This window comes from Juglans regia, chromosome 13 (assembly GCF_001411555.2).
Source record: "Juglans regia cultivar Chandler chromosome 13, Walnut 2.0, whole genome shotgun sequence".
Lineage (NCBI taxonomy): Eukaryota > Viridiplantae > Streptophyta > Magnoliopsida > Fagales > Juglandaceae > Juglans > Juglans regia.
Window position 1 is genome coordinate 30,846,271 of NC_049913.1, and position 60,948 is coordinate 30,907,218.

The 60,948-nt window shown below is 34.3% G+C and overlaps 4 protein-coding genes across 6 annotated transcripts; 2 read left to right on the top strand and 2 right to left on the bottom strand.

The window, feature by feature from the left end:
• Positions 1 to 2,825: 2,825 nt before the first annotated feature.
• On the top strand, positions 2,826 to 3,685 carry LOC108992270 (auxin-responsive protein SAUR32-like). Its single transcript, XM_018966777.2, has one exon. It carries the CDS (start codon positions 3,195 to 3,197, stop codon positions 3,576 to 3,578), a length of 384 nt encoding a protein of 127 aa, XP_018822322.1. The 5' UTR covers positions 2,826 to 3,194; the 3' UTR covers positions 3,579 to 3,685.
• Positions 3,686 to 7,954: 4,269 nt separating this feature from the next.
• Positions 7,955 to 13,680, bottom strand: LOC108992296 (CDPK-related kinase 4-like). 2 transcript variants are annotated; one of them, XM_018966826.2, is made up of 11 exons: positions 12,978 to 13,678; positions 11,478 to 11,608; positions 11,264 to 11,305; positions 11,029 to 11,137; positions 10,800 to 10,878; positions 10,060 to 10,356; positions 9,784 to 9,893; positions 9,486 to 9,590; positions 9,219 to 9,281; positions 8,627 to 8,794; positions 7,955 to 8,385 (listed from the first exon to the last, which is right to left on the bottom strand). In XM_018966826.2, the coding sequence occupies exons 1-11, from the start codon at positions 13,506 to 13,508 to the stop codon at positions 8,257 to 8,259; spliced, it is 1,764 nt and encodes a 587-aa protein (XP_018822371.1). In that variant the 5' UTR covers positions 13,509 to 13,678; the 3' UTR covers positions 7,955 to 8,256. The 2 variants fall into 2 exon arrangements, with proteins under 2 accessions (XP_018822371.1, XP_018822370.1); XM_018966825.2 differs by having other exon boundaries at positions 7,968 to 8,385; positions 11,029 to 11,152; positions 12,978 to 13,680.
• A 27,651-nt stretch (positions 13,681 to 41,331) lies between these two features.
• Positions 41,332 to 55,047, top strand: LOC108992290. 2 transcript variants are annotated; one of them, XM_018966808.2, is made up of 16 exons: positions 41,332 to 41,762; positions 42,784 to 42,834; positions 42,935 to 43,171; positions 43,502 to 43,600; positions 43,705 to 43,760; positions 43,982 to 44,093; positions 44,247 to 44,426; positions 44,830 to 45,096; positions 51,930 to 52,142; positions 52,230 to 52,433; positions 52,730 to 52,855; positions 52,969 to 53,271; positions 53,376 to 53,474; positions 53,572 to 54,074; positions 54,173 to 54,227; positions 54,740 to 55,047. In XM_018966808.2, the coding sequence occupies exons 1-15, from the start codon at positions 41,625 to 41,627 to the stop codon at positions 54,204 to 54,206; spliced, it is 2,622 nt and encodes an 873-aa protein (XP_018822353.1). In that variant the 5' UTR covers positions 41,332 to 41,624; the 3' UTR covers positions 54,207 to 54,227; positions 54,740 to 55,047. The 2 variants fall into 2 exon arrangements, with proteins under 2 accessions (XP_018822353.1, XP_018822355.1); XM_018966810.2 differs by having other exon boundaries at positions 42,941 to 43,171.
• A 926-nt stretch (positions 55,048 to 55,973) lies between these two features.
• LOC108992295 (GRF1-interacting factor 2-like) lies at positions 55,974 to 60,525 on the bottom strand. Its single transcript, XM_018966824.2, has 4 exons — positions 60,392 to 60,525; positions 58,783 to 58,859; positions 56,620 to 56,704; positions 55,974 to 56,538 (listed from the first exon to the last, which is right to left on the bottom strand). The coding sequence occupies exons 1-4, from the start codon at positions 60,470 to 60,472 to the stop codon at positions 56,194 to 56,196; spliced, it is 588 nt and encodes a 195-aa protein (XP_018822369.1). The 5' UTR covers positions 60,473 to 60,525; the 3' UTR covers positions 55,974 to 56,193.
• Positions 60,526 to 60,948: the final 423 nt, after the last annotated feature.

Genomic DNA, 60,948 nt, shown 5'->3' on the forward strand with positions numbered 1-60,948 from the left:
CTTTCAAATGCATGGGAAGAAGTTTCTTTCAACCTATTTAAAAAGAAAAATTCTACTTATCTCCGATACTACGCACCAATATATGATTTGTCATTTTTATTCTTTTATCTAAACGCACATATATATTGATATCTAAATATGTATGTTTAAATAAAAAGATAAAAATAAAAAATCACATGTTGGTGTGTGTATAAGAATGATAAATAGCATTTCTCATTTAAAAATCTTTTCCAAAAATGCTATTTGTATTTACAATTTTTATTTACATAACAATACGTACTAACGTGTCGACTATTGATGTACTGAAAATTATAAAATCTAAAATTTAAAATTTAAGTTTAAAAAGAAAACTGATAAAATGAGTTTTGTACTTAAAATTGTAAATATATATATATATATATATATATATATATATTTTATAACACTACTCAAAATGTCACGTAAAGACCCCATAGTGATTAAAAAGATGGTAAATAAAAATTTTCTATTTTAAATTAGTAGGTTAAAACTTATTCCAACACACTTTAAAAGAAAAATGGACCATTTTAAATTGTAAAATTAAGATTAAGGGTACGTTTGGGTGTTGAAAAGTGTTGAGAAGTGTTGAGAATGTTTGTGAATAGTTATGAGTAGAGATTGAAATGAGTTTGTGGGTCCCATTGAGAGTATTTTGAGTTGTTTGGATGTGTGAAGTATGTTGAGTTGTTGACTTTTGAGTAGGTAGTTGAAAAATGTGTGGGTCCCATAAATATTATAGTGATTTTATTTTTAGTAATAAATATTATAATGATTTTATTATAGTGATTTTTTAATATTAATAAATATTGTAGTGATTTTATTTTACTTTATATATAATAATAATAAATATTATAATGATTTTATTTTTAATTTATATATAATTGTGATAAATATTATAATGATTTTATTTATAAATATATAATAGTTATAAATATTATAGTAATGTTATTTTTTATTTATATATTATAGTGATTTTATTTTTTATTTATATTATTAGTTATAAATATTTTTTATTTATATATTATAGTGATTTTATTTTTTATTTATATATAATAATGATAAATATTTTTTATTTATATATTATAGTGATTTTATTTTTTATTTATATATTATAGTGATTTTATTATAGTGATTTTATTATATTAATAAATATTGTAGTGATTTTATTTTACTTTATATATAATAATGATAAATATTATAATGATTTTATTTTTAATTTATATATAATTGTGATAAATATTATAATGATTTTATTTATATATATATAATAGTTATAAATATTATAGTAATGTTATTTTTTATTTATATATTATAGTGATTTTATTTTTAATTTATATATAATAGTGATAAATATTATAGTAGTTTATTTTTTATTTATATATAATAGTGATTTTATTTTTTATTTATATATTATAGAGATTTTATTTTTTATTTATATATTATAGCGATTTTATTTTTTATTTATATATAATAGTGATAAATATTTTTTATTTATATATTATAGTGATTTTTATTTATTTATATATTATAATTTTATTTTTTATTTATATATTATAGTGATTTTATTTTTTATTTATATATAATAGTGATAAATATTTTTTATTTATATATTATAGTGATTTTTTATTATTTATATATTATAATGATTTTATTATTTTATTTATATTATATATATGATTTTATTTTTTATTTATATATAATAGTGATAAATATTTTTTATTTATATATTATAGTGATTTTTTATTATTTATATATTATAATGATTTTTTTATTAATATTTAATAGTGATAAATATTATAGTGATTTTATTTTTTATTTATATATAATAGTGATAAATATTTTTTATTTATATATTATAGTGATTTTATTTTTTATTTATATATTATAGTGATTTTATTTTTTATTTATATATTATAATGATTTTATTTTTTATTTATATATAATAGTGATAAATATTTTTTATTTATATATTATAATGATTTTATTTATTATTTATATATTATAGTGATTTTATTTTTTATTTATATATTATAGTGATTTTATTTTTCATTTATATATTATAGAGATTTTATTTTTTATTTATATATAATAGTGATAAATATTTTTTATTTATATATTATAATGATTTTATTTATTATTTATATATTATAGTGATTTTATTTTTTATTTATATATTATAGTGATTTTATTTTTTATTTATATATTATAGAGATTTTATTTTTTATTTATATATAATAGTGATAAATATTTTTTATTTATATATTATAGTGATTTTTTATAATTTATATATTATAATAATTTTATTATTTATATTTAATAGTGATAAATATTATAGTGATTTTATTTTTTATTTATATATTATAGTGATTTTATTGTTTATTTATATATTATAGTGATTTTTTTTATTTATATATTATAATGATTTTTTTTATATATTTAATAGTGATAAATATTATAGTGATTTTATTTTTTATGTATATATAATAATGATAAGTATTATAAAATGTTTGTGAATAGTTATGAGTAGAGATTGAAGTGGGTTTGTGGGTCCCATTGAGAGTATTTTAAGTTGTTTAGTATGTGAAGTATTTTCAAAAGTACGAAAATACTTAGAAAGTGTTGAGGTACCTCCGTTACCCAAACACAGCCTAAAAGGAAGAAAAGTCCAAATGACCGAGTCTCTAAAAATGGCAAGACAGGCATGCACCGAAGATGTGGCATTCACACTTCTATGTAACTCAAAAGCTTTTTAAGCCTTTATGGACACTATTCTTGAGGCGGCAATAATAATTAAAGGAACCCACCTGAGATTTGACTATTTGATCAGGCCATCACTCAAACCTTTGTGTACAAACTATGCAAAACCCAGAAACATCTACATGACCGTCTATGTATATATATACCCCAATCCCCAGCTCTGCAAAATAAATCTCTCATCTTTCTTTCTTTCATCCATTCTTTCTTTGTTCATATGTGGGTTATCTTTTAGATCCATCTATCATGAGCAATATACCAAGATCTCTTACAGATTCCTCTCTGACCCTCTCCAATCTAGCCATCTCTGCATCTGATCCTTGGCCTTTCTCTTTTGTTTGCTCATAACCTTCCCACAAAAGCCAATTCAGTAACCAGAGCTTGTTCAGTAAAAAAATCAGGTTTTTTTTCGCTGGGTTTTAATGGGGATTGGTGTAGACAGAAACCACCTGAATTTCCACATCCATATGCCGCACCTCCATTTTCAGCACCAGCATCTGCATGAGAAGAAGGAAATGAAAGACATCCCAAAGGGGTGTTTGGCAATCTTGGTGGGTCAAGGTGAGGAGCAAGAAAGGTTCGTTATACCTGTGATCTACATCAACCATCCACTCTTCATGCAGCTGTTGAAGGAAGCTGAGGAAGAGTTTGGGTTTGATCAGAAGGGTCCCATCACAATCCCTTGCCATGTGGAGGAGTTCCGCACCGTCCAGGGCATGATTGATGGAGATAAATGGCAGCACCACCACCACCACCACCACCACCAACACCATCACCACCATCATGTTTGGTGTTTTAGGGTTTGATCATTGATGCATCATGATATGATGTTGCGGTCATGTTTTCTGATCTGTTTCTTTCTCTCTCTCTTAATTATTTCTGCAGTTTTTCTAGAATACGTACCTATATATGGAATATTGATGATGAAGAAAAATCTGATCATAAGATTAATTTGTTCTTGTTTTGGGTATATTTAATTTGGATGGAGCCTTAACAAAATTATAAGAAGAAAATCACATTTGAAAGTTGTTTCCATTTTTTTGCTTTTTATCTTTAATTTACTCCTTTGAGTGCCCGAAGTTTTAATTGTTAATATGATCGAACACATGATATTGAAAACATAAAGTACTTGTTAGAGAGAGAGAGAGAGAGAGATAAACGTATAGAACACGTACGATTAATGGGGACTTGGAAAGAGGCGAAGGGTTTCCTTAGGGCCATTGAATTTAATTGCGTGTGCATGGTAGCCAGCTTGGGACTTTGAATTATATATGGATAAGATCAATGAAATATTCCCTTCAACCAAAAATAGAAATCCTGTTATAGCTTTTGTTTTGACATACTTTTCTCTTGTGATATGATTAATTACAAGTTGTTTGCTACCATTAATTACACGTAATCTGATGAGAGTACCGAATCATGATCTGTATTTTGAAAATAATTAAATATTATTTTTTTTTGGTTAGATTTTTAGATGGATTTGCATGCATTTTGCCTGGATGATTTGCTGCCCGACCGACATCTTGATGAACAGTCAAAAACCTCAAAAAGCTAGGACGTCGGGAAATTGCTCGATTGATTGTTGAAGAAAGAAATAAACTTCGATCTGTCATGATGATGATGATGATCCATTTGATTTTTCTTTTGTTTCCTTTTTCTTCCCAAAAAAATGATGATATTAATGCTGATGATCATGATGTAAATAATTCTTCGAACTCGTTGACATGATGTTCATGAGGCCTAAATTCCAATATCATTTCGTTGGAATTTCTCTTGTCATGTAGACTTATTTTATTTGACTTTTTCCATATTTGAAGAATAATTACTTTTCCTTTTTCCTTGTCTTTTCCTCCCTCTTTGACAAGTCTAGCTTAATCTACGAGGTTTGACTAGAAATTTTTTTTTTTTTTTTTTTTTTTTTACGAGGGGGGGGGCCGGTTCGAACTTAATTAGTTTTCCTATTTGAAGACCAGGTCTAATTATGTCATCTGCTTATATATATAGGTTATCCTATATTTTAGAATTATAAATTGTTATGTATCAGTCACTATTCACCTTCACATTTTATATTTGACGGTTTTTTTTTATCATAAAATGTAGAGTGTATAAGAGTGAATAGTAACTGATGAGAAGAATTAAAGATCATTATCTTGCTTATGTGTCCAAGGAAATCTTGATCTCCCTCTCAACCCTTTTTTAAGAAAAATGGATTCCTTTTTAAATAGGTGGGAATACATATGTCCATGGAATGTCTTTTTTTTTTTAAGTGGACAAAATAATTTAAACTTTTTTTAATTAAATAACCTTGCCCTTAGTGAGTTTGAAGAAAGATAAATTGCTAAAATTAGAAACATAATGAGCTATTAGTAAATTTATGAATAGACAAAGACTAAATTTGCAATTAAGCAAAAAAATATAAGGTATTTTGGAAAGGCCAAATAATTTGTGCAGGGTTCTTGCAACCAAATGTAGGAATCTCATTATTATTATACTCGAAATCTTATTATATTCTTAATCATTTCCAAACATCTTGTTATAAGTGTTGATATTGTGCGTAATTTACGAGATTTGGTAGGAAAGAATATTTATGTGAGTTCTTCTACTCAACAATTCTACATCACATACGTATTGAATATATATATATATATGGTGTAGGGCTACTAAATAGAAAATAATAAATATTTTAGATTTTAAGAAAAAAAAAAGCAAAGTATTTAAAACTTTAAAAAATAACATAGGCTTTTGCTATCGACACCACTAGATATGTAGGGGTAGTTGTGCAATATGTTATGAATACTGGGTTTTTCTAAAACTTACAAAAAATGATTAACTTAAAAAGAAAAATAACATTGGAGAAATGATATTTGTAATTTTAGGATAGATAAATAATATTTACAGTTTCAAAGTGTGAAAGTTCTGCGTATTTCGTTTTAAAAAATAGATAAATATAATATCTATATGAAAAAATATATTTTTTTAACTAATGAACTCTATTTTCTTTAAAGAAAATATGTAAGATTTATATATCTTAAAATTATATGTACCATTTAGACACCTTTATAAATGCAGGAGTAGTGCTACTATGCGACTCAAATTTGCCGACTTGGTGTGCCCCTAGTGCAAATTATACATTTTTTTTCTATTTTGCTTTTTATTTCAAAGTTTTTTAAAACATGTTTAAACATTTTTAAGAAATTAAAAAAAATATATTAATATATTAATAGTTATTTTTTAATTATTAAAAAATAAAAGAAAATACAGTGAAATTGAAATGATAAACGGAGAAAGTATAGTATCATTATTCATAGATGCTGGGTGGGTTGAGCAATCGATATGCCATGGGTAGGGTCAGGTTATTGGTGGTACTGGAGGAGTGGCAGACCTTGCAAGATCTACGTACCCATCTGGCCGCTAGGTACTGTGGGGTCAAGTGAAGTCATCAAAGGTGGAGCCTGGAAGTGGGTCATCTAGACCCACCCCATTTGCAAGATTTGCTTGTCCCCTAGCGAGACGGGAAAGCAATCTACTACCCCTTTCCCATCCTCTTTCTTCCCCTAAAAAGGGTGGGACAAGCATGCAAGTTGTTTTTCTTTTTTCTTTTTTTCCGAATCGAGCATGTTGCTGGTCGATATATATATATATAGCTCAGATTCAGAATCCTAACCCCTTTCCCATCTCTTTCTTCCCCTTTCCATCCTCTTTCTCACCTTTCTCATCCTATTCTCCAAGGCCCACCACCCACGACATGACTGTTTTTGGATCTCTGGATTTGGGATTGAATTTAGAGCATTGCTATTCATAAGCCCATACACCACACACCTTAATTTTTTTTATTTTTTTTTATTTTTTTAAAGTTTTTTTTGGTTTTATTATTCTTAAAATAATTGATTGAATTATTCTATTCATAATTCATATACCACATATTTGATAAGAGAATAAAATTAAAAAAATTATAAAAAGAATGGTGTGTGGTGTATGAGGCTTAGGAATAGAATTTTTCAAACTCTATAAGGTACTGACAGATGCAAGGTGTATATGGTGTAACATTGAGGAGGATATCAATCATGCATTCCTCTATTGTTCTAGACTCAAAACTGTTCTGTTTTCTCAACTAAGTTTCTTATAGAAAAATGCAGCACAAATAGACTTTGTCAAGTAATTCGAAGGAATAAAGCTGGGGAACTGGAAAAATTATTTTTATGTGCTTGGAGAATTTGGTATAGTAGAAACCAACTCATCTATGAGAATAAGAGGATAGATCCAAATCAAGCAGTAGACCATGTTCTCTCAGTTGCAAGTGAGTACAAGTTTGCAGTAGAAGAATAGAAAAAGGGAGTCAAATCTCACTGTGGTTGGATCCCTCCACCCATTGGTACTCTAAAGTTGAATGTTGATGGAGCCCTATTTCATGATCAAAATAGATCTGGTGTGGGAATGATTCTTCGAAATGAGATTGGCAAGGTGCTCCTTACAGCTAGCACACTCGAGCATGAGATCATTGATCCTATAGAAGTTGAACTTCTAGCTTTGCTAAGGGGTTTGCAGTTATGTTTTCCATTGGAAATTCATGAGCTTCAAGTAGAAAGTGATGCTTTGTTGGTTGTTAAAGAGCTTACAAAAGAGGAGTCGTCGATAACTATTGGGGGAAATCTAATATTTGAGATCAGGAATATGTTAAAAAGATGAAATAATCTTAGGAAAAGCCACTGTTTGGGAGCAGCCATTTTACACATCCTATGTGGCATCATCCTAATCATCCATCTGGAGAGAAGAAATTAGTAGATTGTAGTGTGTGCATTGTGTGCACCACTACAGTAGATGTTATATAGCACTACTCTAAAAAGATTTTTTAAAATTGTAGCACATCATAGAGGTCGCATGGCCAATACTGCAGCCGATTGTTTGGCAAAATATTCTTGGCATCTACATGACTTAATGGTTTGGTGGAACTCTTTTTCTGAGATTGTTTCATATATCATTGTGTAGTTATTTTCTGATGAATGAAGTTGTTTGCTTTGTTATCGAAAAAAAGCACAAATAAAAAAATAAAGTTGAGATAAAAAAAACTAACCCACGTGGACTATTTTAATATTTATCTCTGTACGTTACTAAATCAAAGAGTTGGTATGTTTATTATCTTGGTGAAAGCATGCTCAAGCTTGTTTCACAGTATAATCTGATATTTGATCAAAGAGCAGATAATTCATTATGGGAGTATAAATGAATGAATATATCAATGTCGATTATCTCAATCTTTATCGCCTCAAGAATCTCAATAGTAGATACTGTTTGCACAATATGTTTACAAAAGGTATACAACCAACCATCTTGGCCTTGCTGAAAGACAGACATTTTTTTACTCAAGTATCACTCAATTTCAACCCCCCTTCCAAGATATTCATCTTTACAGTATTTTTCGCCAACTCGGGGTGGTCGGAAGGAGGCAGTAACACAATTTCTGCTCAAAATTCTTTGTATATGCTATCAGTGTCTTGTGTTGCGCAACGTCACACCGTGTAAAAATTTAGTGTATCCAAGGAAGCTGAGTTTTCCGTCGGAGTTTCTGATCCAATCCTTGACTAAAGATAATGCTTGGGAACCCAAATTCAATTCCTGCATAAATATCTTGATAAGTTATGTGATTGTAAATGAAATCACTTAAATGAGATGCCAGAACCATTGAATTTATTAGATAACGATTCCTAGTTCTCAGTTTGGGGCATTCAGACCCCTCCCAATTTTATTCCTAGTTTGTAAAGAGGGGGGGAGTGTCTGGCTATTTTTTCTCTTAGGTTTTGTCTGGCAAGCTGCTGTATCATTATATCAACTTTCCTACAAGGTTGAGTGTCCATACCCGTGCCAGTTCCTCGACTGAAATCACCCGATTTCCTTCCTGTTCAAAGTATTCAAAAGCTGTATTTGCAATATCCTCCCATCCTTCAAGAGCCTCAAGCTGATACGGATTGATTGCAGCGGCACAAAACTCTTCAAAGTCCATTTGTTTATAAGAGAGCGGTTCCATCTTAAATTAGCCAATAATACAGTTAGCATAAGATATTTACATGAAAAACATTCACATCTACAAACCGAAAGAGAGAGTATAAACAGTTCTGACATCCATTGAATCCATGTTGCATTGAAGGCTATCTTTGTCAACATAAAACTCAAGCTAGCAATGGAAGAAGTAAAATGAACAGCTATGCGGGAAGAGGTAGAATTGTTTTCCAAGGCACCAGGCTGGCTATGCATAACTAACCCATCTCAAATTATGCTAGCACTCGCCAGCATCACATCATGCAAAAACTAATAGGGCATTTTACGCTAGCAGTACAAACTTAATAAGGAAAACAATCATATATGGAAAAACAATAAAGCTGAAATATGTAATCACATATTCCTTGTGCTAATGTGATTGTATTTGTCCTGCAATTAGCATAATGTCTTACCACATTTAAGATGTCCGGAACCCTAGACTCCCTCATGGCATCGGTGGAATTTCTCATGAGAGCCTGCACTTTTTCCACAAAAAATAGAAATGTGATGATGAAAACAAGAACGATAACATATACAGATAAAATTATACAACATGACTGACAATGAATTCATTGAACCAAAAGCTATATTACAACATATTACCATATCAAGAAATCTTACGTTCAGCAGGTTACTTAAATGTCATAAAGGAATTGAAGTATAAGGAAACACCCACTAACCGATCTAAAATTACTGATAGAGACGCATCCATTTCTTGGTTCCAATAGCTTGAATTGAGCTTTAAGGTACACGAGCTCATCTTCTCTTATAGCTTTTGAGAGAGCCTGCAATTATTACAAAAAACAAAAAAACAAAAAGATATATGAGAGGACCAGAATAAAGCAAAGTTAATATTTATTTATAAAGTTTTTTTCTTTCTTTGTGTATGGATGTGTGCGTTGGGGGGCGGAGGCAAGGAAGAAACCTATTTCCATAAACAAATGGTATGTGTTTCATCAATTACTAAATGGCAACTACCTTTAATGCTGCGCGTCTGAAAGGTGTAGCACGAACATATGACTTAACTAACTTGTAGATTAAAATATCAAGAGGCACCGCTCTGTTTTCATCACGTAGCCATGGATGAGCTGCAAATATAGAGTACATCATTATTTTCCATCAACAAGAAATAACTATCTGGGAAAACTTAAACAAATCATAGGAACACAAAAGTTATTCTGAGAGAGAGAGAGCGAGCGCTAAAGATTTTAACATTGACAGTTAAATTAAGGACATCTTCAATATATATCTTACTTAGAGCTTGAGCAGCAGTCATTCTTTTCCTATGGTCCTTATTCAGAAGCCTCTTAACAAAATCTTTAGCTTCTGGCGAAACCGCAGGCCAAGGTGAATCATCAAAATTAGGATCAGCCCTTAGCACAGAACGAAAGATTCCAGATTCAGTTCGTGCCCAGAAAGGTCTGCTTCCACATAACAATATATACGTTATGACGCCAATACTCCATAAATCTGCTTCAACATTGTATGATCTATGAAGCACTTCAGGTGCAACATAGTATGCACTGCCAACAATGTCATTGAGACGATGATCTGCACATGCACAAGAACTAGATATTCTGTGAAAACAATGTGAGCATGATACAAGGCAAACAATTATTGAATGACAGCAGGGAGAAAAGGAAAATTTGCAAAACAGTATTGAAAGCTAAGAGACAACCATAAATATTCTTGACAGAAAAATCTAATGTGTATAAAAATTTATTTAGTTAAATGCAATGAAATAATTGCAAAAATAAGATTATGAGATGAATCCCCACAGCATAGGCCCCATTTGAGTGACAAGAAAAGGAACTGTTTGAGAAGGCTTGAACCTCTAATTTAACCAACGAAGAGCAAGTATATAAAATGCAAAGATGTGAAAACAGAATAATTAGGACAACTGGTTTATATTTACATCATAGTAGTTCTTACTATGGTTTTATCCATCAGACCAAAAAATGAAAAATGTAGTATTAAGGATATGCGACTGTTACCTGGCCTAATAAAATCAGATAGACCAAAATCAATAACCTTCATTGGAGAATCCTCATCTCTGGTGACGAAAAGAAAATTCTGCTAGCAGTAAGCACATACAGAGTTATCACTGGAATTTGGAATAATAAATAAAAACACAAAAGGACATGCACATGCAAGGGTACAACCAATACATTTCAATTGAAAGAAAAGCAATATATCTGTTCTAATTGATTGCCAATACCATACCTCTGGCTTTAGATCACGATGCACAACACCTTGAAGATGACAAAAGGCCATTACATTCAAGATTTGCACGATAATTTTTTTAGCATCTTCCTCCATGTATCTTCCACCTCTACGTTGAAGAAGGCTTCATGAGGAATACCATAAACAAAATCATAGAAAACTAATGCAGACGTATTCGCCATGATTAGGACAAACACCTTTTTGTACAAAAGAAAATGAAGCTGTCCATTTTTACCTTGACAGAATTCTATCCAGTAGTTCTCCACCCTCGCACAATCTGGCAGGGAAAAGAAAATCTAAATGCTTAGAACAAACTTCTAAGATCGACAATACAAATAATATGCCTAGACTAAACCATCTAGATATTCTTCAAATCGACCAGAAAGCAAATTGTTGTCTCCAAGAAACAAGTCTTCTTATTTTAAGAACTTCAATGAGGGTATACATACTCCATAACCACGTAGACGTTGTTTGTGTCCTCGAAGGCATCATGAAATTTGACCAGATTGTTATGCCCAGATAATGCTTTTAAAATTTTCACTTCCCTGCGAACATCTTCAATCGCTATTGCCGTCGTCATCTGGCCCATAACAGTCTGTTAGTTACCAAAGCCCAGCGAAACCTGGAGGCTTATAAATCAATTAATTTTCATGACGCAGTAAATTGTGATACGATTTTGTCTCAACTACAAAAGCACAATTTTTTTTTTTGTTTTGACAAGTAACTACAAAAGCACAATTATAAGAATAACCAGAAAGTTAAAGAGAAAAGGCAAATTGTGAGTTGATTTTACACTTGACTCAAAAGTAAGAAAAAGCATCCACGACCACCCCCAGGCCCCAGCACATGAAGTTGATATCAATAAGTTCCTTCTAGCTAAAAATATTTCTTTTGAGTACTGTCACGTTACCATTAAGAACCTAGAGTCTTAACTAAACTCTACTGAAAAGTGAGTCAATGAAGCAACTAAAATCAGTCTCTTTTCCACAAAATCTTCCACAAAAGATCCAGAGACTAAATGCTATGGAATTCTATATAATTTTAATCCCACAGTCATTGCAGAGGTTATATAGTTACTGACACTAAAATCAGCACCCTTAATTTAAACTGAGCTCTTAAAATTCCCTGCTTCCAAGACTAAAAACGTCCAACTTGAGTTATACTGGTCTTGCCATCGGTCTAAAGGAGTCACGATTGTCTTCCAAGTTTGTCGAGGATGCGCCTTTAGGAAGTGCAACCATGTGTGCACCGCTTTCTTATTTTGAGCCAGTCAAATGTCTGATATGTTTGTCACTGACCATAAAGAAGGAAATGAAGTTTCCGTCAATCAACTCATTCGTAAAATACTTGTTCAAAGGTAGAGCATTTCTGACGGTTCAATCATTCTCAGCTCATCCCCTCCACTACCTAAAATCAACTTCCTTCGCTTATCTTAGCATTTTTTACTTTACCCAATCCCGCACAAAGACCAAATCATTTAAAAAGACCTCTACACCACAAACGGCAACTTCCATCCAAAAACCGAACCACATTTATTTTCCACCCTGTGAAAGTAAACCAAAAAGTGTAACTTGTTGCCCAGATAGTTCATGTTTTCTCCCACCGAATCCACTTCCCTCTGCAATGATTCATATGAAGGGACGTTCAGAGCACCCAAATCTTTTCGAGATACACGATTACGAACTAGAGGCGCTTAATTAATTAACTGAATACCGCCTCAACCTTCATTTCTTCTGTCATGTCTTCAAATCTCAAATCCAGTCTCAACACAACTTTTACTGTTGTTGTCGCTAAACCTTCACATCCCGACTTCACAGTAAACTCAAAAAAATTTAATAAAAACTAACTTATATTACTAATTTACTAAAAACTGACTTCAACCAAGTTAAAAAGTCAATACGGATGACAAAAAACACAACATATATACATACACAACAACCAACACACACCTTAGCTTTAGATACGATTTTCACAGCAACAGCCTGTCCTTTAAGCTCTCCTTTCTTTCCTTTTGCCCAACAAGTATGTCCAAAATGCCCTCGCCCCACCTCCTTACCCAGTTCGTACTTCGCCCCAAAGTTCTTCGCGTACCCGAAGCTCTTATCGAGCCTTCTCTCTCCTTCCCCATCTCCCCCTTCCTCCGGTATTGGCGTGGGACCGTCCACAGGCTTCGACGGGCCTCGCCGCCTCAGAATCGCCGCCATGATCGGCTTAGCCGGCGAAGGAGGGGGAAGCGGCCATCTGAACTTTCTTCCCGGCGTTCTCGCAGGGGATGGGGCCACTCCCGCTGGGAGGGGGCTCTGGAAGGGACTGGCAGAGAAGGAGTGCGCCGGCGTTGGCTTACCGGAGCGAGCATCCCCGGATTCGGAGTTTCCGGATGGTGATGGCAAGCTCTCTCGAGTCCCGGCAGTACGATCACGGGCGCTGGTGGTAACGTCGGTGTTGACGACGGAGACATTCTTGCTACAGCAATGGCCCATCGTTGATCTCAGAGTTTTAGAGTTTTTACAAGAAGTCAAAGATCCTGACGGTGAACAGAGGTTGCTGGAGTTTTCAGAAGTCTTCACAGGCGAGAGAGAGAGAGAAAGAGAGAGCGAGCGAAAGGGAGGAGGAACGGTGTTGAAAAGTCGAAAATGGAGCTATAAAATTTATAAAGCATTATTTGAAAGTTGGAAAGTGAAGCTAATGCGACAGGTAGCTCTCGGCATTTATGAGTGAAAGCCATTTCAATTTGTGGTTCTTTCTTAGGTTAGTAATATAATATTAATAACAACAATAATAAGACATAGTTAATTATATTTATAAATAAATATATATAGACACACTTCTTAATTTTTATAATATTATTATCGTAATACTTAATTCAATTTTAAATATATATTAATATTGCTCAATAAAAAAATTATAATTGTTACCTTGTTAATTTAGTTCAAATCAATTCTAAATATGGTTTTTTATATATATATTTATAGCAATGGTGGGTAAGATCTCCGTTTGAAATATGAGATGAGATGAGATGAGACAGTTTTAGATGAAAGTTGAAAGTTAAATAAAATATTATTAGAATATTATTATTGTTTCAAAATATGAAAAAATTAAATTATTTATTATATTTTATATAAAAATTTAAAAAAATTATAATAATAATATAAAATAAAACCGTTTTTATATTCGAACGGAGCCTTTTATAGCAATTTAAGGCTCATTTAGGTCTTTTATGTCAACAAACTTTTAGGTGAGTTACTAAATGCACAAAATTAAAAGTAGGCTAGACAATACAATGACAATGTGAGTAGGGGCAGTACTCTTGGGTTTTGTACGGAAAAAAAATAAGAGTCTCTACATAAATTTATAAAGAAAATTTACGGGTTGATATACCTTAATGTAGTATGTTAAAGTTATTCTATAATAAAATAAGTTTCATAATCTAATGAAATCACATTAAACTACGTCATTATATAAACTTATTTGTGTAAAGTTTACGTATAAACCAATGATTTCTTAAAAAAAACAAATGAATTTCTAATGATTTCAATTAAAAATCACATTTTCTAAACATAAAACTATTACAACTCGTAATTACATCTGTTAAATAAATAAAAAATTATTTTTAAATCGGTGTGTAGAATACAGTACTTAGTAAAGTACTTAAATGATATAATTTATTTTGAAAGATAGATTTTAAATTTTAATCTTATAAATAAAATATTTTTATTTAAGTGATGTGAATGGTGTACTCTACACACCACCTTGAGAATAAATTAACTCGGTTTGGTTAACTTTCAATATAAACATATTTTAGCCCTAAAATACAATTCATCTCTTGAAAAAAAAGAAGTAATCTAATCATTAATTGCTCGTAAATTTATTTATTTACGAATATGTGTTTTAATTTTTATTTATTTATTTAGTAATTAAAGAAGTATTTTTTAATGATATTGTAAATTTTTTATTTTTAAAAAAAATGTTTATGATAATTAAAAATATATATAAATAAAATAAAATAAAAAAATAAAATACGGGATATATTTTCAGACTATATTTCCGATTGTCTTAGCAGTTCTCTTTGACCAAATAAAAGTTGAAGTACATTTCCTCTAATTGCTTGTTAAGACTTCTCTCTCACTTTTTCTTTTCCAATTATTTTAAAGCAATCATTTGTATGTGGCACGTAATCTAATATATATCAAATAATGACGACTGATTTTGTGAAAGCTGGGTCAAGATTTTATAAACAAGTAATACTTCATATATCTTTAAAATACATTATTATTATTTATTATTTATTATTTTATTATTTTTTTATTACTATTGACAGAATACTTGAAAATATCTCACTGGTTAAACGCAACTTAAATATAAATATAGTCGTGCAAGTCTCGCAATTTTTTTTAAAAAAAAATAAATTCACCATGAAAAATTTGCTTTTTTACAAGAGTTCCAAATTTTTCCTATATATTTCAGATGGAGATACAGAGTTGCATATTTTAAGATTGTATAAATCTTTTTTCTTGCTAAATATATAAATTTTAAGATCAATACATAACGATCAAAACTCAGAAAATAATATGAAAAAAATTTTCTGACAAAAAAGTGTTTAACTAGTCCACATGGCATATTAATTTAATATCGAACAGGTCATGATATCAAATAATATAATTAACTTGGTATTATTTATCACTCAACTGAGACCTTACCAAATTAATATATATGTATATATAGGTGTATATATATTCTTTGAATCTCCATCTATGAAAATCTCCACGGCTTTGCTGGTCAAAATCTGTTGGCCATGTTCAATATATCAACTGTTCTGTCATCTTAATTTTAAATAAGCATTTGCTTGTCCATGTTCTCACATCTCTTTTGAAAAAAAAAATCCAAAAATTAGATTCAAAAATTAAATTTTTATATAAATTTTAAGCGTATCTTAATTTTTTTTAACAGACTGCACAAGATTTGTACACTTTTAAAACTATTCAAATCATTTACATCCATATATTCTTTAATTTCTTATTTGAGTAATACTACGCTGCCGTTCAGCAATGATCGCTAGGCTGCTATCTAGGCAAAATTCATTTTTTTATCAATATACTAATATTCATTTCCTTAATCAGTAAATAAAAAAAAATTAAATATATAAACGATCAAAATGAGAGGACATAATAACATTATTGTTCTTATTATTACCATTCTTTGGTATCTCATATATGATATTATGGCTGTGATGATTAATGGTGACAGGCTGTTTAGTGTGAGGATGAGACATAATTGTACCGATTGCTTGGTCAATTTGTATGGAGTAAGAAACGCGTTTTCTTTCTTTCTTTCTTTCCTTCTTGTTCATGTTGTTTTGCAGACTTGTGGGAAGTTTCATGCAGAAACCAATTCGTACCATCTCATCGTGTTTTTAGTGTAGTAGTCTCTCAAGATGGGGACAGGTTTGCCGTTGAACTTTATAAAGACTCACCTTGTAAACCTCTCTCCTTGAATCTATCGCTTCTACTTTTTGTTTATATTGTTGGAACTAAGGCATGTTTAGATCTGAATAAGTTGGAATGTTGTTAGTCGCGGCACCCATGTAGATTTAGGCCTAGTTTCGGTATTCAGGTATTCTCAGATGAAAAGTAATAATAAAATATTAAATATTTGATAATAATTCAGAATACCTCGCTACCCATACACATTTTTAGAGTAATGTTACATTTTATCATAAATTTTGTCCTTTTTAATCGCATGCTAATGCGAGTCATTATAAACTATTTTATATTAAAATGTGTTATATAATGATTTTAAATTATTTTAATTGTAACAATGATTAATCTTCTTAGAATAAAAACTGAGATATAATTAGGAATTTTCTTAATTATTATGGTAAGTATAATTAAAGACTATAAAATTTAAGATGAAAAATAATAAATATTCTGCAATTGACCGTCCAAGAGTTTGAGCTTAATGTTAAGGGTAGGTAACCAACCCAATGTCCGGGTGAAAAGGAAAGGAGAAGGGAGAAAAACGAAATGAGAATAAAAGCACACTTGGGAAGTTGTTTTGGGTTCTTTAGTTCATTGACTGTATTATTTTAGGTCAGAGGGATGACCATTTGACTTTCAAAAAGTTTCATTGTGCTTTTTTATTATTATTATTATTATTATTATTATAGTAAACTTAAGTTTTATTTAAAAAACAACCTTACAAATGACTATCAATGCAAATGACCTCAACAATGACATCAGGGAAAGATTCCCACCAAATATTAGTGTAAGTTACATTCCAAGCAAATTTTGCAAGCCTACAAGCAACTTCATTTGCTATCCTTCCAACATGCTAAATTTTATAGCTTCTAAATCTCTCCACCAACTCTCGAATGGCAAGGACATTGAATCTGCTGTGCATTGAAGCTCTTGCACCAATATCAGGGAATTGCTCTCTAATATGATATCTTTTATTCCCAAATAAACACTTAGTTGTAGGCCTTTGAGTATTGACAATAGTTCAATTTTGATTGGATCATTAACCTAATGTTCGTGTTAAGCAATATAGCTCAGTCTGTTGCTCAGTCAATGGAGCAATCACTGGACCCATCATTGGGCAAGTCAACATGGGATGATTTTGTTAATTCCTCTCCAGATACATAGTTCTTTCCTTTCACGAATTTTGTCCTACTGTATCACCTTATTTAGGACACGTCTGTACTTAGCATACTGTCAAATCTTTCCTTGTCTATAAAACTTCCTCGTAAATATATTTCTATAAATGGAACATGTAGAGAAGGGTGTACGTATTGATAGAGGACACTCTATTTTTGCCCAATCTTTCATGGTATCCAAAGCTATAGGCTAACACCCTTTCCTGCGTACATGTATACTTTCGCAAAATGTCTTCCTTGTCCATCACTTTTAATCCTCTGAACATCACACAATTGATTTCAGTACGGGTGGATAGAATGAATTATCTCAATTGGGTTTCTCAATTACTTTCGATTTTACAAAGTAATGACTTGCTGGGTTTCATGGATGGTACAGAGCCGTGCCCAGCAAAATTTCTTCCAGCCAACTCTGATGATAACGTTGGCGCTCAAGAAGTTAATCCGGCATTTCTTCTCTGGGACAAAGAAGGACCAGTTCGTCCTCAGCTGGCTGAATGCAAACGGTCTAGCTTGCATTATCCAACAAGTATTCCTCCCAGTCCCACTCCCGCATCAATTACCTGAAGCGGTAATTGCAATCTCTATCTCAGTGAGGAAACAGCTATGGAGAATACCTCTAGGATGCAAAGTTGTGGGCAAATCAACTTGCTACAGCAAGACAGCCCATAGAGGAGGACGATTTAATACATCATGTCCTCATTGGTTTGAATTCATCTTTTTCATCATTTTCGATTTCTATGGGTATTATTTGACGTGATAAATCAATGAGTTTTGAATATTTTTCATCTGAGCTTCTATCGTGTGAAATTCAAATTACAAGCCAGCAGCTTGTGCACGTCCCACAGCTACACGATGAGGGCACCTTTACTATGATGGCTCGTAAACTTGGTGGCCAGAAGAAGTAGAACAAACCCTTTTCACCCAGGGTCTCAAATCCTCCTGGACAAAATCAAAACCAAGGCCCTCCTCGGTTTCAAGGCAATTTTAATCAGCAAAAGAACAATCAAATCCAAGGGAATTTTCAGGCATTCAGAAATAATCAACCTCCAAACGGTAATACTCTTAATCCCTATGCTTGTCAAATCTGCCAGAAGGAAAACCACATTGCCTTGGATTGCTTTCATAGGTTTGATTATAGCTACCAAGGCCGTCATCCACCTGCTCAACTCACTGCCATGGTAGCTCACTCGAACTCTCTCCTCGAGGATAACACTTGGTTGGCTGATAGTGGGGCCAACAAACACATCACCAATGATAATGGTGATATGGCTTCTTTAGAACCTTATAACAGCTTAGACACCATGGCCTTGGGTAATGGCAATGGTCTACAAATTTCAAGCACGTGTTCCTTTACCTTAAACACCCCTTGCTCTAAACTTTCTCTCAACCGTGCCTTACATTGTCCAAAAGCCCTAACCAAATTATTATCTGTCAACCAGTTTTGTGTTGATAATGATTGCTATTTCATCCTAACCAGTTATTTATTTTTTGTTAAAGGACCGCAAAACGAGACACACACTCCTAGAAGGGCTGAGTGAAGGAGGATTATATCTCATTTGTTTATCTCATAGTTCCACAAATAAAAGTCGACCTCATGTTGCTCTTGTAGGAATCAAAACTTTCATTGATGTTTGGCATGCATGGCTTGGCCGTCCATCCCTACAAGTCACTAAGAGCGTCATCAATTCCTTTGGTCTTCCCATTTATGGAACAACTTAGTGTGATTTTATTTGTTCATCTTATAGGCTAGGAAAGAGTACTCAATTGCCCTGTGTTTTCTCGGACAAGGTATCTGAATTTCCTCTTGATTTTGTCCATTCAGATGTGTGGGTGTCACCAATTGTGTCTAATGGTGGGAGTCGTTATTATGTTTCCTTCATTGAAGATCATTGAAGATTCACTTGGTTGTACCCCATTGCTAATAAATTTGAAGTTTTTTCTTGTTTTGTTCATTTTAAACTGCTTGTTAAAAACTTACTTTCTTGCAAAATCAAGCAAATCCAAATTGAGAATAAGGGAGAGTACATGTCGGGGCAGTTCAAAAATTTCTTGACTTTATATGGAATTCATCATCGACTCACATGTCCTCATACGTCCCAACAGAACGGCATTGCCGAAAGAAAACATAGGCACATAATGGACATGGGACTGTCTATGCTAGCTTAATGTAATCTTCCTAAAACTTTTTGGGTGGATGTCTTTTCTACGACAGTTTTTCTTATAAATCGTCTCCCCACTGTTGTGTACAAAATAAATCTCCCTACCATGTTCTATTTGGAAAGACACCCGATTACACTAAAACTTGTGTGTTTAGCTGCGCTTGCTATCCCTTACTTCGTTCCTATGCTCAAGATAAATTAGCCTATAGAAGTAAAGTCTGCATTTTTCTAGGCTATTCATCTCAGCATAATTGGTACAAATGTTATGATCCTATATCAAAGAAAACTTACCTTTTTAGGCATGTTGTAGTTGATGAACACGTATAGCCCGTGAGTCCTCTGTCACTCAATCTTACATCAGTGCTATAACTGAACAAGTCCCTTACTCATCATACCCCAGTCTGGACCAACACAACCTACCACATCATCCATCCCAACACCATGACACTTAAACCTTTGGCCATACATCTAGCTGAACCATCTCATGACCTGCCTCTACAAAAGGCCTCTAAGTCTCTTCCTAACCCAACAACTACACAAGAGGCCATACATACTGAATCTCGCATAGTCACAAGATCCCAAATAGGTTCCTCACGCCCCAAGCAATACACGGACTATCATCTCTTCTATGCCTTTAAACATCCCATAAAGGCCCTACACACTGTGCTTGAAATTTCTGAACTATCATGCAACTCACGTGCTGTTGTTTCTAGTGATTGGCGCAGGGCAATGCAAGACGAGTATCAGGCCTTAATGGACAATGAAACCTGGGAGTTGGTTCCATGACCTCTGAATAGAAAGGTCATTCTAGTGCGCTGGGTCAGGGTGTACAAGGTTAAACAGACTTCATCTAGGGCCGTTGAACGGTATAATGCGAGGCTAGTTGCGAAGGGGTTTCACCAGGTTTCTGAGATCGATTTTTTCGAGACATTCAGTCCCGTTATAAAGCCAGCTACAGTTTGGATTGTGTTAGCACTTGCAGTACACTTTGGGTGGCAAATAAGCAATTAAATGTTTCTAATGCTTTTCTTAATGGACCTCTACAGGAGGAAGTTTATGTTGAACAACCATAGGGTTTTGCAAAGCTCGAATTTTCCATACCACGTTTGTTATCTTCGGAAGGCGCTTTATGACCTTAAACAGGCTCCTAGAGCATGGTACATGCAATTATCACAAAGCTTATTGTCATTGGGTTTCATTGCCTCACAGGTGGATACATCTAGGGATGTAACCGGTCCGGTCCGGTCCGGTTTTGGACAAAATCTAGGACCGAACCGATATGTACCGGTTTTGTATTTTTCAAAACTGATTACGCACCGGTTACCCTCCTAAACCGGTACTTCCGATTTTACCGGTTTCCGGTCCGGTTTTCCAATTTTTTTAAAATGTAAGTTTCACAATTTGTCATTATAAATTTGTTTATAAAAAAAAAAAAACTAATTTAAAAAATATTGTTTTATACTTTTATTATAAGTTATATATTAGTATTAGTTATAAACTATATATTTAATATTAGTATTAGTTATAAACTTTTAGTGATTTAGTATTAACATTTTATGTAATAATTTATAAATTATAATAAGAAATTATTTCATATATAAATATATATAATTATATATAAAACTTTCACATAAAAAATTATAATTATACATAATATATAAAACTTATATATATTAATATATATATATATAATATTTTGTATAAAACTTATATATGCAATAATATAAATATTTTTTTTTATCAATCGGTCCGGTTCGGTCCGGTCCGAAAAATCCTAAAACCGGAACCGGCCGGTTTTCACATTCTAAGAACCGGTTCCGGACCGGAACCGGTTCAAAACCGGTAAAACTGATCCAGTCCAGTCCGGTCCGGACCGGTTTTCCGATTTCAACTTATACCCCTAGATACATCTTTGTTCACTTATCACAAGCATGGCATACGCATCTACTTCCTTATCTATGTAGATGATCTGCTAGTTACTGGAAATGATTCAACGTTCATTGAAGCTCTAGTCACCAACATTAAGGCAGAATTCAAAATCAAATATTTGGGCTCCCTCAGTTATTTATTGGGAATAGAGGCAAGTCGTGATAGCACATGTTTGCATCTAAGGCAAACCAAGTATATCTTGGATATTTTGCACCGTAGTAGGATGGTGGGAGCAAAACCTTACAGTGCCCCTTGTGTATTTGGTCACAAGCTATCAGCTCTATCAAGTGATCCTCTTGAAAACATTGTTGAGTCTCAGCAGCTTGTGGGTGCACTCCAATATTGCACACTAACCAGGCCGGACATTGCATACACTGTGAACTAGTTGTGCCAACACCTTCATGTTCCAACCTTTGCACATTGGAATGCCGCGAAACGAGTCTTTCGGTATCTAAAGGGTATACTTGATCATGGTCTCTATTTTGCTCGAGGTGCACTTGATATTTGTACCTTTTGTGATGCTGATTAAGCCGGCAATCTAGATGATTGAAAATTAACTACAGGGTATGGTGTTTTCCTTGGTCTGTGTTTAATTGCATGGTGTGCTAAAAAATAATCAATGGTTTCCCGATCAAGTACAAAATCCGAATACCGTGCTCTTGCGATGATGGTGGCTGAATTATATTGGATTAGAATGGTGCTACATGATTTGTAGATTGTTCTTCCTAGCGTCCCTACTGTGTGGTGTGATAATGAAAGTGCACTTGCTCTTGCTGCAAATCCGATATTCCATGCACATACAAAACACATCGAGGTTGATTATTGTTTTATTCAAGAAAATGTAATTAATCGGAATGTTGTTTTCAATCACACCATCCGAAGATAAGATAGGCAATATTTTTACAAAGGATCTTCCCTCAAACCGCTTCCAGTTTTTCAAGTCCAAGCTTATAGTTCAAGAACCTCTGTTCGCTTGTTGGGGGGGTGTTAAGCAATATAGCTCAATCTGTTGCTCAGTCATTGGAGCCATCATCGAGCAAGTCAACATGAGATGATTTTGTTAATTCCTCTCCAGATAAATAATTCTTTCCTTTCATGAATTTTGTCCTACTGTATCACCTTATTTAGGACACGTCTATACTTAGCATACTGTCAAAGCTTTCCTTGTATATAAAACTTCCTTGTAAATATATTTCTATAAATTGAACATGTAGAAAAGGGTGTACATATTGATTGTAGCTCTGTTTTTGCTCAATCTTTTAGTACATTCCTACTTGCTACCATGATCATTGCCCCTCGATCATTTTTGAGAATAATCTCAGCAAACATAGCACCATCCACATTTACTTTCATAGTCTCTTGAGGTCGATGCTCCCATCGACAACCGCTCTTGTTCATCTTAAGTGCACTTCCTTTAAACTCTATATAGTTCTTCTACACAACAAGGGCATGATCAATTACTTGATTAGGTACCAAGATTTTATTCTCATAAACCAACTAATTTCTTTTATTCCAGCAACTCTATGCAATTATAAAGAATAGCTCCTTTTTGCTACATCTTTCATTGACCTGTCTAGCAATTTTTGTAAAATCTTGTTGAGAATCAATTAGTTGGAATGTAGGAAAATGTTTTTTCTAGCTGTTTTACAGTGTAGGACAAAATAAGCGAGCATGTGCAGTGTCTTCCTTCGCACCTTTACAAAGTTGGCAATTATCATCAGGTAATACATTCCTCTTCGTTAGGTTGTGTTTTGTTGGAAACCTATCTTTACAATCTCTCCAAGCAAATAGTTTCACCTTATTTGGGAACTACATTTTCCAAATCTCTTTCTATATGTGCAGCATTTGAACTCTCCCCATTCACCCTACCTGCCTTCTTATCTTTGAATATTCTATAGGCACTTCTAATACTAAGCATTCCATTGTGTTCTAGTGCCCATATTTGAGTATCTTTAGGGTAGGTTTGGAGGTGAGATGTGAATTTTGTGTTTTGTTTTGAAATTTAAAATATTATGTTTTAATATTATTATTGTTTTGGGATTTGAAAAATGTGTATTGGGATTTGAAAAAGTTGAATTGTTTATTATATTTTGTATAGAAATTTGAAAAATGTATAATGATAAGATGAGATGAGATGAGAATTTTATGTTTTATCTTGTATTCCAAACCTATCCTTAGACTCTCTTGGACTTAGTATAATTTTTAAAACCTCAATTGCTACAGCTAGAGTTAGCAAGGTTCTCCCTTTCTCCACATCCCATCATTTAGTCTAAGCACCTATAAAGTTATCAACAATTTCAAGTGATATCCATGGTATCCCCTTCCCTCAAATTATGTTGTAAGTTTCTAATCCTAAGAATCCAGTAATTAGTTCATATTTTGATAGATTGCTCATTTCGCACTCTCCACCTACATCCAAGGGCCAATTTTTTTTCACCTCCCAAATGCCTCTCCAAATATAGGAAGGATTGTGACCCAATCTTGAGTCTAAGAAAGTCCTCATAAAAAGTATTTAGTCTTGAATTTACTGTGTAGGAGCGTGGACTTTTCTTTCATTATTCTCCATCCCTGTTTACCCAGAAAGGCATCATTAAAATTTCTAAGACTTTTGAACCCCATTCCCCCAACATGTTTTGGCTCACACATTTTCTTCCAACTGACTTAGTGGATTTTGTATTCTTATTGTTTCTATCCCCATTAGAATTTAGCCATAATTTGCTCCAGTTCATTACAAAAAATTCCTAATAACTTAAAATAACTCATAGAATAAGTAGGGATTGAAAGAGTCATTGACTTGATTAACACCTCTCTTCCTCCTTGAGATAGTAGCCTCTCTTTCCGGTTTTGAAGTTTCTGCCACACATGCTTGATGTCTGAGAATGCCTTAATTTTTGCTTGACCAACCAACGATGGCAATTCTAAATACTTATCATATTCTTTGTGCTTGTTTTTAATTAAAGAGTTATAGGCCTTATAGTAAAGTTATTATTAAAATAAAACCAGTAATTATTTGCAATTCATGACTTACAACAGGTACTATTGAAAACATGCAGCAGGCCAATAGAAAATGAGTATGATTTAAGAAATTTAGACAAATTGTGTAGTGGAAACGTAAAAAATAGTGCATATTTTTGTTTCGTTTGTATAATCACAAAGTAAAGATAAATTATTTGTACAAATTCCAAATTGACAAATTCCGTACAAATCTTTGTAAGAAAGTAGACTTCATCTTAAAATATTATAAAAAAATTATTCTTTATTAGTGAGATTCACTTTTTTATATGCATGCAACTCGGTTGTTTTCAAGAAACTTCTCAACTTATCTCATCTCATCTAATAATTACAATTCTTTCAAATTCTCATACAAAATAAAATAAATAATTCAACTTTTTCAAATCTTAAAACAAAAATAATATTAAAAAAATATATTCTAACAATATTTTATTCAACTTTCAACTTTTATCTCAACTCATCTCATCTCATCTGTAAAAACAAACAAGGCAACTCGTCCATCTTTATAAGCCCTCTAGCCGAACGCGGCTTTAACTTGATTTTTGACTCATAGTAGGCTAGACTTTCTTGATTTATTTATAGGTGTTGTAACACCCCGTATTTTAGTATATTTTTATTGAAAGATTATTTTTATTTTATTCAAAAATTATTCTCTTGTTTTAAAATTATTAGATTTTAATTGGATTATTTTTAGGATTTTTAATTGGTGAAAATTAATTTTTATGTGCTTTCTTAATATTTATTTATTGTTGTGCATTTAAATTATTTTTCATATTTAATTAATTACTGTGGGATTTCATTATTTCAATTTGACTTTACCATTACGTTTAAATTATTTTATTTAACTTGAGATTTTGAAATCGTTTCCGTTGGATCATTTTTGTGACCCAAGTTATGAGGATTGGACCTCATTTCTTTTCCCTCCATTTTTCTTTCCTCTCCTTTTCTTTTCTCTTTCTTTTCTTTTCCCCTTATTTCTCCTTCGGCCTTCTCTCCCGCGCGCGACCCAGCCTCTCTCCCTCTCCCCGTGCATTTCTTTCGTCCGCCTTGCCCACCGCCACCGCGCCGCCGTGACTTGCACCGCCCGACCCACCGTCTTCCCCACCCACCGGCGACCTTCCCCCTTCGATCTCAGCCTCCCTTGCGTTGCCGTTAGCCTCCACGCGCACCATAAGGCCGCAGCACCTCTTGTGCTCGCGCGCCGCCGTCGCACCACCATTGGCCACCAACTTCACACCACTTCATCCTCGACCTCTTGGCAACCCATTGGACCCAACCTCACCTCCGATCCGTCACCGGTGAAGCACAACCAACCACATTTCCGTTTTGGATATTTTTTGCCTTAAACCACTCTTTGTGCCGCCACCCACGGCCAACCTTCACCACCACTAGCTTCACCGACATCCCTAAGTCCTACCCTATCATTTTTTGGTCTTCTTTTGTCTCCGTTGAAAAGTGGGTATCTGTGACCCACGGCCACAGTGTATTTTACACTGTTCTGCAACTGTTTTTCCACTTCTTGCAGCTTCGTGATCCTTCGAAAATTGCTAAATAGCACTGTAAGTATTTTCCAAAGAATTCTTATGAATTTAATGTATTTTTGCACTAACACATTTCACTATATTTGAACTGTTGATTGGTTTTGCCGGACTGAGTCCGAGGAGTACGGGAGTCGGATGGATTGGTGATTGGAGTTGTTTGGTTGGATTTGATTGAATTAGTTATTGATGGTTATTGATTAGTGTCGGTACATGTACATTTCATGATATCATGCATGATTATGTTTGTAAAGGAAAACTGGGTTTTCGTGTATTGCATTCATGTTCATGTGTTTATGAAAACTGGATTTTCATATGAGAATGGAATTCGGGTGCGTGTGTATCACGACCCGAAGCCGAGATGGGGCATTATCTCGATGGAGCTCCTCTGGTTACTCAGGAGCGGAATATACTGAGTAACGTCCCCTGGATTGTCGCCGGGTGACAATGGGATCGAACGAGAGATTCGTGCCGACTCCGTGGTCCTTCTGCTGGCGGGGACTAGAGGATGTCTGGCCATGAACGCGCTGGGCGCGGAACTGGGCATCGCTACGAAGCCAGTACTTGCGGATGATCCCTAGGGGAGATCATGGTGCATAGGGTAATAACGGATTAATTGGCTATTTTCTGGAAAAATAGTGTGTGTTGGATTTTGTGTAAATCATTTTCTGGGAAAATGTTTTACGAATTATTTTTGGGCCAAATGAGATTTTGGCGTGTGTTGGAAAATTATCATTTTCGGGGAAAATGATGTTTTGAGGAAAATGCATATTTCATCATATGCATGCATGTTGGTTGCATTAAATACATTTTATTCCTGAGGATTATTTGGGTTATACTTATGCGGTACTATTCTGTAGTAACGCAGATTTTGATGCAGATGAAGAGGATGAGGGTGAGCCTGAGGAGTCGGCTCTGCCCGAGGAGTGATTTGGGATCACTCATTTGTATTTTGGGACATATGTTAAACTTTATTTTGGGATGACTGTATAACTTTTTAAACCCTTTTACTGATATTTAAATTGTATAACTTCTGGTACTTAGTAGACTTAATTATCCGCTGTGTTGTTATTGTATACTGTCGCATGTACACACACTTGGCACTTTCGTTGGGATGTGTGACCGTGTTGTCATCATCCCGGCGTCTCGATTCCTGTGTTTCCTTACTTGGGGGTCGGGGCGCCACAAGTGTAATGTTATATACAAGTCTAAGACATAAGGTCGTACAATCCCTTTAGAAAAAAGTACACCTCACTTTGAAAAGACTATGAAAAAATCATTCTTTTTTTTTTACAATAGAGTTCACTATTTTTTAAAAAATACTGCTACTTGTATACCCTAAACCTACACAGTTTTCCATATGGGTGATACCCGCATGGTGAGGGGCGGGAGGTACCCTCTCCCACACCCCCGCATGCGGTGTCCCTCTCCATGCAGGGGCGGGGCGGCCGACCCTTAATTTTCCATTCATAAGAATTTAACATTTAATGTATCATCAAGAATTGCGATCTCTTGTGAATATGTATAATCAAGAAATATAATGAAGGGATAAGTCTTACATACGAGGCGATAGTGGGCTTCAACTATTAAATTGGTTATTTTGCATCATCAGGTAAGGTACCGTTTGGATAATGACTTGAGATCAAATAAGTTGAGATAAAAGTTAAAAATTAAATAAAATATTATTATAATATTATTTTTTAATATTATTATTATTTTGAGATTTGAAAAGGTTGAATTGTTTATTATATTTTGTGTGAAAATTTAAGAAAGTTGTAATAATTAGATGAGATGAAATATTTTTTATATCCATAAGGAGCTAAAAGTTGCTTTTTTTTTCCTTTGATTCCCATCATTTTTTTTTTTTTCAAATGATAATTTTGAAGCAATTAAAAACACTATACTTCACATGGGTGTGGGAGCTTTTTCCGTTGCACGAGGGATGATAGGTTTTGATTCGATATTCCTTATGGTTTCCGGATTCAATGTTTCAAATCGTTTGGGCGTTGTTTCGACGTTGAAATGAGTTGGAAAATTTGTAATAATAATGAAATAATATGTGAATAGTAATAAAATAATTTAAATTAAGATATCTTGTAGACTTTTGGAAAATGAAAGACAAAATATGAATAAAAATATTAAAATATTCTTAAAATATAATTTTTGTTTTAAAATTTAAAAAAGTTGAATTTTTTTTATTTTGTTTAGAAGTTTAGAAAAGTTGTAATAAATAGCTAATGATTAAATAAAAACTGAAAATTTGAAAATTTGAAATTGAAAAGTCCATGTGTTTGAGTGGTGTTTATATATTAAAATGAGATAAGATAAGATATCTGTAAATAGTCGTGAAATAATTTGAGTTAAGATGTTTTATTGAGTTTTGAAAAATGAGAAATAAAAAGTTGAATAAAAATATTAAGTTAAAATAACATTAGAATATAATTTTTATTCTAGGATTTAAAAAGTTAAATTATTTTTTGTATTTTGTTAAGAAGTTTGGAAAAATTGTAATAATTAGGCAGTGATTAGATGAAAATTTTAAAAATTTGAAATTGAAAAGTATTTGTGTTTGAATGATATTTAGGAAGAAAATAAAATGAGATGAGATGAAATGGGTTGAAATCGCTATTCAAACGAGGCCTTCACACCCCATTAGACTTTGGACCTTAGTCTGCGTTTGGATGCTTAAATGATCTCAGATGATCTGAGTTAATTTGTAAGTAGTAATATTTTGTAAATCTTATTGAGATGTATTTAAATATAAATTAGTTGTGATATATGTTTAAGTATGAAGTAAGTTGAAATAGATTTAATTTTTTTATGAAAAATTAAAAAAATAGTTAGTCCTATCAATAATTGATTTAAAATGTATTGAGCTTACTTTGACAAGCAAACATAGCATAATAGCCTAAAATCTAAAAAGACCTTCCAAGACAAGAAAGTAATAAGTTAATTCAAAATAACAAAGAACGAAAATCAGTCAAAGTAGTCAATAGTGATTTTAATAATAAGTTAAGAAAAAATGAATAACTTTACGAGGGGGCGGAAGCAATTACTATTAGCAAGAATTATGATTATTATATTTATTTTTTATAAATTATTGGATATTTTAATCATTTCATATTAGGTTAAAAAGTGAAGTGATTAAAATAATTTATATTCTTGCATTAAAGAGATACTATTCATTTTTCAAGTGAATGGCAATCGCAACCACCAATAATTACAATTAGTAGTAGTGAGCTATTGACATTAGATGAAAATGGTAAATTGAAGAATAATTATATTTAAAATTATTTACACCACACATAATTTACGCGATATAATTTAATTTAAAAGATAAATTTTTAAATTTAAATTTTATAAACCAGATCATGATATGTGAATAATGTATACATAGTATAAAGATAATAAAACTCTAAATTCCGTTTAGATGTTGAGCTGAGTTGAGTTGAGTTGAGTTGAGTTGAATTCTTTATAAATAGTAATTAGTTGAAATAATGAAGTGAATTTTGTGAGACACACTTAAAATGTGTTTAGATGTGTTTGGATGTTAAGATGAGATTATATATATTTATGGGAAGTTAAAAAAGTTGTGGATCTCACGTGTAAAGATGTGTTAAATTAAAAAATATTGTAGGTCCTACGTATAAAGAGGTTTTGAATTAATATGAATTTAATGATTTGAGAGTTAAATACTTAGATATTAGATTTAATTTAAAATTAAACTAAACTGAGTTAATCTTAATTAAATTTATGTCCCAAATGGGATTAAGAATAAGCAACAATGATCGTTGCATTGATATGATCAGCCAAGAAGGACAAATTAAGCAATCAGCTATAATAAAATATAAATAATCACATAGTATTAACTCATGCTACTGCATTTCTAGCTTAATTAATGCAACTTAAAATTATAAGTTTTGGGTGAAGGGACAAAATAATGCATGTCATGTCAGTATATTTTATTATCCCATTGATGAAATTCATCCACACTGACACTGTTGATACAGTTCCTCATGCTAAAGACCTGGTTTTTTTATTGGCAGCAAAAGCTTGTCAATCGAGTGTGGGTGGGACGACTTTAATGTTAAATGAAAATGATACTTGCAATGGTAAGTGTGCAAGTGTCGTGTAATTATTTTAAAAAAATAAATAAATACAAGATTTAGGTAAAAAAATTAAATTTTTAATAATAAATCTTACTTTTTTTCAAAGCGTTTATACGATATTTACGCATTCTATGACTATACGTAACATTACTAATATTAAATTAGGCTAAAGAAAGAGTAAAACTAAGAAGATCTATGAGTGTTTAGAAGAACCTTTACCTTATATTTTAGGCTATTTATAGCTAATAATTTCCTTAGTTTTTATGTATTGGGTGTCCTCCAAATGTGTTTACACCTCTACCTCTGTCTGCCGCATTGAATTATTTTCTTCATTATCTCGCCTCTTGGTCCAACTTTGGCAAAGCAGAGCAGTATTTCAATATTTTATATCATTAAATGTTTTGACTCTACGTTATTTTAAGTTAAATACTTCTGTTTTTTATAATAAATACTTAGTGTATGAATAATGAATAAAACAATTCAATTAATTTAATTATAATAAAATAAAATAAATTTATTTGGTATGGGATAATAGCATTTCTCTACTCTCTCGCCCCACCACGTGGACATCTTAGAGGCTATATGGTTTATGTCTAGGTCTTGGGCCTCTGAAACCCATTTACCCCCACAGACATGATAACCTGTCTCATGTTCAAATCCCAATCGAGTCCATGTAGAGACATGAGAAAGATAAAGATATTGGGCCTAAGATTTTAAATTCTAAGAGCACTCAATATATAATTCTATATACAATTATAAAATATGTAAACGTCATGTAATTATTTTAAAAAAAGTAAAATTTATTATTAAAAAATTAATTTTTTTATGTGAATCTCATATTTTATTCATTTTTTTAAAACGATTACGCGACAATTGCATAATTTATGATTGTGAATATTTTTACAGTATTTTTAACTAAACTTATTTTCACCGGCCAAATCTAAGCAGTCCAAATTGCTGGCCTAAACATATTTTATCCATAAAATATTCCTTCCGCCTTTATTCATCACGCACCAATAAACTGGTATCGTTTGGCTCCTGTATTTGGACACTACTCACATACTTGGGCATGCAAGTTTGGTAGTTGTGGTGTGTCCAGGGCACTACTCGATCCCTCCATATAAAAGATCGAACAACTTATATATATATATATATATATATATATATATATATACACACACACACACATATAGATAGATATAAGACCGTTAGAATATTATTGTTGTAAAAAAAAAGACTGTTAAAAAATTATATCTGTTAGAATAATATGAACGTTATAAAATTAATATATACTTTTTTAATAATGAATAAATATTCTAATTACAACTAGAATTAAAATAAATGAAAATGTAAAAATCAATATTTTAATAAAATAGTGATAGATTTGGAGAGTTTGTTATTTGGTGTTGTTGAAAAGTGACTAACTAAATTTATAAAAGTGAATTTCTTAATCAAAATTTGGTTAAACTTTAACTAGGCCACTACTAATACTCTAACAGGTGGAAGGTAAGTAGTAGTGATTGCTAAACAACACAACAGTAAAAGTAGTTCATCCTGTAGTTTCTATTATCACTTTTGGACACTTGGATGATAGGATATAATCCTCTCATTTTCTTGAAGTAGATGAAATAATTCTCAAGTTTTATAATTTGTCACAAAGGTAGGTGATGTGTGTCTAGGGGTGTCACCCGCACCTCTTAGGCGAGTAGCCCCAGGCCCTTCCCTCTTGGTTGGGTGCCCCCGTCTGAATGTCGATGGGCAAAATGGCCCCAAGGTTGTTTGCCCACGGAGGGAGAGAGAGAGAGAGAGAGAGAGAGAGAGAGAGACCTAGGGGTGGGGGTGACGGTGAGAGGGAGAGAGAGATTGCGATGGCGACCAGACGAGGTTGGAGTAATGGTAATCGGACAAGGGTTTAAAACAAAGGGAAGAGAGACTGATGGAAGAAAAAGTGAGACATGATGGGGGAGGGTTTTAAAACAAAATAGAACTCTAAAATGACATCTTTTTATTAAAAAAAATTATTTTTTAATATATATATTGGGCTAGGCAGATGAGTGAAAACCCAGGCGGGCTTTGGCCTAGCTTGGGTGACGTCCCTCGATATCCGAATGCGTGCGATCATCCACCCACATGCCTCAAGTAGGGGCCATATGAGTAGGCTTGCCGCCCAGCGCTAGAAATAAAGATAACAAATAAAAAAAGACACTGTTTGGGTTGCCCAATCCAAGAACAAGCTGGGTTGCTTTAGGCACTGCTTAGGTCTACAAGCATCTCTACATCATGTGGTGTATATATGACGTGTTTATTAGTGATTATCACTTCTATAATTTACACATCCTCTTTTAGAAAAAGCGGGAACATAAGAGGATATCTAGAGTTAAAGAGGTAGATGTGCATGCCGCTCATAGGCGGTGCACAGGACTGTACTGGCGGGTGCCATTAGTGAAGGGATGTCAAAATTTGTTTTTAGAAGTTCAGAGACCAAGGAGTTGAATGGTGCAACACGTGTATCGTTTACATGCACGAATGTGTGGTGGTGCATGAGACGCACACGTGGTTCCATTTGATATACCACTCAAGTTGGTTATAGATCAACGGCAGATAAACATCCTTGTAAGGCGTGTGCACAACTTTGGTAACCAGACGATAACATATCTAACATTTTTAACCTATAAAGAAAACTCAGAAAAAAGGAAAATAAATGTTGTTAAAATTATATCACAAAGAGGTAAGAGGGGATGGAGGAGAGGAAAGAGCTCTTAGTCAGCCTAGGAATGATCGGTTTTTAAGTGAGAAGTGGGAGCTTTTGTATTCTAGAGTTAGAAAGAGCATCGCCTGGTTTTTGAAGTTTTAATTAATGTTATTATTATATTTTTTAAATATAATCAATATGTTAAATTTTTTTGTAGAGCAAAAAATTAATTTTAGTGATAAACATGTTTAAATGGAATGTGTGATTTTGACGCGTTGATTTATTTACTTTTTACTTTTTAGGTGCATTTAGATTTTTAGTTTGTTGGAGCACATCTTGTGCTTCTACTCTTTATAAAAGATTTTTTAAGAGTATAGGAAAGGGACCTTAGAAGAAATACCAAATTAATTCTACATGCACACGTTAAAAAAAAAAAAGAGCTTAGGTTAGCCTAAGATGTCAAATAGAGCTTTTGAAGTCTCTTGATGCGGCTAGGTTGGTTGATCGGCAAGCATCCATTGTCCAAGTGCACACATGATGAAAGGGGTGACAGAGACGGAGTGGATGTGCTCTACGTGTCTCAGAAGCTAGACCAAGAGGAAGAAAAGTTTAGTTTGATCGTTGGTGAATGTTGTCGACGTGGCGAAGTGCTTCCACGCATGGTTGGCATGGGACATGCATGGTGGTTGAGTCAATGACTGCCTTTGACTAGTGTGTGCTTCTTGTAAAATGTCGCCATTTGGTAGAATAAAGGTACTGAACAACACCTTGAATGCTCTCGAGCACTTGGTCAGATTCCACTAAATCTCTCGAACTTGTTCGCTATCGCGTATTGCTCACCTTTGGACTTACTTGCTATTGTGCATTACTCACCCTTGAACTTGTTGGCTATCGTGCATTGCTCGCCCACTAATTTCGCCCATTATTGCTCACCTTTATTATTGCTTGCCTGAATATTTTGTTCTCTTACTCCAAAGACGTGCTCACCTAAGTCTTTGTTCGCCCATGGCTTTGCTTGCCCGATATGAAATTCCTTTGCACTTGAGATTATGCTTCGTGTATAGTTAGGCTGCTATTATGTGGGGTGTTCATACCTACATTGCACGCAGATCTCACATGGATATACAAATGAGCGATGGCGGTGATGATGAGTATTGGTGGTTGTGGGTTGGTGTCCAACTGGGTAAGTTTTTTTTTTTTTTTTTTTTTTTTCTGTCTCAAATTTTTTATTATAATTAAGATAGATAAATAAGATGTACAAATCTTATAGTATTAAATCTTGTCCACAAACCGTGTAGATCTCACCACTAAATATTGTGAAGTCTATATGTGCTTATCTCTTTTGATTTGTAAGGTGTTTGAGACAAAATTGTTGAAAAATTCTAATCCAATGTCAATGTAACATGTATATAAAATGCTCTCATTACTAATTTTGGTGAAAGACTTTATATTTATATACATTTTAAATAAAAGAAACTTTAATACTTTTTGATAAAGTGTCAATATTACATTGTCTAAGTGTATGCTGTATGAAAGGCGTGACAAAGACGGAGTGGACCGGCTCTGTGAGTCTCAGGAAAAGCTTAGTTCGAGCATTGGTGAATGTCGCCCGCATGGCGAAGAGCTTCTACGTATGGTTAGGCGTGGGACATGCATGGTGGTTGGGCTCATGATTGCCTTTGACTTGCATGTGCTTCTCATAAAACGTCATCCTTTGATGGAATAAGATAGGGTTTGGATAGTGAGATGAGATGAGATGGTTTTAGATTAAATTTAAAAGTTGAATAAAATATTATTAGAATATTTTTTTTAATATTATTATTATTTTAGGATTTAAAAAAGTTAAATTATTTATTGTATTTTATGTAAAAATTTGTGAAAATTGTAATGATCAGATGAAATGAGATTGGTTGAGATGATTTTGGTATCCCAACTGAGCCAGGTACCCAGCGAACACCTTGAAGCTCCTGCATTTGGATAGTGAGAGTACCTCAAGTATTCTGTGAATAGTAATGAAAAAGTAATGATAGAATATTGAATAGTAGTAAATAGTAGTAAAAAGTATGTGAAAAGTAATAATAAAATAATGAATAGTAGTGAGATATTCTGCGAGTACCTAAAGTACTTTTAGTACCCAAACCTAGTTGCATATTGCTTGCTATTGTGTATTGCTCATCTTTGGACCTGCTCACTATCGCGTATTGCTTGCCCTTCCTTATCCTGCCCTTGCCTTTGCTAATCATGCCCATTATTGCTTTTTTGTTATTGCTTGTTTGGATATCAGAGGAAATAAACGTGTTGAAGAGGAAAGTGGACTTGGGCTTAAGTTTGGTTATGGGTCAGGGCAGTGGGCTCATGAAGTATGGAAAGCCTACGGAGTGTTCTGATAAGCTGGGCTGGGCTCGAGCAGAAGGGGACCCATGAAGGTTGGAGAGACGCCAATTAGGCCCGTCTCTGAGTGGCGGGACAAGGAAGCATCTTGGGCCTGAGTTCTCGTATGGGCCTCGAGAATCCCAAATCCTCTGGCGGTTGCGTCGGCCACCACGCTAATGACATAGAAAGAACTACCGGTTGCCGGCAACCCTACAGACCCAAGTAGGGTGCAGGATCAGGCCACGATAGGGAATAATAGAAGCATGGAGGCGACAACGATTGCTAATTTAGTTTAGAATGAAGCTGTCGCTTGTTTTCAGGCCACCAGGAGCTCTTCGTCAACATAGATGGAGCTGCTAAAGCTGCTAACCACTACCGTCCCTATGGTACATAACTTGGAACATCTTTTGGCCTCGGAGGGGATGGACAACCACGATGAGGTGGTGGTTGCAAATGGGTTGCCTTAATTTGAAGTTTCCGATGGTCCATATCCTCCATAACCTCTGGAGGCTCTTTCCAAGGATCAGTCCACTCTCTAAATGACCCAGGAAGACTTTGTTAAGGGGTCAGTTATGGTGGTTGCTGCTGAGTCCCCCTCCAGGGCTTTGTGCACGTTGGAAGAAAAGGATGAGACTGCTCTCAAAGATGAGGCACTCTTGGATGACAGGCCATCAATTGGGTCTGCTTTACAACTAGTTTGCAAGGAGTTTGGAGATATCTCTTCCTTTAACAATCTGGGGGATTCGGGGGATGAACCAGTCATATTTGCTCTCTACCTCTAATGCCTCTATGGATTAGTTCACAGTCAGATTGGGTCCTGAAGAAGGCAGATGAAATTTGCCATTGCATAGAGATCTCCTGTGAGGGCTTTGAGGATTAGTTAAAAGCACTCCTTACAACCATTGAAGCAGGATAACTCCTCATAGACAAAACTGCCTTTAAAAAAGAAAGAGAGCTCAAGAGGCTTTCTTATTCTATAAATTATTATGCAAGGGAAGGAAGTGCCAGTAGGGGAGGCACAATGACAGGGCAAACCTCGACGTCCCATGAGGCCCAAAATCCTTTCATAGAATGTCCGGGGACTAAATGACTTGAGCAAACACCTTAGAGTGAAGAACTTAATAAGGGAATGAAGGGTTGATGTTATTTGTTTATAGGAGACTAAATTGAAATTTATTGATAGAAGCGTAATAAGTAACTTGTGGAATTGTTCTTATACGGGTTGGATCGGCCTTGCTTCTAAATGCGCTTCAGGGGGGCATCATAATGATGTGGGACAAGAGAGTAGTAAATTTTGTGGATGAGAATATCGGAGAATTTTCGGTATCTTGTTCTTTCATGAATGTGGAAAATGGTTTCGGGTGGGGGTTCGTAGGAGTATACGAGCCCAATAATGACAGCCATAAAAAGTTTCTTTGAGATGAGATTGTTGGTTTGTGCAGTTGGTGAGATGGCTCATGGTGTATCGGAGGTGATTTCAACATCACTCGGTTTTTAAGCGAAAGGTCAGGGGACTTTAGCTCGGGTTCAGCCATGGCTGACTTCTCAGCTTTAATTTTCGAGCTAGATTTGATTGATCTACCTTTAGCTGGGGGAGATTATACGTGGTCTAACGAGACAGCTTGGTCTAGGCTGGATAGATTCATTGTCTCTCCCTCTTGGGAGGCCCACTTCCCCAACCTATGCCAAAAACGACTCAGGCTCTGTTTTGATCATTTTCCTCTCTTATTGGATTGTGGAGGTCTCCACGAGGGATGAAGATGTTTTAAATTTGAGAATATGTGGCTGAAGGTACATGGGTTTACGAACAACATTAGAACATGATAGTCCTTATATCAATTCTTGGGCACTCCCAGTTTTGTTTTCGTAGGGAAAATTAAAGTTTTGAAAAATGATATGAGAAAATGGAACATGGAAGTATTTGGGAACATTAATGACCAGCGGAATAGTCTTTTTCATGAGCTACAACTTCTGGATGAAAAAGAGGTGGATGGGGTCCTCTCAGATGATGATAAGGCAAGGAAAATGGTTGTAGTAGCTGAACTGGAAAAAATCACACTTATGGAGGAGATTTCCTGGAGGCAAAAATCTCAGGCCCTTTTGCTGAAGGAAGATGACAAGAGCACTAAGTTTTTCTATAGAGTAGCTAATTCACTTCGAAGAAACAACGCCATTGAGATCCTTCAATTGGAAAGGAGGGTTCTTTCGAATAAAATCGCTATCAAGGATCACATTGTCCACAATTATGATAAGCTTCTAAAGGAGTAACATCATTGGAGACCCAAGGTAAATGGGCTGATTTTTTATTCTATCGATCAATCGAGTGCAGCTTGGTTGGGGAGACCGTTTGAAGAGGAGGTGCTTAGTGTGCTAAAAGGGATGGACAAAGACAAAGCCTCGGGCTCAAATGGTTTCACAATGGCTTTCTTTCAGGCTAGTTGAGACATTGTCAAGGAGGACATCATGATGGGTTTTCTCAAATTTCACTCTTTTATGAAATTTTAGAAAAGTCTTAATGCTACATTTATTGCCCTTATTCCTAAAAGTGCAAGGTCAGTAGAGGTACAAGATTTCCGTCTTATAAGTTTGGTGAGTGGGGTTTACAAGATCATCTCTAAAGTTCTAGCCCAACGGTTGAGCAAAGTCATGGGGAAGATCATCTTGAAGTCCCAACACACCTTTGTAAAAGGAAGGCAAATACTAGACTCGATCCTCATCGCTAATGAATGCTTGGAGAGTAAAATCAAAGCCGACATCCCAAGTATCTTATGTAAATTGGACATGGAGAAAACCTTTGACCATATAAATTGGGATTTCTTGGTGTATATACTTAGCAAGTACAGATTTGGGAAAAGATAGTGTCAGTGGATGAAACATTGTATCACAATAGTCAGATTCTCTATTTTGGTTAACAACACTTCTGAAGGCTTCTTTAATAGTTCTTGGGGCTTGAGACAAGGGGACCCTTTATCCCCTCTTCTTTTCATTTTAGTAATGGATGTTCTTAGTACAATGTTGAAAGGGATGGCGGATAAGGGCTTCATCATGGGTTTCTCAATGGGTGGTTCTTCACAGGGTAATTTATCAATCTCTCTCACCTACTTTTCGTCGATGACACGCTGATTTTTTGTGAGCCGGACCTTGACCAGATTTGTTCTTTGAGAGCTCTCCTGCTTTGTTTTGAGGGGGCCTCTCATAAATCCAAGACTATGTGGGATGAGATTGTTGAAAAGATCGAATGCAAACTGGCGGGTTGGAAGAGAATTTACTTAACTAAAGGTGGCAGAATCACATTAATTAAGAGCACATTATCCAATCTCCACACCTATTTTCTATCTTTATCTCCTTTGCTTGCAGGAATGGTCAATAGATTGGAGAAGATTTTTCTTGATTTCTTGTGGGGCGATTTAGAGGACACGAAAAAATCTCATTTGATTAAGTGGGATAAAGCCTACACATATTTGTCCTACAGTGGTTTGGGGGTTAGAAAATTGAGAACTTTCAATTAGGCTCTTTTAGGAAAATGGTTATGGCATTATCATTGAGAAGGAGATGCTCTTTGGAGGAACATTATCGATATTAAGTATGGAGCATATGGGGAGGTTGTTGCTCTAATGAAGGAAGATGGGCTTATGGCGAGAGTGTTTGAAAATTTAATCATAATGGTTGGGATGACTTACTTGTTAATTGCAGACTCGAGGTGGGTAGGGGCACTCAAATCAGATTTTGGCACGACATTTGGTATGACATGTTGATTTGAAGAACATTTTCTCCTTTCTTTATTGAAGACTGTATGGGATGAAATATTCACAAGGCTTGACATTGCATGGGTAATGCCTAGGAGGTTGATAGATTTATTGTCATGTTGGAGCGGCATTCGTGGTAGCAGGTAGATCGCGGCTGTTTGGAAGATGATGCCTCTATGCTTAATGTAGTGCACATGAAATGAGAGGAATGGTCGCTGTTTTGAGGATAGGGAGCACTCACCGGAGGGGTTTAGGGACTTTTTCTTTCATACATTCCTACTTTGAGCATCATTTATTGTATTGAATGAAACAAATTTTAATGACTTTTATGATGCTTTTCGCAACGCTTAACTTGTAACTAGACTTTTCTTATATACTTCTTGTATAACTGGGCCTTGTCGATTTACGAAGATTAATAAAATATCTTTCTACTTTTAAAAAAAAATTGCGTTTTCTTAATTTTACTTAAGGTCTTGTTTGGATATAAAGATAGTTTTATCTCATCTCATCATTATAACTTTATTAAATTTCTACACAAAATATAATAAATAATTCAATTTTTTTAAATTTAAAAATAAAAATAATATTTTTATAATATTTTATTTAATTCATCTAAAATTATTTAAAATTATCTCACCTTTCAAAAGAGTCCGCTTTGCTCACCCGAGATTACGAGCTTCTGGTATGGTTATATTACTACGGCGTGGGGATGTTCCTACCTACGTTGCACACAGATCTCTCATGGATATGCGAATGAGCACTGGCGGCGATGACGAGTAATGGTGGTTAAGATTTTATATTTTTTGTAATTTTTGTCTCAAATTTTTTATTATAATTAAGAGAGATAAATATGACATGTAAATCTTTTTTTTGATAAGTAAATATGATATGTAAATCTCACATTATTAAATCTTGTCCGTAAACCATGCAGATCACACCACTAACATGTATCCAGAATGCTTCTCTCTTTTGATTTTTAAGGTGTTTTAGACAAAATTGCTCAAAAATTCTAATCGGATGTCAACCGTAACATCAAACATGTACGCCAAATGCTCTCATTACTAATTTTGGTGCAAGACTTTATATTTATATACATTTTAAATAAAAAAACTTTAATATTTTTTTTTGATAAAGTGACAATATTACATTGACAAATTGTAAAATAAACTGTAATGTTTATATTCACCGATTTAAAAATGATATGATTTTCATGCAACATTGTTTTGCTAGTTTCTTTACGATACTTTATACAATTATATTTTAAATGAGTGGTATTTTTATAAAATAATTTATGAAAATAATATTATTTTATAAAATTATTATTATTTTAAAATTTTATTATATATAGAATTATAAAAACAATTGTACGTGTATCATACTCTTTATTAAATTATTAAAATATTTAAATGTATATTATTGCTAAGATTCCTTGGCCAAGAGTATATGGTGTTTTTTGTTTTTCATTCATCTTAATAAAATAATTGGATCAAAGGTCCTAGGAAGTGCATAATATATGTTCTCAATGGTTAATTAATAGGCAAAACTAATTGAATAGTTTGGGTTTTGATAAAAGATAGAATAATTTTACATATAATCGTGAAATGTGTAAATACTGTATAATCGTTTTGAAAAAATAAGGTCTATTATTAAAATATTATTTTTTTATGTGAATCTCATATTTTATTTATATTTTTTAAAAAGATTACATGACGGTTGCACAATCCACGATTATAAATATATTTTCTCAAAGATAATGATAGACTTCTTATCACTCATTTATTATTTTTTTTAAAATTTTTTTATTTAATGGTTAAGAAGGTAATTATTAATGAAGTTGTATCTTTTTTTAATTTTTTTAATAATTAAATATATTAAAAAAATATTTAAAAGAAAATAATAAAAAAATAAAAATTTTAAATATATTTTAAAATAATGAAATGATAATAAGAGAATAGTAAACCTCTCGTTATCTTTTAATAAATCATAAAGACAAAAGAGATTGGACTAGAAAGGTAAGATCCACGCGCTACCGGGACACGTGAGATGTGGCATAGAGGTGATGAAGTTGCCTATAAATGGCGGGACGCTGGTTTGGGTCGAAATTGATCTCTCTTGTCAAACTCTCCACTAATTACACTACAATGAGTACAACCCCTCCAAAACCCTCCACTAACAAAACCCTCCCAATCTCCGCTACCCCCTAAACTACACCATCCTCCTCCCTTTCGCTTCGATTTCGGCTTCATTCCACTACCGTTCAGGTACCTCCATCGTAAGATTTCTCAAATTCTAGGGTTTCTTATGGTTTCTTTCAAAACCTAGGAATTTCTGTGTTGGCGTGTGAGAGAGAGATAAGAGAGTTGGGGTGGTCTTAGAGCATCTGATTTCAATGGAAGCGTCAGCCGGAGTCGCGGCCTCAGCCGCTACTCGTGGTGGCTCTCTCTCGATGCAGCCACCACCATCGTCAACGTCTTCATCCCGGAAAGAGTGGCGAGCAGTTTCGGAACATCGAAAAGCTGGGGACGAGGTACTGGTCTCGTTATAAACTTTTATGGTATTTGGGCTTGTTTGGCTTGCGAGAAAATGTGGGAGAAGAAAACAGAAAGTTAAGTACCAATTTATGGATTAACGGGTTGTTTTTTTCGTGGTGGTTTTCGAAGCCGCTAAACAATGGGTTAAGTTCGATGACAAGTGAGCTTGTGAAAACAAGATGTATCGGGTAAAATATGTCACATATCTGACGTAATGGAAAGATTGATTTGGTGGATAAGATCGGAAAAATTAATTATTTAATACGTAGTTGTGAATAAATTGTGATATAGTTGTTATTATATCATTTTCCATAAACAAAAGGGATGAAGTTTCTGGGTTTCAGCTCGTTGCTTAGTTTTGCCGCTTCACCATGAGCGTCTCAATAATTCTGACTTTAATGATCTTATTATAATGTTTGGTTGAGCGGACTGTTTTTCTTTTTTTCGGTGCCTAAACCTTGAAAGCTTTTGAGAATTAAAAGTTTGATTTCATCTTTTTAAAAGACGTGTTGTGTTATCTTCTAACTAACGGAGCATCATTGTTGAGGGAATTCGTTGGAAAATTGCTCATGTGGAGTGGATGATTAGAACTGCGGGAAACAAGGAAAAATGATGATTAGTCTTAGAAACATGGTCTTGCTGGTGAAGAAAAACTAGAATTTGTTTACTTTGTCGTTTTGGAAAACGGCTTGCTCACTGAGCTTAAAATACTATATGGATTTTGATTTAGCTGAATCTTTTATTTTTCATCAGATTTTTTTTGGAAAGCAAATGTAGTGTATATATGTCAATATAATCTAATATAGTGGAGGAAAAGATGAAGGAGCTTGGAAGCATACTTTTTTCAGTGTTTCTGGGTCATAAACAATGAATTAGTTTGAGATCTGGAATCTTTCTTGTCCCAATTGAAACACCGTCTGGTTGTCAATTCAAACATAGGGATTGTATCTTGACATCAAGGTCTGAGGTTGGTATTTAAATTTTTGTTCGTTAATTGGACATTTTTCTGATGCCTAGGAGCTGGAACGATTGAAGTTAGGGCAAACGGATGAGAGAACTATATATGAGGTTAGGATTCTGATGTGTGGAAATACCTTTACTGCCAAGATATTTTAATATGAAGATTATTTTGTTATTTAAAATGAAGATAATTTGGTGTTCTATCAAGGTGCAGCTGGGACGAGAGCCACTTGATGTCGACTTTTGTTCAATCACAGTGGACGATAGCTTAGATGATGACCTTTTGCTGCAGAGACTTCATAATGTTGCTAGACAAAGAGAGGAATTGCAACGGACGGAGATTGACTTCAGAGCCCAAATAATTGCAAGATCTGAGATAATGGAAATGCAAAGCAACTTTGATGCACAGATCAAGGAACATGCTAATGCTGCTACAAAGCTTCAGGTTTGAATTTGTGATTCAGTTTATGTTATTGGTTTTGAATACAATTGTTTCTAGCTTGCAACTTCAGAAAAGTAATTTTTTTCCTTTTAAGTAGATGGAGAAAACAATGCTAAGCTATTCATGTCATCTTTTTAAATGTGATATATGATAAGACTGGCATGACCTGATTTTCATGTGGAGTCATATGGGGACTATTTTGAGTCTTAAAGAAATATATTTTATTGAAATTGCATGTGGACTCTGGCTTTGATCTCTAGGAGCAGACTTCTGAATAGGCATCTACTGCCCAATAATTCTCATGGTGTTCTAAGTTTGGGTTTATTTGGGCAGGAGCAATTGCATGAAAGGGAACATGCCATACACGAGTTGGAAAGGAAGATGGAAGAGAAGGATAGGGAGCTTCGTGCAATTAAATTGGACAATGAAGTGGTTTGTTGAGTGCTTGATTGTTTTTAGTATGTTCTTCTTCCTTTAAGTGAGGTGTGAGGTGTTATATAAATTATTGAATTTCTCTGCTTAAATTGACTGGGCAGGCATGGGCTAAAGAGGATCTCCTCAGAGAAAAAGACAAGGAGCTATCATCCTTAAGGTGTGAGTTTATGTCTAGAACCTATATTTTATGCCCTAGCCCCTTTTCTTGAAGCCTTTAGTCCTTTTCTCTTCAATTATATGTTTTTATTCGAGGTTCTTCAGATTTTAGTATGGTCTAAATGGATGTCTGGATAGAATGCAACTCTTTTCATTTTATTGCAGCTTTTGAAAGTGAGGTCTAAATCTTCGAACAAATTATTGTCTTTCTTCCATTTGCAGAAGAGAGCGTGATCATTCTGAGGCTGAAAGAGCCCAACATATAAAACAGATACATGATCTTCAAGAACATATTCAAGAAAAAGAGAGGCAGCTTATTGAGTTGCAGGACCAGGTTTGTTTATGGTATACTTTAGTTGTCCTATTGAAGTGGTAGTTAAACTTTGAGCTCTCTAATGCATGTCTAATTAGTGCTTGTATGTTGCGTAAAGCATTCTTTTCTTCTTTAAATTTCCCAACATATATGATGGTAAATGTTATCTTTCAGCATAGGGCTGCTCAAGAAAATATTATTTATAAAGATGAACAATTGAGGGAAGCCCAAGCGTGGATTGCTCGTGTTCAGGAGATGGATGTCTTGCAATCAACTACGAACCATTCGTTACAAGCTGAATTGCGAGAACGTACTGAACAATACAACCAGCTGTGGCTTGGTTGTCAAAGACAGGTTGGCTTGCTTTGGGATTCTATTTTGCATTTTAGGGCTTGTTAATTTCTTAAGAGTATTTGGAACAATTTAAAGTGCAACGTGCCTTTGGATTGTCCAGGAAACGTTGTCTTGTATGTAAAAATATACTTACATAAATGATCTTTGATTGCCCTTTTGATTTTTCATGACCAGTCTGTACAATTTCGAGCAATATGTATATATATGTCATTTTTCAGTGATATTCAGGTCTGGATGTTCACTAATACATGCTTCACTATAAGTAAGAAAACATGGTTTTAACTCTGCGAATTTTAATCTGTTCATGTTGATGATTTTGAGTTGGGTTTAGCATAGATGCTATTTGATGTGGGATAGATTGTTGTTTTGTTTATTGCTTGTCCCTTTGGGTTTTGGATGTTAGTTTGCAGAGATGGAAAGACACCATCTGCATACAATGCAACAGCTCCAACTTGAGCTGGCTGATGCACGAGAAAGGAGTGGGACGTACAGTGATGAGCCAGGTTTATCCCAAACAAAGTCAAAGGATGTGTCTCAGTTTGACCAAAGCAATGGAATTCAACTAGATGCAAATGGAGGTGGCACATTGAGTGGAAATTCTGCGGTCCTTCCAAATGGGAATTCAGGCAATGTTTCATCCTTTGCTTCAACTGGCAATTCATCTACTCAGGTAAATTGCATTTCTTGGATTGTCATTGTTGTTAACTTATATAAATAACTGGATAGAGATCCCATAGAATTCCTGATCAAACACTAGTGCTTTTGAGTGGGAGAGATATAAACACATGAAGTGGGTCCCACAACATTTATTGAGCATTTAATGCTACTCAAAAAATTTATTCGGGCAGCTATAAATGATACGGGACTTACTTCATGTGTCTATTTCTTTCCTACTCTAGCTAAACCCTAGAGTTCGGGCAAAGATTCTAGAAGATGCAAATGCTTTTACTGATTTATCATCTGTCTGAATATGGACAGCAGGAAGTTCCAAACCAAAAATGTCTGACATGCTGTGTGGATAACCTTGTTTTATGAGTCAGTTTGTTAAAAAACATCAGAATTCAAAATGGTGTAGGCTTGATACCATATATGTGGTGTAGTCTTTCCCCATAGTGGTTGGGATAGTACAGGAATAGGAAGCTTCATCAGCCTAACCTTTTGGATCTCTCTAGCGGTTCCCCCTATTGGAATGTCAATTTATATAGAGCGGTCCAAGATTGGGTGATTGTTGCTAATTATACAATATCTAACATCTGGTATTCTTCTAGAGCAAAAAAGTGAAAGGAGATGAGACCCTTTGGCGTCTATCAGCAAGGGAAGTTTACAGTTCGTTCATTTTATTCGGTTCTCACCATACAAGAGAGCAACTTTTTTTCTTAAGAGGAATATTTGGAGGACTATGGCACCCTTTAAAGTAGAGCATCTTTTGCTTTGACAACTCTTTTAGAGAAGATCCATATAATGGACAACCTAAGAAAATGTCATATCATTGTGGTCGATTGGTGCTGTATGTGTAGAAAGAGTGGAAGATGTGGACCATCTGCAACTTCACGTGCATGTTGGATTTAAGAACCAAAATGTACCACCAATACCATCCCATGTGAATATATCAGTTCAAGGTTGCAAAAATGCCCCTAATAGTTTAACTTAAGGATGATGTTACCCCTGAGTGGGAAGAACTGTTTCCTGAAGTTACCTAGAGGAGATTACCAAGGTTATGTTCAAAACATTTTCCTACTTTATTGGATTGTAGAAGTTTTCATGGTGGGAGAAGATGTTCCAAGTTTGAAACATGTGGCTAATAGCTGAAGGCTTCAGGAATGGGTAAATTTTTGGTGGACCTGTTATATTTTTCAAGGCACACCATTTTTGTATTGGTATGTGAACTTAAAAGTGTTGGCCAATCTAAAAACTTGGTATGAGGTGTTTGAGAATTTGGAATTTGAACTTATATGTATAGAAAACTAAACTAGCAGGTATGGGCGATGCACAATGACATTAGGGATCTTGATAATTTAGATGAAGGGTGAGATTTATGTGAAGAGGAAAAACAAAGAAAGGTTACTGTTATTGATTAGCTGGGAAGGCTCAAGTCTCGTTTGGTTACACAAACTATTTTATCTCATCTCATTTCATCTAATCATTACAACTTTCCGAAACTTCCACACAAAAGTTAATAAACAATTCAACATTTTCAAATCCCAAAACAAAAATAATATTAAAAATTTATATTCTAACAATATTTGATTCAACTTTCAACTTCATTTCTTCTCATCTGTGTAACCAAACGAGGCCTCGCTATTTTGGAGGAGGTGAGTTGGAAACCAAAATCAAGGGTGTTGTGGAGTCTCTTTTAATCAACCTCAGATTAGTGCTCACGTTGCTGTTTTATCAGAGTTTGTATTCTGAATAGTACAGCTGAAGACATATATTGGATGACCTTTCATTTGATGCGATTGATTCAAATGCAATGAATTAGTTGGAGAGAGAGATTGAGGAGATAGAGGTTCATGCGGTCTTGAATGGAGATGAATACCTGGGCTTGGATGATTTTCTTTGGCATTTTTCTTAATTTGTTTGGAGGTAGTGAAGGAAGATGTTGTGAAGGTGTTTAGGATTTCCATGCCAAAGAAAGTTTTTAAGAATCATCCTTGCAATCTTTAATGCTCTAATTTTATAGAAAGTAGGGCTGTAATGTGAAGGACTTTTGGCCTAGAAGTCGTCAATGGAGTCCATAAAGTCCTCGATAAAGTTTTGGTAAACGGGTTGAAGATGCTGGGTAAGATTATCTCTAAGGATCAGGATACTTTCTAGAAAGCAAATATTGGACTCAGTACTCATTTTTAATGAATGCCTTGAATCAAGAATACGATCTAGAGAGCTAAGAGTGTATGTAAGCTGGATATAGAACAAGCATACAATCATGTTCGTTTCGACTTTTTGAGTTACATGATGAGCATATATGGTTTTGGAGTGAGATGGTGTAGGTGGAAAGTTTTTTGCATCTTTGTATTCTTGAATGGCACTCTTGAAGGTTTTTTTATTAATTTTCTTGGTTTGAGTTGGGGATCATTTCTCGTCACTACCTTTCCTCATGGCCGAGGACATTGAGTAAAATGATGTGTTATAGTGCATGGGGGTTGATATCAAGTTTTTTAGTGGGACTGAGGAGTGTTGATGGGCGAATTATTTCACATCTTCTATTTCTAGATGAGACATTATTTTTTGCGAGGCAAATCTTGACCACCTTCGCTCATTCTGGTTTTTGTTTTTTGAAGCAGTGTTAGCCTTCTTGAAGATCAACTTGGTTAAATCCCTGAATTGCTTCCCATTGGTTCCATATGTAATGTTGATTGGTTGATTATTATCCGTGGAAGTAGGTTTTCTTTCTTGCCTATGACATTTCAGGCTTCCTTTGAGAGCCACTTTTAAGGCAAATGTACTTGAGATGGCATTATTGAGAAGATGGAATGTCGTTTGGCCGGAAGGAAACAAATGTGGGTTGGATGATCACATTGACTTAGAGCACTTTGTTGAATTTATCCACTTATTTCATTTTTTGGCACTGAGTGTTCGAAAGAAAATCCCGACTAATCTTGGGGGTGCACAAGCCCACGGCAATGAGTTTTTCGCCAGTGCAGCTCGGGTAGTTCAAGGATAAATTCCCTCAATCTGATAGTCCCTAGAAATTGTTTGCACCCAAAGGTTTGAACCTTAGACATAGAGGGAGTATACCACCAAGATTAAGGCTCTTACCACTTGAGCTAACTCCTAAGGGCTACCCACTTATTTCATGTAACTTCTTAATTGGAGAAGTTATAGAAGGGCCTCTTGTTTCTTGTGGGCTGGGGGGTGTGAATTAAGAGTTCAGTTTCCATTTGGCAAGTTGGTCTTTGGTATGTTGTATAAAATTTGAGGATGGTTTAGGTGTTAGAAACCTTGTTTAACTAGGCCTTGTTGGGGAATTGGTTTTGACAATATGCTTCTAAGAGAGTTTTTGGAGGCTGACATTGAATGTGAAAGTTGGGTGTGAATGGGGTGGGTGGTGTTCACCTGAAGTTAATAGATCAGATTCCATGGAGTCAATTGTTGGAAGAATATGCAGAGGGGCTGGAGAGAATTTTCCTGCTTCTATTCGATCTAAGGTTGGAGATGGTTCTAGGTAGGGCTGCAAATGAGCCGAGTTGAGCCGAGTTTGAACAAGGGTACTCGAGCTTGATTAGCATGTGTACTTGTTTGAACTCAGCTTGAACTCAAATAAACCTCAAATATCCTTGTTCGAACTCGGCTCGTTAACCATTAATGTTCGGTTCGGTTTGAGCTCAACTAAAAATAAACAAACAAGTTGAGCTCAAGTAGCTCAAGCTCGAATTGTTTTTTTTTTTTTTTTTTTTCGAAAATGCTGATTCTTATCTTATGATTGATATAAAAAAATTTAAATTTTACAAAAAACTCTTTAACCATTTAACTGTTCAACCAAATGGTTTTGATTAAAAAATGATTATGATATTACTTTTTATAAAATAAATTAACTTAAAGTTATAAATTAAAAAAATAATACATAAGGTAAATGTAATAAACTAAACCATTTAATATATATGGATAACATAACAAATCAAAAGTTCTAGTTTAATATATTATTATTAAATATAAGTAATGAATATATTATAGAATACATTACTAAATAATATATTAATAGAGTATCACAAGCATATGATATAAGTGTATGTTACAATATATAATTTTTTTTTATAAGTATTTATAATATATAAGTTGTACATATATTATTACCCTATAAAAATATGATAATATGCAATTATAAATAATAAGTAATAGTTAAACTTAAAATATGTGTTATCATTTATCTAGTATAATGAAAACCATATTGTGTATAAGGTTAATGATTCGATTCCTTAACTAAGAAGAAATACCATCAACTTGTATTATGATGTGCATTATATACGAATTATAGTTAATCGATTAAAGTTAATTTGGTAATTGTTTCAAGTAAATGTGTATTTACTCATTCATTTATTACCAGATCAATAGGCTATAATCCATGTAACAATTATAAATTAATATATGACATTAATGTTATATTGCATCATACATAATTAACTAAATTTATAAAATAAATTGTATTACAAACATAAAATAGCTTGATATATCATATAACTTGTAATAAAATACAAAACTAAATATTCATAACTAATTACATAAGATATCTTCTATAAAAAGAATCAAACTATACTATACACACTTTGGGAACATAATAAATATATTAAATAAGATAAACTTTAAATAAATTAATAATATATAATTAAGTATATAAAATACAACTAACATGAAATAAATATAACACATACATATATAACATATTACAAGCTTCAAAACAAGCTCAAATGAGTCAAGTCGAGCTTATACAAGCTTTGTTCATGAGCCTAAACCGAGTCGAGTCGAGTTTATACGAGTTTTGCTCATTTAATATTTGAACCAATGTTTACGAACATCTCATTTATGAAATGAATTGAGTATATACGAGCTGTGCTCGACCTTTTCATGAGCTGGTCTATTCATTTGCAGCCCTAGTTCTAGGATGAGGTGCGGTGTGGTGATAAGGTCCTTAAGGTAATTTATCTGATTTTTTTTGTATTGCTTGTTGCAAGGAAGCTTCAGTGGTGGATCATTTTGAGTTTATTAGAGAGGCACATGATTGGAAGGTGGGGAGTATTCTATGGGTAAAAGGAGCAAAGAAACAATTAATCTCCTTGTACTTCACTGTGAGGTCGCTAGTGCCTTATGGAATGGAAATTTATGGAGCTAAATAATTGTGGCTATGGTGGCAGAGAGGCAATATATCTAGTAGTTGAACAATCCTTCATTCATTGAGAAAACAAATTCTATATGAATGACTATTTATAGGAAGTTAATCCTTTAGGTTGATAGGGGACAATTGGGATAAAGAGTGGACTTTAGGTTGATTTACTTTGATTAGAGGGAGGTGGGCCAGGCATGACAATGTTGATGTTTATTGATAAAAGATACTCAATTTTAGCAAGAAGGGGAAAAAATAAAAATTTTGAAGTCATATGGGTGTGGTATATGATATCTTTTGATGGATAATAAATATCTTATGTTATTTAGACAGAAGCAGGTCGATAGAGACTCCATTTAAATTAAGTGTTGATCTGATTCAAAAGCAGGCCTATATTAGGATGATTACTTCTTTGAAACACTTTGGTAGTGCTACTTTATGTTTATTTGAACCCAATAGTGAATCAGAGCACACGGAGCCATCTACTTATTTTCATTTTTTTTTATTGGCACTGGGTGTCCAAGAACAAAGTTTCGACTAATCCTGGAGGTCCACAGGCTCTTGACAAGGAGTTTTCCGCAAGTGCACCTCGGGTAATTCAAGGCGAAGTTCTCTCATTTTGATAGCCCCTAGAAATTGTTTGCAATCAAGAGGATTCGAACCTTAGACATGGAGGGAGCATACCCACTAAGACCAAGGCCTTTACCACTTGAGCCAACTCCTAAGGGTTATCTCCTTATCTTCATTTCAAGAAAAACATATGGTTGACTAGCTGATTTTTATATCAGTTAATGAAAGAGCCCGATGCAAAAAAATTCATGTTGGGCCTTTGAAATAATTCAAATCATTTTGATATTAAACAATTTGATCTGCTTTACCGATAAGGTCTAAAGTTTAATTCTGTATTGCCCTATATAATATTAATATAACTAGAATATTAATATACTGTAACTGTAATAAAAATAAAAATTGAAGAAAGAAGAAAATGTTCTTTAGAAAAAATCTCACAGCATTTTTCATACAATCGAAGGAGAAGAAAAAAAAACAATTATAAAGAACGATGATCTTGCATGATTGACAGTATTAAATATATATGAGAGATGCAGTCAATGCAACAACAGTCCATAATAAAATACCATGCCAGCTTTGATACTGTGTGTGCTTGAGAGATTTCTATTGGTTTTTCTAATATAATCAGGTAATCGAGTATGCCCGGGAGTTTCCATTAGAAGCACCTCATGGCCTGTATACATCCACTTGTTTCCATCATTCAACCCGATATCAATACCAGGAATCCTATACCTGTCTATTAGCTTAGGATTGAATGATGGAATTTCTAGTATCAGTTTAGAAGATTTCTTAAAAACTTCAAAGAAGTCATCTTGCCTTGTTCTTGAACTTGTTTCATTTTTATGTTGCCCACAATGTTCATAAAGTTTTCTGCATACCCTTTGTTACTTGTAGGTGAAAATGTTTACTGTTAGTTTATGAATGATCAGTATATAGGGGTGTGTGCGCATTTATATATATATATATGTATTTATTTGTTCATTCTGTTTTGATGGCTGGGAAAATGTCGTGGGCCCACCATTTTCAGAATGAGATTTTGTTGTTTATAGATAAGAAGTGAAATAAATCATTTCAAAATGTGTACATGGTGTTTGATATTCTTTTATGTTCATTTTTAGACCGACCATGTGCCAAGTGTTCCGCTAGCTCCATCTTCTCTGCTTGGAATGCCTACCTATCTTCCACCTGGACAAGTGGCTGCATTACATCCATATGCCATGCATCAACACGGGCCTCCTCAGTCTTTGACTTCACATGTTCCTCCATCTCATATTGGACACTTTCACTCAATACCAGCAATGGGTTCCCTTCAACAGTGGCAGAACCCACAGGTCCTGACAAATCAAAATATATTTTCCATCATTGTTATGTTTTGGTATTTTCCTGGTTATGTGAGCTTTGTTCATTATATTTTTTAGGCTGTATCGGAGGGTTCACAGATATCTACACATAGCGAACTTCCACCATCCCAAACTGATCAAAATCTAATAAGGTCAGATGTGAACTACAACTATGAAATGTCTGTTAATGGACAACCTCTTCATCAAGACTATCTGGAAGTTCACATCAGCCAAGTGGCACGACCTGATTCTGGAATCTCGTCATCTTCTGGGGAAGCAAAGGTGTTATACATGAAGTTGTTGCTATTATGATAATTAGGCCTTGTTTGTTTTCGCAAAGAGATGAGATAAAAGTTGAAAGTTGAATAAGTTAGAATATATGTTTTTAATATTACTTTTGTTTTGGAATTTGAAAAAGTTTAATTGTTTATTTTATTTTGTGTGGGAATTTGGAAAAGTTGTAATGATTAAATGAGATGAGATGAGATAAGAATGGTTGTGAAAACAAACGAGGCCTTAATATGCTATCGTTTGGTTTTGTATGGATATTCACTGGATCTGCCAAATTTTCTGTTCAGGCTCTTGAATCAATTGACGGAGGATTCCTCATTGCCACCCAACCTGAGCAGAGCCTGCAACAAATTTCTTCCCAATTCCATGATGCCTTAAAATTGGATAATTTAGACCGAAACAGTGAAAACAAGGTCAGTCTTTAATTGTTCCCTTTATGTCTGTTACTATGGGGTCAGCCTGGTTGCTCTTTAGCATCAGGTAAGTAGGGCAGTGATTAAGCTTCTCTTGCACTTGAACTGCACAGGAGCGGAATGCCATAAGTTTGACTACTCATGGGCTGGAGGGCCAACTTTCAACAGCTGAAGAACCAAATTCTGTCGCCAACCCATTGGCATCTGATGCTTCAATCCATTCTGTTAATCTCAGTGAAACTACAGTAAACAATGCCGCCAGTGCAGCTTTGCCTGAATCGATTGTCTCAATTGATCAGGCAAATGCACCAACAGGGGGAAAGGCTTCAGAGCCTACTCTTCTTGATGAAAGATCACTGTTGGCTTGCGTAGTTCGCACAATTCCTGCTGGTGGTCGAATTCGGATTAGTTCAACGGTTGGTGCCTTTACGTATAAAATCTTTGGCCATTGTTAGCGAGTGTGCTGTTTTTCTTTATTAAAATCGGTTGAGTTGAAATTTTTTGTTCATCTTGAATACAGCTACCAAATAGGCTGGGCAAGATGCTTGCACCTTTACACTGGCATGATTATAAGAAAAAATATGGAAAGCTTGATGACTTTGTGGTCAGTCACCCCGAGGTAAGTTTATTGGAATTTCTGTGCTCACATACATATATATGTATTCTGTTGATACAGGTTTCTAATGCAATGTGAGAACCTTAAAATGCCATATCAGCTGTTTGTGATTGAAGGCGACTACATTCAGCTTCGAGAAGGAGCACAAGAAATGATAGCAGCTGAAGCAGCTGTTGCCAAAGTTGCTGCGGCAGCTGCAGCATCATCTCCTCACTCCTCATTTTTGCCTTCAATGGCTGTCACTCCAGTGGCACAATCTCATCGATTGAGAAAGGTTCCATCCATTGAGTCCAAAAATTTAAGAACTGACAGGACAGTCTCTTCAAATTCAAGTGACGATCCATCACAGAGAGCTGTGATGCAGAATCAACAATCGAATGGTGTTGGTTTTGGTCTTTCTAGAGGTCCCTCAAATATAAAAATTTTGAGCAAACCTAAAGATCCTCCGGAAATGAATGGGCCTGAGAATAAGGCTGTGCAGTCTCCATTTGTGCCGGTTGGGAATGGATCAAATCTTAATAGAACAAGTTTGAATGGTACCCAAAGCACAGGCCCAGCTAATGGGAGAGCTAGCGTGAATTTTGTTGGAAAACAGCAGGGAAGGTATGGCTAAAAGTCTGTTTTAGCAGGCTGCAGCTTCTTTCATTTAAGGTCTTGGTTTACAGTCGTTAAGCTTATCAAGTGAATTCTGTCTTTCACAGAATGACTGGTGCTGTATTTTCATCCAGAAGATAGTACGGACACATTGTATTTTTGGTAAGTAATTTCAAATGTAATTTGCTGTATATTTCCCTTGGGTATTCATTTATAACTTATGTATGTTTGCTCAAGTAATTATTGTACTGTTGAAATAACCAGATTAAAGTACAATTAATTGAAAACTGCACTTCTTGAGTCATCAATGATATTGTCAGATGTCTTATTATTTTACTACCTGTACGTGTTGCATGTAAGGGTAAAAAATCAAGTTGAATAATGAATAGTTATGGGATGAGCATCTTTGAGGTTCATGTGCCTTGTCGCCGGTATCTGAAGATATTTTCTTCTGTCAATACCTTCAATTATATGGATTCCATCAAATATTGTTTCGATAACTGGCACGTTCGGTAGTCGTGTATGCAAAAATTGGCTGGATCATTAAGAGACACCTAGAAGTAATTCAATCAGCTTAATGAATTTACTATTTTGTGGAAGGTGGATTTCTGCCTCGGATTGTTATAAATTGATCATGCTGTTGTCATTTATAAAGTATCTTTTGTTGGTGTCAGGTGACATTGGAATCAAGTGGATAATGTCATGACCAGGAATATGCACAGCACTGCAGATAGGGATGTTGGAGGATGCTTACAGGATTTGCACAAGAATTGTATTTTCGCTGATTGAATTGTCAGCGCTCATTTCTTATAGAGGCTCTGATTGGAATTATTATCGTTTCTTTGGTTGGGCTTTGATTTAATTTTTTTTTATTTTCTTTGTTGGAATTACAATATACTTTTGAGGGTTTTTGCTCTCGCGAAACTCAACTCTGCCCTTGGCAATGATATTCATGCTTGCCATTGCATCTCTTAATCTGATAGCTTGTGCTATTGGCTCAGCTTTCCTTGCGCAAAAATGCAGTTGCTGCCTGGGACTTCCATGGTCCTGAAACAAACTATGCTTAGCTCATGATAGGCCAGACGCTTGAAAAGACACGTTAGTAGTGGATGGATATGATGAAACTCAGGCTTAAAAATAACATTTTTTCTAAATCACAAGCGAAAAGTGGGTAAATGATTACCTGATTGCAAGTAAATTTGGTCATGTGTATAGCCTTTGGTTTTATTTAATGGTAAAAACAACGACCTTCAAGCCGAATTTTGGAAATATTGTGCATCTCTTCTTCTAAATATGTAGCTTCATTAAGTGTTATTTATTTTTGTTTTTACAAATAAGTTGAGGTGAAAGTTAAATAAAATATTATTAGAATATATTTTTTTTAATATTATTTTTATATTGAGATTTGAAAAGGTTAAATTATTTATTTTATATTGTGAAAAAATTTGAAAAAATTGTAATGATTAAATGAGATGAGTTTAGAAAAATTGTGAAAACAAAAGAGATTTTAGACTCTTGAATCTTGACAGGTAGAGCAGGTTGAGAGCTCCATGTGAACTAATTCTTTGTATTTTCATTGTTACCCAACATGGTAGGGTCCTTTTATAAGATACAGTTCCTGTATTGGGTTGCCTATGCTTGTGTTACTGATCAAATTTTAAGCCTCTGTCCATGGAGGTGTTTGGGTATGAGCCATTTTTTTAAGGTGGCCACCAAAAATCCTGCCCCCTTTACGAGTTCACTTCCAAAGCATAATCCAACCAAATGACTGTTGTATGAAAGAGAACGTTTTCCCCAATTTTTGAGACTGATTTTAGAAAAAAGAAAAAGAAAATACCTGCATCAGCGGTTTGCCTTTGTCGTGAAAATTAAAATACATGAAGCAATAACTTAGGTTGTTGTCATTAATAAAAGAAAATGCTTTGCCCCAATTTTGTAATTGATAAAAACGACTTTCTCAAAAGCAATGTTTAGCACCATTCTACAGCTACTTTCGGTTTCAGGGAAAAAGAGACTACTTCAGAAGTCCTAAGATGACTATTGTAGAGCCCAGATGAGGGAAATTGTGGGAGAAAGTAGAAGTGTAGGAAAACAGGAAAATTATAAATGACTTGGTTTATCTTGCTTACTACTCTGTACTTCCATTCGGTTTGGAAGCTAACCTTCCAAGAAAATCTCCAGCACTGGCCTCTGAGCTATCTTGCTTGCTTCCCTGCAAACCAAACAAATTATTTCCAAAGCGACTCTGCATGGCCTGATACATGGAACTTGTTCCTCCTGGTCTCACGCCCATCTGCCCTTGGATGAGTTGCTGTTGCTGGAGGTAGTGTGCTTGTTGTTGGTGCTGATGTTGAGCCTGATCATCCAATTGAAAAGGCAACTTTGGGGCAAAATGACCTTCTTGTTGCTGAGACATTGTTGCCTGGGGATGCTGCATGGCATGCCCTTGTTGCACTGCAGAATGAGAGGGCGTCTGCAAATATTTCAAGGAGATAATAAGCACAAGTTCTTATTCAATGGCAGGTTTTCTAAAGGGATTTATGAGCTAATTCACCTGAGAAGGTATCGTTTGTACTTGTGGTTGGGCGTCAGCAATTTTAGCTAGATACGTTAAGTTCTGCTGAAGTTGGGCATGATACCTAATTCATTTAAAACGTCTTATGGTGGTCAAGCATGTTCATGATGCAAAGCAATGATGATCCCAGAAAGATAAGCCAGATATGAGCATCAGTAAGGCAACATAAGCCATGTTTCTTTGTTTTTGTCTTTAGCCAACCAACCAAGCAAAAGGCTTGATCCTAAAAGAATTATAATGTCTAAAATATTACAGGTTTTACTTGAGATTTGGACAAAAGAAACAAATCATTCACCTCTAAACACAATTCCAATCCTAATAAGAATGCATATGGCTTTAAACGAGATAATACTTAAAGTGCCATATATATATATATATATATATTTAAGTTAAAGTGCCATATAATTGCTAGATGCACATGGATACGAATGCTAAAAGAATCTGTGGAGGACCTTAAGCCATCAAATCTTCTAGCTCTCTGTTCAGATGCTGAAGCACGGGCCAGAAGAGTACACAAAAGATAGTAAACTCCAGGACCTACAATACAGATATATGAACTACAACATGCAAATGCCAAAACTAGAGAGAATTGTTGTTGATATACACAACCGTAGACAAAAATAGGTGTACAACACAACAAAACCTTATCCCATTTCTTTTTTATCAAGTTGATAACCTGTAAAAGACATGTTGCATAATTGCATTTGCATGATCTCCAGGAATCCTTGTCTTAAAAAAAATGTCATGTCTTCTCTTGATCTCCTGCCTTTGTTTTGTGTGTGTGTATTTGACAAGTCTGTTAAACACGACCAAACATCTCATCCTTCTTTCATACCTAGAGTTCAGTTAGTGCTACGTCTAAGAAAATCATTCAATCCCAGTTTCATCCTTTCTTGTCCAACCAATTATCCACTCAAGAATCAAGTTCAACATCCTTTATGGGCATGCATGATTGTAAAACGATATAAATCGTCATTGCAAGATTTTTTTTTCCTTTGTATATCAGCTATACAAGTATAAGAGTTAACCTTCGTGTCTTTAGTCCTAGAATATTCATCACTCGCTTCGTTAAACCCAGCTTTCCTAAATTGCACACCATACTGTTGTTTATACTTAAACATTTCATTGTAGAACCTCTCGTTCTAGAACCTACAATGGGAGAAGCTCTCATTGCCCTACTCACAGCCACTAAAGCCCAAAAAATATAACCTAAGAAGGCCATTTTAAAAGGCAACTTGAAAACTATCCACCATGCCAACACATCAATTAGTTGCGACCAGAGAATATCTCGTATTATCCACAACATTTGATCACTTTAGCAGCAAATTCCAGATTGGAGCTCTTCTAGGGTTCCACTGAGTGTGCTTGACCTAGCACCAAGGGCCGCATCCTCTCTTCGGACAGGAAGCATTCCCATTTCCTCCCCTATACTCATTAACCCTGGCCACAGAGAGAAAGACCCCCCATATTCCCTTGTTTGTTTTCCACAACTTTCATGTTCTTTAACTTCCTATTTTACTACCAAAAAGGAAAAGTTTAAAGTTCTAAATGAGCATTTGTAAGCTGAGACAATGTCATTAATGTATCGAAGTGGACCATAAACTCTCCAACCTTTTCACCCATAAGGGCCATAAGCAACAGGGAAAGAGAAGAATCATTTTTTTTGGACGGTCGGCGGAAACAAGCCAACCCCTATACAAGAATAATTCTTCTTGTTTATTTTTCAGTAGGTCAAACATATATCAGTCTACTTCTGGTCTAAAACGTCTACATGATTTGGAGTCTGTTCTGATTAAGAGAGTTTATTCCTAGGTTAAATTCTCACACTCTGCAAACTTATTCTCTACGATTGTTGTCAAACATTTGGTCTTTTCTCAAATAATTTCACCCTTCATTGTGTGGTAAGAATCACATGTTAGCTACTACGATAAATGGAGCAACTTTACATATTTAATGTGTGACATTGGTATACAATAAAAAAACATATGAAGACTTTCTGAATAGATGAGTGCCTTTTACTTCAAGGAATTCAAATTTAACTAGAAACATTCAGGCATTTCTCCCTACACAATTTTGAAACGAATGTAAAAGGTCAAATAAGCAAAATGCTAAACAAACAACACTACTTGATTAACCACTTACGGGGCACACTCAGAAAATTTTCCCTGGTTTTGATTTTCTATTATCGCCAGAATCAATTCTTTATTCTCGTCCAGGTACTGTACCAAGCATAAGACATTAACATTGATAAATTAGTAAGTAAAAGGGGGTATTTTTTCCAGTTTAGCTTCAAGCAAATTGAAAATATCTATCAAGAGATCAGGCCATCAAATCAACATTTACAAATTGAACTTGCAATCAACATGTATAAAAGAGAACAATAGTACAAGCCAGTAAAATTCAAAACCATTCATGATATTGATGATAAGGGAAGAAACAACACCTTCCACAATATGCTAATGTTAAAAAAAAAAAAACACACACACACACCACTGAAATAGCACATATGAATGTTTTATATGAGCCCACTTTAAAAAGAAAGAAAGAAAAAAATAAATAAATCAGACATCAACACTAGTTGAATACCAAGACGCCTGCATCCTGGGTAAAAATACTGTTTATTGTATTTGTTTTATCGGTAAATAAGATTCTATTGATCATAAGAATAGGCAAGCACTGTTTACTGTAATTAATAAGTATCATGTTCTGTTTTTCAATGACATGAAACCTCTCCAAAGTGAGCCGTTTGGAACTACTCCTGAAAAGTAAATCCTGGTATGCGATCCCACCCATCAGAACCGTGAATCGGAAAATGCAGAGGAACTCCTCGTGTTGAGACAAACCAAGGATGTCTTTTCACTAGTATAAAAGACATTTTTCATCTCATCATTACAACTTTTTCAAATTCCCACACAAAATATAATAAAAAATTCAATCTTTTCAATTCTCAAAACAATAATAACATTAAAAAATAATATTCTAACAATATTTTATTCAACTTTCAACTTTTATCTCAACTCAACTCATCTCAACTTACTATCCAAACGGCAAAGTCTATAATTCATCCCAAACCCGCCCTTTAACCACTAATCTGCACCCTGACGGGTAATTAAGAAGCAGCATATACATTGGGATAACTGCGTTTATCAATACACAAAGAACTTTTACCCATGCGGAGAAACTTGAAGAAGTTTGATTGTTGTGAAAATGCATAAACTTTTGGTGCTATTGTCTATGCATCAATTTGTTTTTATAGGTATTGCTTATGCATCAATTATATAACTATAAAATCAAAACCGTATGGGCTAGTTTTTTTTTTTTCTCTACCGTTTGAGCTACTTCCCCCCATATGGGGCTAGTTTAATCACCACAATGTACCCTGCTTGTCATCTAACGATACAATTCATTGAAAGCACATGGCCCAACTTGCTGCATGTGAAACAGGGTCCAGCCCTCAAAATGGTAGATTTTACTTATACAATCAATGCATCAAACACTTCAGGATCAATTTCCTGTCACTTTTAAACCAAATAAACAAGTAGCCAATCAGTTTTCAATACAAAAAGCTAAGTGGATTCTGAGTTTTCCGACACAACTTCTATCATATTGCATGCCTTACCTAAGACCCATGTTCCAAAAACATGCACACATCCGTACACAAACATATAGAGAGGCATCACCAGTTCACAACACACGCTTCAACACATACAATAAATACATACATAGAAGCAAAGAAACCAAAAATGGGTACCTTCTGAATTTGTTCAGTTGTGATATTTGTAGTGGGAAGCATTGAAGGAGCACCACTCAACATTTGTGGTGACTGCTGCATTTCCCCGTTCTCTCCGTACACTGATATAAATGAACCCTTTGCCCTAGTTTTGCTCCTAATAAACCTTCAATGGGACCCCCAGAAGGTGACACCGTATATGTATATACTATACAGTATATACGTGCTCGGTACGGTGCTGTATTGATCACTAGATAAACGATTTCTACTAAATTTTTATCATTTCTCATCTTAAAAAAAACAAGTACCGCACAAGTTTTTATAAAAAAGTAGACTTTATCTTAAAAAAATAATAATTTTTAATAATGAGACTTAATTTTTTTTTATAAATAACTTACATAAGACTTGTCTATTTAAAATTTATTCGAAACATTACTCTAAGAGTCTAAACACTATTGAGTATTGCCAATGCAACACTTGCGACGTCTCAGACAATTCCTTTTATAATTTTACATTTCACATAAAATTATCGTATATTTTTAATTAGATAATGCTAAATATAATTATAGAGTGTATAA

Coding starts and splice junctions, on each gene's coding strand:
- LOC108992270 (XM_018966777.2), top strand. CDS start 3,195: ATGGGGATTGGTGTAGACAGAAACCACCTGAATTTCCACATCCATATG.
- LOC108992290 (XM_018966808.2), top strand. CDS start 41,625: ATGGAAGCGTCAGCCGGAGTCGCGGCCTCAGCCGCTACTCGTGGTGGC. Junction 44,427..44,829: donor GGCTTGGTTGTCAAAGACAG/GTTGGCTTGCTT, acceptor TTTGGATGTTAG/TTTGCAGAGATGGAAAGACA. Junction 52,143..52,229: donor AACAGTGGCAGAACCCACAG/GTCCTGACAAAT, acceptor TATATTTTTTAG/GCTGTATCGGAGGGTTCACA.
- LOC108992295 (XM_018966824.2), bottom strand. CDS start 60,472: ATGCAGCAGTCACCACAAATGTTGAGTGGTGCTCCTTCAATGCTTCCC. Junction 58,860..60,391: donor CAACTGAACAAATTCAGAAG/GTACCCATTTTT, acceptor TGCTTGGTACAG/TACCTGGACGAGAATAAAGA. Junction 56,705..58,782: donor AAATTTTCTGAGTGTGCCCC/GTAAGTGGTTAA, acceptor TAAATGAATTAG/GTATCATGCCCAACTTCAGC.
- LOC108992296 (XM_018966825.2), bottom strand. CDS start 13,508: ATGGGCCATTGCTGTAGCAAGAATGTCTCCGTCGTCAACACCGACGTT. Junction 9,894..10,059: donor GACTGCTGCTCAAGCTCTAA/GTAAGATATATA, acceptor CTATATTTGCAG/CTCATCCATGGCTACGTGAT. Junction 8,386..8,626: donor CAGTCGAGGAACTGGCACGG/GTATGGACACTC, acceptor ATATTTATGCAG/GAATTGAATTTGGGTTCCCA.